The 72,089-nt window shown below is 38.5% G+C and overlaps 2 protein-coding genes and 1 non-coding gene across 4 annotated transcripts; all 3 read left to right on the plus strand.

Annotated features, from left to right (window-relative positions):
• The first annotated feature begins 6,848 nt into the window (after nucleotides 1-6,848).
• On the plus strand, nucleotides 6,849-17,636 carry LOC148674351 (indoleamine 2,3-dioxygenase 2-like). Its single transcript, XM_088624462.1, has 10 exons — nucleotides 6,849-7,044; nucleotides 9,398-9,493; nucleotides 9,952-10,071; nucleotides 11,308-11,426; nucleotides 12,099-12,113; nucleotides 12,480-12,579; nucleotides 13,688-13,805; nucleotides 14,734-14,785; nucleotides 15,274-15,422; nucleotides 15,600-17,636. The coding sequence occupies exons 1-10, from the start codon at nucleotides 6,946-6,948 to the stop codon at nucleotides 15,944-15,946; spliced, it is 1,215 nt and encodes a 404-aa protein (XP_088480588.1). The 5' UTR covers nucleotides 6,849-6,945; the 3' UTR covers nucleotides 15,947-17,636.
• Nucleotides 17,637-18,096: 460 nt separating this feature from the next.
• On the plus strand, nucleotides 18,097-34,379 carry atad1a (ATPase family AAA domain containing 1a). Of its 2 annotated transcripts, XM_088624463.1 has the most exons (10): nucleotides 18,128-18,421; nucleotides 21,159-21,379; nucleotides 22,475-22,573; nucleotides 23,283-23,403; nucleotides 23,567-23,767; nucleotides 24,355-24,461; nucleotides 24,600-24,689; nucleotides 25,644-25,694; nucleotides 26,516-26,688; nucleotides 29,579-34,379. In XM_088624463.1, the coding sequence occupies exons 2-10, from the start codon at nucleotides 21,206-21,208 to the stop codon at nucleotides 29,703-29,705; spliced, it is 1,143 nt and encodes a 380-aa protein (XP_088480589.1). In that variant the 5' UTR covers nucleotides 18,128-18,421; nucleotides 21,159-21,205; the 3' UTR covers nucleotides 29,706-34,379. The 2 variants fall into 2 exon arrangements, with proteins under 2 accessions (XP_088480590.1, XP_088480589.1); XM_088624464.1 differs by lacking the exons at nucleotides 26,516-26,688; nucleotides 29,579-34,379 and adding an exon at nucleotides 26,370-26,481 and having other exon boundaries at nucleotides 18,097-18,421; nucleotides 25,644-25,700.
• trnag-ccc (transfer RNA glycine (anticodon CCC)) lies at nucleotides 20,525-20,595 on the plus strand. The gene has a single exon. It is a non-coding gene; the product is annotated as a tRNA-Gly (tRNA).
• Nucleotides 34,380-72,089: the final 37,710 nt, after the last annotated feature.

Consider the following 72,089-nt stretch of genomic DNA (forward strand, 5'->3'; position numbering starts at 1 on the left):
TTGCAGTGTGTGCCTACAGTATGGTGTGGGTTTGGGGCCGGGCTTGAGTTTCTTCAAGTATAATCTGCTTGATGTCTAGGGGAAAAACAAAGGGATCACTTCCCCCATTTCTGTTGTTTTGCTTCTGTATGCAGCTTGCAAAGCACATTTGTGGGTATATTTTTACACACATTTAGAGAACGTTGAGTTGTGATGTCACTTTTGGTTTGTCTTGCACACTATTCAAAGAGGCCCTCCACTTGCACTCCTGTGAAATGGTAAATGCAATCCTGGCCTCACAAAGATCTGTCAGACTGCTCTCACAGCTGCTAACAGCACATTGACGCTGCTCTGAAAGCCTGGATGCCCTCCCTGTCGTCATCTGGATCCTGGCCACTCTTGAGATCAGTGATCTAGAGCTCGCTGATGGCAGGGCTGGAGGTCTGGAGTTCTACTGCTGATGTGACCAAGTCCTGTTTGTGTGGTTTTGAGTTTGATTCTATTTTAGATGAAAAATCAGGGAGGTACACCACTCATAGTAGAGGACTAAGGGGTAAGTGTGAGTGTTTTCTGGGTTTTAAAAAATTGAATAAATACTAATTTGCTAAATAGTGAAATAGTCCACATCCAAAGAGTCCAAACAGCCTGCACTTGGACAGAACAATGTTCTTGTTTTATTTCTATTTGAAACGTCTGTTTTCAAGAGCCTCCATCAGGCTCTTTTTTCTCATAAATAGCTGGATTCTACCCAACACCCCACTGGATCAATTTTACACGGCAGGTTTGTCTTCTTCATTTTTAATTTGGGGGAACATCCCAGGAATTCTGGGGGGATTGGAAGTCTCATGAGGCTTGAGTCAGTGTGTTGGAAATCCCCAAAGTATCCAGTCAGAAGTAAAGGCACAAGTGTTGAAATCCACAGCCATGAAGTACATCTTTTTTTATTCCCCACAGCCCCTTGCTCTTGAATGTTGAACAGAGTTTAAGGATCTTGAAACTATTCAATCTTTTATTTTGCATGTTAAAGCCCGTAACATCAATGAGGTGCCAACACAAGAACAGGAGCTCACTTTTGAAAGCAGGAGTGTTTTGTGGGATTAAAAGTGTATGCAGTCTATGTGTATGCAGACGGAGCATAGCTCTATCTCATTTTTAGGTGAAGATGTCTAGAACTTTGGTCTGCTTAACCAGAATTCACAGGTTTAAGAATCTGTGTATCAGTGTGCTTTTTCTTATTTTGAAAATGTTTTGGAATAATGTAAATACTGTATATGGAAATATATGTGTCTCTCTAATGGGTCCAGCAAAAAGGCCTGCAGCCCATGCTAAATCCCCAGACTGCTGCAGGTAAAAGCATTAAAGTAAAAGGTGTCCAAAGGTAAGAACTACTGTCCTATATATGTATGTCAATTATAATAATGAACAAAACAATTGATATTTAAGTAATATTAATTAGGGATGGCTATAATTGAACTTTTGGTGGCGCTGCCCCTGTCGCGACACGAACACCTGTGCTTCTGTACGTTCTGTACTTTTTTCTTTTTTTTTTCTTTTAAATGTTATAGCATGTCTATTTTTAACTACACAGTACTATTTGCGACACTGGTCCTGTCCTGCTTTCTAACTACGTTCCTACTGTATTGAGATGCTGAAAGGGTGTCTTCTTTGCTTCTTTACAGATTGGCAGATATTTAATAATCTGGAGGTTAATGAGGCAACAGAGACTGTTACAGACCATATATAACTAAGGATGTGATAGACTGCTTTTAAAAACCGGAATCAAGTGCAACTGAAACTACTGCACAAAGACCTTAAACTAAAACTGCAAGGAATCAACACAAGGAGACAAAGGAGAGGGACTTTGAAACAATGAACTCCAGGAGGCTGTGGCAAACAATGAAAACAGTCACAGACATAAATTCTTCAAAAAAGAGCTTCCATGCAAAGGATGAGCTGGCTTAAGCAAACAAGATGAATAACTTTTATCTGAGGTTTGAGACACAGGACTTCTCTGGTGCATTTGATAGTATATTAGATACTATCGCAGCTGACAGTAGTAGTAATAATAATAATAATGATAATAATAATAATAATGAATTGCTTACAATTATATAGCGCTTTTCTGGACACTCCACTCAAAGCACTAGTACTGGTGGGCTTGTAATAAGTCTGCAGATGACCACAAAATCTTTCAAGCACATATGTGCGAAAAAGGCAACAGGTCCCAATGGCATCTCTGCCTCTCTTTTAAAAACTTGCACAGAGGAATTACCAGCATGGTGCCCTATCTTTCAGACGTCTGTTGACTCTCAGTCTGTTCCAGCGCTGTGGAAAAAAGCAATAATCGTGCCTGTACCCAAAAAGCCCTGTCCCTCAGATAATAATGACTACAGACCGGTAGCACTGACATCTGTTGTTTTGAGAGAATTATGGTATCCATCCATGGTATCCATATTAACACTGGCGGGGCACCGATGATGCAATTAACAGCATTATGCATCTGGTTCTTAAACATCTAGTGTACCCCAATGCCTATGCGCGGCTGCTGTTTCTTGACTTCAGCTCTGCATTTAATACGCTTTGTCCCCATCTATTGATAAGCAAGTTGAAGCAAATGACTGTTAATCATAACATTATAAGATGGTATCACTCATTTTTAACAAAGCGTACGCAGTGTGTCATGGTCCATTAGCAAAGGTGTCCCTCACAGCTGTGTGGCTCACCAGTTCTGTTCACACTTTATAAAAATGATTGTATAAGCAGTAGTCAAAGCAACTGCATTTTCAAATTCTCAGATGATACAGCTGTGCTTGGCTTAATGCATAGAGGAAGTAGTTCATCTGTGTACAATTCAGAAATCCAAAGTTTGCGCAATGGTGAGACAACAATAGCCTAATTTTGAATGTTAGTAAAACAAAATAAATAGTTTTTGATCCCAGAGCAGTTGGTGATCATTCACATGTAGTAATCTACAATAAACCTATCACTCAGGTTGATTCATATAAGTACTTACAGTAGGTGTACATATAGACGGTAACCTGTGCCGGACTACTCATGTTGAGAGTGTTTGCTCACAAGTTCACAAGCATTCATATTTCTTGCAAAAACTAAGAGTGTTTGGGGTTCAACAAGAAATAATGCTACTCTTTTAGCATACTGTAATCGAGAGCATTATCAGATATGGTATAACAGTGTGTTTTGTTAAATTATCAGTTCAATTGAGATTGCAAATTACCAAACAGATTTGAAGGTCATGAGAGTGTACTGTAACAGCACCTCTCCCTGCAGACAATCTTTGAAAGAGCCATAATGAAACAGGCAGAAAAAAATTTATCAGATCTTTCCCACATCCTCAATTCTGAATACCAACTTCTTCCTTCTGGCAAGCGTTTTAGGGTTCACAAATGTAAGTCAAACAGATACAAACATTTCTTTGTTCCCATATCCATTAAAGCTGTCCGTGCAAATGGCAAGGATAAACACCATTTTTACCTTTAAAAGACCACTTGTGCGCAATATGTTTTGTAATGGGTTATAAATATTATATGTTGTTATGTGTTATACATGTGCAATGTTTTTGGGGTGTGTGTATTATATTTATATGTACAGAAATGCTGTGTGTCCACAAAAAAATTCCCTCAGGGGACAATAAACCAACCGAAATGATCTAGTAGTTATCCGGTTCTTTGCTTTTTCCCATTTAAATCAACAGTGTAAAACTGGCAGGATGGGCACTCTAGGTCAAGCATTTTAAATTTCAGGTATAATTTGTCCCAAACCTTATGTGACTGTTTCACATTTCACTTCCACTTAACTTTCCTGTTGAATTTTTCCTTTGTGTCGGCAGGACGTCTTTTAATCTGTGCTGTTTTGGAAAGTCCAGTTTTAAAATTGGGCGGTAGTGAAAATGCATCGTGATGATCATTTGTCTCTGACTAAATCAGGAGAAAAGAGAAGCTCAGATTAGCTGTCTACAAATTGAGGAAATTCTTGCATTGGAGGTCTGAAAATGAAACTGAAGCACGTATCCTATCGCAGAGGAAGGCACGGAGACTTGTGCTCGAGGAAAATCCTTTGTACAGTTTTGTTTTCGATCCATAATTGCATAAACTAAATCCTACTGCTTGACATTAAAATGAAAATGAACTCTTGACTTCAGATATCCTGACAGAAAAGCTGTTGCTTCTGCTTAGTTTTAACAAACAAGGAAAGTTGGTTTCTGAAAATGCTTTAACATGTTAAAGGTGAACAGTGACTGTAAATTTGGGGAGTAAATCAGGAAAATCAAATCTATATTTCAGTCATTATATAGATTTCAGAAATGTAATTTAATTTTGGGTATTGAACCTGGAATTGCCACTTCCACTTAGCTGATCATTACAAAACAATTACAGCAGTGGAGACCAAGGGGATATACTGTACTGTACATTCCACAACTAACTCCTTCTTTTTGCCCATTGAGCCCTATAGTACCATATGCAAAGCTTAGGCCTAGGAAGGAGACTATAAATGTGGTGACATACAGCACAAGAGGGGGTTGTTTGACTGTAATCTCAGAAGGATTCCTGTCCCATGTAATCTGCTTCAGGCTCATGATTTGGGAGATGCAGGTCTCACAGATACCGTTGTGAACTAAAAGAAAGCTGGTAGGCCACAGAGTTTGGAACTGTATAACAAGTTAACAATACCCTGCCTGAAAGGAACCTATCCACCCAACTCTGGTGACACTAGACCATTGGTGCTGCACTTTTTTTAGAGAACCCTCCTCACATTCAATTAATGACATACAGTAGCACAGATTCCCAGAGTGATTTGTGACCAACAGGGCAGAACAATTTGCTATCTGAATGAATGAACCTTGACTGGTTGAGCCATTAGTACTCCAGCTCAGGTCCTTTTTCAACTGGATCCGATTTTCTCAAAATCCACTTATAAAATAATAAAATGGTTTGTCTACTACAAATGCATCATTACCTTTAGATGTTGTTGTGTTTGATGGGTATCAAGTTAATAACTACCTGTATAAGTATTTCTCAATTTTAGGTTGGAGCTGTTCAGCTAAATGTGTGCCATTGGATTGAGAATTGGTTAATAAATAGGAAAATGAGAGAGCAGAAGAGAAGTAAATGTTCAAACTGAGGAATTATCACAGGTATCTGTGATAATAGGACAACTGCTCTTTTTATATATACTGTATATACAGTATATCAAAGAACTAGATTCTGGTATATGTAGCAAAGTCAAGGTTGCATATATACAACCTACTATAAATTAGTAGGATTAGCTAACACTCTAGAACAAACAAATTAAATTTAAACAATGTACACAAAATTCTGGGCAAACACCAGACAGATGACGTTTAATATAGTGATGCACAAGATTTTGAATGCAGGTAGTAAAAAAAAACTATAAATACAACACAAGAAACACCGAGTTAGAAAAGGCAATTGGTGAAAACATTTATGTTGACAGGTAACGTGAGGAATACAAACCTTTAGGATATATATTCAAAAGAGTAGATTTCCAAATAGGGGATGTTATGTTAAACTTGTATAAAACACTAGTTAGGGCTAATTAGAATATTGTGTACAACACTGACCACCAAGTTCATCATCATGATCTGTTTGCAGGTTTTGTGAAAGCGTGGGCTCATGTTAATAGTTTACAGACTTTGTTAATTTGTTTATTAAACCATTAGCTCACCGTACTGCAAAGAAAGAACCCACATGTCTTCATGCATTACTCCTAGGCATTCCTTGGCAGTAGGAGATGGGCAATAATTAGCCTTCAATAATATGTTTGCAAATGCATTTTGCCATTCAAATTTTTACCTTGGTCCATTTGTTTGAGTCTTTAATCATATATAGCAATTGGTTCCATAAAAGCCAATAATTTTCAGGTGAGCTTTTCACTAAGCCCTAAATATAATGGAAATAACAATAACAATAGGTTTGTTATCATGGTTTTAATAAAAGCCCATTTATACAAATGGATTTTGCAGCAAAATTGAAAAATATACGAGGAGTCTGCTTCCCTAATACTATTTATGCTCCAAAGCCCAGGTTCATAGATGCAGTAGGCACTGTCATTGATGGTCTGCAGTCTGCTCTTGGGGACAGAAAGACACCTGCATCAAAAAATCACAGCCATGGTTATTACTGAATAACAATTCAGTGAGAACATATTATCACTCCCTGATCTGTTCCTCATTTTCTCTTTTCCAGCTTTCCCACTCTGCCCATCCAACTGTTCCATCCTTCTGTTATGTTCCAATTCTTCTGACCCAGATCTGCATCTCCTTTGCATTGTGATAATTGCATTCTAATACTTGCTAGTTTCATTTGCTTGTTCAACATAGCAGTATTACATAGTTGCCCTACAATTAACATTGTAATTTTTTTCCTTTGGTTATAAATCATCAAAGATTAACATCTCTTTTGTAGATGTTTAACAACCTGGTTCTTCGTGTTTTATCATTTTGGAGGCTCTTGAGTTAAATGTAGTACCCAGTTCCTGTGTAGTTTTTCCGTGACCTGAAATCACAGAATTTGTTTATTGAAGTTCCTCTTCTCTATACTCTTTTCACACCAAGCAAACTTTTTATTAACCTAAATTGGCCTACAGGTGGTGAAATTAGTATTGCTATTTTATTTTCATATCGCTGCATGGGACCCACCAGGAAAGCCTTTGTGAATGTAAACACAACAAAATGCTAAAAAAAAATCCCCTGTGATAAAGAAGTGAAGAATTCTGGTAAAAACAGTTAGTTTAGTAAAAAAAGAGAAATGCTGGTCTTCTAAATGTGGAATTTTTGCTCTGACGTACAGTATGATGTAATTTGTTTGGGCTGAGTCAACTATAAAAGACTACCCACTAGTTACCTAGTCTGTTTGTTGAAAGTAAGGGAGCGAGGCAAAAGTGTCTTAGGCCAAAATAAGTGCAGCTGGAACGCACCACAGCACAGGGATGGGAGAGCAAGAGAGAAACATGGGAAACCCTTCTGACATCCACCTGGGAGCTTTCCATGTGTCTGAAGAATATGGCTTCGTCCTAGAAGACCCGCTGGTGAGAAAACCTTTATTTTTTTTAATGCTGTATTTTCCATATGATTCTTAATGTAGGAGGTTTTATGCATAGTATAGCTGTAAATGGAAAGATTCTCAGAATAATAAACTTCTTTACTCCTGCTGTTTTTTTAAATAATTGCAGCCCCATATAGCAAGAGTACTGTGGAATGAAACTATTAGAAGCATTATGATGGTGATTGAATGATACTGTACAACAACTAATTCAAATCTTACTGACTAATTTGACATTTCACTGACGTTATTTGTGTCTTCTGGCATGAAAGAGAACACAACTACCACATCCTCTAGGTAGGTTTTTGTAATTAAAGTGCCTCAGAGAGAAACCAGATTGTTTCCCTTTGTGCTTGAGACTACCCTTTATGATCAGAAATAATATTTATACTTTGATAAAATGACATGAAGTTACTCAAGAACACTAGTCCTGTCTTCGGGAAGAATATATTCAATAATATCTTCTGTGGTTACCTGTTCAAACTAGTCTAACAAAACATGTGAGGACATGCTTCCACACAAAAGTTTGGTGAGGTCTGTCCACACCTTTACCCGTGACATACCAGAATCTGTGGTTAGTAATTTAGCCATGTAAAGAAACAGAGAACAAGTTACAGTAAGTTCCTTTCCAGGCTATAAAACCCCACTTGAGAATGGGGGTCAAGGGCCACCATTTTTCTTGGCCATCCAATACTGGGAGTGGAGGTGATGTGGTTAGCATCACACTCCAGCCAGCCTATTACCCCCAAATGATTAACCCCCTGGTGCTCAATTGGAAAGCAGGTTGTGGACCTGGGAGCCATCTGGAAGGAATTAGAACAATCTACAGTACATCCCCTATCTGGGACTGAACCTGGGATTTTCTGGGCAAGAGTTAGACACCCTTGCCATCTGAGCTACCACGGCTCATAGAGAGCAAGTAACTCAACTGAAATGTTGATAGTCACCAAAACACCAATTCACCCTGTTTTTATTTTGGACATTAGTTCTCACCCTGGATGCCCAGTCAGGACCTAATCAGTTATTTAAAAGAGTACACGGATTTTGCAGCTGTATTTGAAAGGCACCTACTGTAGATTAACTGGAATTTAGTCATTCCTTCCCATGAGTCATGTACACTTTTAAATAAAATGCAGTACAAATTGTGTATTCCAGGTACAGTATAAAAGACCATAAATTGTCCCTTCCCTTTTAAGAGTTCCTTACACTTCTACAGTTGCACAAAGCAGCTGAACACTCTGTATTGAGGTCAATAGTCAAGTGTTAAAGAAAGTGTCCATAATCAATCCTTGGAATACTGATTATTATTGATTTCTTGCCCCATGGCCTGGAGAATGGCACAAAAGACAAACAGAGCTTTTTGAAAATCCTCCCTCTCTCACCAGGACACAGGCTTGCTATTTCAAAACACATGATCAAGACTGGGATTTTTTTCTGTGGCTATCCAAGTGGTTAATGTTACTGTAAGGGCTTCAAGGATCTGACAGTACAGGGAACCACCCTGTGCTGCCTCATTGGTCACTCACAATCCCCTTGCTGTCGCTGTCTAGGAACTGTAAACCAGTATCTCATTCCACTCCGCGGGCTGAGAGCGCAGGAGGAATGACAAGTTCTCGTTTTAACGCCGGTGGAAACCCAGCACACCACTGCTGCAGGCGGATTACACTCAGGCAGCCAGGGCACCAGTACTCTTAACTTATCTGTCAGGAATCCAAGACAAAATGGCCACAAGCACCTTGTGCTTGTGAAGACAATTATTTTTTACTTTTTAAAGGTGATGACTAAAAGTTCTTCAGCCTTGAATATATTAATTAACTCATGTTAATTTTCTTAAGAAGTCATTTTATTTGAAAATTTGCCACAATAGGAATGCATGATGTGCAGAAGTGGGGCATGTTACAGTACATAGATAAGCTTGAGATTTTTTATGCATTAATTTATTCCTTGTAGTCTCTAAACTAAGGGAAAAACTGACAGCCGAAAATAATTCTTTTATTGATTTTGTCCGACACAGTGAACATTTTTCGGATGTACTGTACCTTTGTTAGGGTGTCGTGATTGTTTTGAATACACTGAGAGTGTGACACTTTCTAATTGCCAGTCTCCATCATGCTCAACTGGAAAAAAATAATTCTTAAGAGAAAAGAAATAGCATTACTTTGTTTATTGTTTATTTTAGTAATATTTCCCTTTGTTTTTTAAACTGAATATAAATTTGCTCCAAGGTGAGATGAGTGCAACATAAAGGCTGCAGTAAACAGTTTTACTCTCTGTATTTACTGAAGCTGCAGTGCATGCAGGTGGATTTTCTAATATTCACCATCTGTTACATCTCTCAGACAGATCTTCCAGCCTACTATCAGGCCTGGACGGACATTGCCACAAACCTCAACTTCTTAATTGAGACCCATCAGCTTCAAGACAAAGTCAAACAGGTGAGATTCCTAGCAGTCGTATATTTGTCCAAAACCTGAAGCAACTGTAGCACCCGTCTGCAGCACAGAAAAAAAAAGTAAAATCCATTTTTTTAATGCAAACATCTATGTACATCTACTGTACTTGCGTTGTCTATCCAACACCTGCAGTGATAGCAGCAGTGGTAATGGTAGTTGTAGAAAAAAAATCTGTAATACTCAAAGTACTCATAGGAATAGCATTGTGTTTTATGCTGTGATACACAGATTACTTAGGGCAAGAAATGTTATGCATTATTTATATTAATCCCGACAGAGAAAATTGTTTGCTGGACTGGTAAACCTTAAGAAGCAAATGGATCAAACTTGTTTGGAGGTTGTTTTGCGGCCTTATGCTTCTTCTGATCATGTGCTGTGTGTCTTGTGTTTCATAGATACTGTAATAACTTCTCACACCTTGTTTATTGTGCCATTAACAGATGCCTTTGCTGAGTATCCACCACCTCAAGGGGCACAGGGAACTGAGGCTGGCACACCTGGCGCTAGGTGTCATCACCATGGGCTATGTGTGGCAGGAGGGGAAAGAGAAGCCAGCCAAGGTGAGTGGGGGTGGTTTTTCAAAGACATTTCAAAGACAGACCTGCCCCATTCTGGTCCTGGAGGGGTCCAACATGTTTTATATCCATCCATTTTCGAACTGCTTCTTCCTATTCAAGGTCACCAGGGAAACAGAGCCTATACTGGCAAGCAACAGGCGCAAGGCAGGATACACCCTGGGCAGGACGCCAGTCCATCACAGGGCAGAAACACACACAGACACAGATAGGCTCACACCTAATGTTTATTTTCCCAAAAGCCAATTAACCCACAAGTATGCCTTTGGACTATGGGATGAAGCCAGAGCACCCGGTAAAAACTCATGTGAACATACAAGCTCCACACTAACAGCACCCCAGGTCTGAACCCAGGACCCAAGCTCCACGAGGCAGCACAGCTAACCACTGAGACACCGTGCCACCCACAGGTTTTATGTGTTTCTTCTAAAACCATTAACATAGAAAACAATGTGAAACAATGGAATGTGGCAGTCAAGAGCTGAGATGAAATCTGGATGACATGGTGGCCTTCTATGCCAGAGAAGTGAGGAGAGACAGTCATTTCTGAAGTGTCTTTTAATAACTGAATGGGATTTTGCATTAAATCACCTCACTACAATGGTGCCCAATACTGGAGATAGCCCCAGTCTTTGTGATGTCTTAAAGTTATGACTAATAATAATTATTAATAATGAATATTAATAGACAACATAAACATTAATCTTGAAAGCATAAGATTAATAAACATTGTTGCCATTAAGCAACTATGAACCTGGCATGAATGCGAATAGACCCCTTAGCTGTTCAGGAACAGGGTAAGGGCTGGAGAACTTACATATACTATATATATATTTGTTTATAGCAACATAAACTAAATCAAATTCATACACTTTTTTCATCACAACAAAGATTGCATGGAAAGGTCTACACAATATTATACTGTTCTTATGAGAATATTATACTGTACTTATATGTGACAGCCTCCTTCTATAGCTGACCTGCTACATCGTATAAAACATGCTTGTCCTTTTCATATGATGCCTGCATTTCTGCCCCTCAAATGGGAGTGGATGACCTTGCCAAGTCAGGTGGTCCTATAATTTTACTGGCAGCTAAAACGATTTAAATTAGAGGTGAGCATAGTAGTCTGAGTTTGAATTTATCAGTAAATTCAGTAATCTGAGAATTTGCGTTTATCTGACTGTTACTGAAGATTGTTGCTTAAACTCTTATTGACAGACCCTACCAAAGGGTCTGGCCGTGCCTTACTGCAGAGTGTCTGAAGTCCTCGGCCTTCCCCCCATCTTGGTTTATGCTGACTCAGTTCTGGCCAATTGGAAGAAAAAGGACCCGAATGGGTATGCGCTCTTGTTTACCACTTTCTGCCACTCCTATGACTCCTGAGCTTCACTCTTTGATCAGTGAAGGTGGTTACTGCTGTCTGTGCCCATCACATGTCATATTTTCAACAAAGCTGCCATTATTAGCTTTTCAGACTGTGAAACGTATTCAAAACATAGTCTGGTTTTCTTATTAGCCTGAGATTGTAATGGTTCAAGTTGTAAAGTAGGGCACAAATTAGAGTGGTATAGTCAATGGATGATGGATAAAGGATATAAGACGTTCTAGGTGAACCATTGAGAAGTCATCTACTCTAGTCATAGTACTCTCGATGGACAATGATTTAACCTGCATCCCTCACAGTGACAGAAGTGGAACTATCTGGAGAGTGACTGCAGTGGTATGTTATTACAGTATGTTTTTGGAAATTAAATATACAGTACGTGCTGACCAAGAACCAGTTCCCTATAACTCACAGGGATGTGGTTCTCCATTTTTGTAAGAAACAAAAGGCACAAAAATGTACGGTACATTAGCAATAAGTGTTTTGTATTATGCAGTTACCATGGTTTAGCGTTTAGACAATGGATAATGCCAAGGAGATGAGTAAATTAACAACTTTCCTTTTGTCTGCTTTTCCCCTACCCCTTTACCTCTAAATATTAACTTTAAACCATGTGACTGGAAAGACCCATGGAAATAGGGTAAGTTTACTGATTTTTCTGTTCATTAATGTTGACTGTAAACATTTTTTAAACATAAGAACATATGAAAGATTTCTAGAAGACTCTCTCTGCAAAACATTGCTCCTGTTTCAGTCCTAAATGCAATAAACTCTTCATGTTCGTGTTTCTTTGTTGAGCTTGAAGTAATCCATCTTGCTAGCTTTGACTACACCTTTCAAGCAAGGAATTCAAACTTAATAGGGTTTATTCAAACATACTGTATATTTGCAGGATAGATAACTCCATAACTCCTGAGGTTTGAATTTTGCTATTCTTATTAAATAAATGTAAATTAGTTAGTATTTGATGTAAAAAGATTCAACTGTTTCTCATACTTAACCCTAGGAACCTGGACACTGTGTTCACATTGCCTGGAGGGGACACATGCAAAGGATTCCTTTTGGTTTCTCTGATGGTAGAGAAGGCTGCCAGTTCAGGACTACAGGCAAGATTCATGTCTAGAGCTCTAGAAAAAAAATTAAAAACACATGTAAGATTGTAGGATAATAAGCTCAAACACCAAACACGAAATGAAATCAGCACTTATGCATAGATGTTATTTTAAAAAAATGAAAATGCTGGTTAAAATAAACTGAAAAAAATAACATTAAAACAAGGCAGATAAAAGAAAGCTGAGAATTATAATCTGGACTGAAAGTTTGAGTGGCTCTTTTGTGTATTAGTTTATTCTTAAACTACCCTACACTCTTTAAGAAGTTCATTCTTTAACAATCTGACATTTTTCAATGGAATTCTTATCCTCTGAGTGAACAATGAAATCCTCATATAATATCCCGCATATTCATTCTTTGCCAACACTTTCATTTGAATAAACCGTATACTGTCATAATGGGAACTGTAATACAATTTTATTTATGAGCACTTTTAAAGAAAACTCTAAGCGCTGTATAGACAGGACACAACAGAAACACAAAGAAAGTGAAAGAAAATCTGCCTAGCAGATTTGTAGTGAAAAAGATGAGTCTCCCAGCAAGTTTTGAATGTGTTGATGGTCTTTGAGCACTGGGCTCCCCGGATGTGGTGCTGCACACAAGAAAGCTTTGTTCACTTTGTGGTGACTTCGGAAGGGCAGAATCAACAAATCTCAGCTGGACTACACTCGTGCAGTAAATAATTGCAATAAGTCCTTAAAATGATCTGGAAATCGACTATTCATCATCTTATGCAGGCTGCAGAACCTTAAAGGCCACTTTAAATTTAATTGGAAGTGTAATTTACAGAGGATGGGAAACATGTGCCAGTGCAGAAGTGTTTTAGTTAGTGCGCAGGTTGCAGAATTCTGGACATACAGAATCCTATGTGGACCTTAGAAGATAGCTCAACAAATACATTATTTCTGTAGTCCAATTTTAGGATTAGACTGGAACATGGGAGTAAGTATCTCATGTGTTTGAAGTGATGTGGATTTAAAAACACCATTCTCTCCTCCTCAGGGGTAAGAGACTTTTGGAATCAATGGGCAATAAGGAAAAAGAAGGACAGTGTTTGCTTTGTCCTGAATGTGGTTGTTGAACTTTTTTTTTTGCTTTCAGGGCATTGCTATAGCGATCAACTCTATGGTAACTCATGACATCAGCTCCATGGAGGAGGCACTTTTGACTACAGCCACCTCTCTAATTGAGATGAGGGAAGCTTTCCAGCTCATGCATGGTAGGATCTTCATCTGCTAATCGTGGATATTGCACATATTCTTAAACCTTCAGAATAACCACAGGTCCATTGTTCAAATGAGCTCAGAATAATAGCATGTCAATTATTCACATGACTGCCACTCTAAATCACCAGTATTATAAACATCATAACATCATATCAGGCATCAAAACAGGAAGAGGTTTTCTGCCCAACAATTGGTTGGGTTGCTAATTGCTTATCAATTCAAGGATACCTACATGGATACCTTCAAGGATACCTACATGAACAGTGTTTTTAAGATCAGAGGTGTACAATCATGTTCTTGGAGGACTAGTGTATCTGCAGGGTTTCTAAGTCTCTTTAAAGCAGAAACACCTGAATAGGTGGGGGAAACAGTTAAATTGGTCCAGTTAAGACAGTATCCAGCTCATATTACTTGTTAAGCTTCTTCATGTTAAGCACAGAATTGGAATGAAAATGCACAGACACACCTGCCTTCCAGGACTAGTTGTGGACAACCTGACCGTAGGTGGCATTTTTGGTTTGAGTCCCACTCAACATGAATTGTCTTTCTTGGTCTGGGAACATTTAGGGCTTCTCAAACCTGGGATCCACTTTTCGTTGTCAATACATAATCTGCCATATCAACAGGTACACTAGAGCAAGACACCAGGGGTCACTTAGAAGAAAACAACTCTGTTGGTTTGAAGTTGAGTGAGGAGGCACTTAAATGAACCAGGAAACAAAAAGACTGATGTCTCAGACACATCTTCCAAAGGGCTTGTCTCTCTGTTCTTTATTTTCAGTGTTCTAATTGGCTTATTCAGTAAAATGATGGGGTTTCCTATAGGTTTAGACCCTTCCTGACCCTGCTAATTTAATTTGGAGTCAAAACTAAATGTGCTTTTTTTTGTGTTAATTTAAATGTCATTTTCCATGTTTACAGGAGAAGTGGACCCCACTTTGTTCTATGGTGTCTTGCGCACCTTTTTATCTGGGTAAGTTCAATAATTGACCAATGGACTGGACTGCAGCAGAAGGGATTCAGCTTTTCCAAAACATCGCACTGAATCTTCTCAGTCCCATAATGGTGCCACATTTGATGAGTGTTTGACGTAATAAAGGAAACACATTCTTTGTTCTGGCAGCCATCCCTACTTAAAAAGGTTTCTTTCCTTTGAATGGGTTCACTTGGCTTCTGCCAAACTTTATGGGGCTTTTCTCATAGTTTCACTGGGATTGATTACAATCCTTTTAAAATGTTATTCTGTCACCAGGCTTCAGTAAGTTTGAGAGAATATGCTACAGGAGTTTTAATTATATCTGCCTTCCACTGACATTTGCATTTTAGGTGGAGCAGATAATCACCACAAACATTTGTTTCTGCAAGACCATAAAATATTTATAAAGATGCCTTTGTCATCACACCAGATATAAAAGATGCATGTCATTTTAACAAAATCTTGCATGTCTTGTCACATCCCAGCTGGAAAGACAACCCTATGTTGCCAGAGGGTTTAAGATATGAAGGGGTGTGGGAGGAACCCCGACATTTCTCTGGTGGCAGTGCAGCGCAGAGCTCAGCCATACAGTGCTTCGACGAGCTGCTGGGAATTCGCCACAAAGAGGAGCATGGTGAGCTGAGAAGATACACCTTTCTCAAGTTCCCAATAGACTTTTCTGTTAGATAGTTAATCACATTCTTGTTTAGTGTAGGCAAAACGTAGCTATCACAAACCAGTTGACGGGGCAGTCAGTACATTTTCCTGTATGCTTATGAGCTCCTGTGCTTTCTCTTTATCGACATTCCAGATGCTTCTTTCCTGATGCGAATGAGAGAATACATGCCCCCACCCCACAGACGGCTAATTGAAGCCATCGCCGCGGGACCCGCTCTGCGCCAGTACGTCATCTCCAGCGCCAGTGCACGTCTGAGCTTTGCCTACAACTGCTGTGTGGCTGAGCTGGTCAAGCTCAGGAGCTATCACATCAACACCGTGTACAAGTACATCAATATTCCGGCCAATAAAGCCAAACGTTCTGGCTGCCCATTTGGCGGGACAAGCCTGGCTTTAAGGGAAAAGGGCACTGGCGGCTCCGACGTCCTGCGCTTCCTCCAAAGCATTCGCAATTCCACTAAAGACTATTTAATATACTGATGGAAAAAACCAAAATGCACCGTTTTCTGGAATGAGAATACTATAGATATAGCTTATGTACTTTCACGAAACATTGTCAATTTGTTTTAAGCCCTCTGATCAGCAATACAGCTTGTGCAATTCCAGCTTGCCAATCACACGAAAGCTTCTTAGGTGCACTTTTACCCAATGAGGTCCAGGTGGAACAATGCCTGATCAGGGCACCTTTAAAAAGGTCTTAATTCAAAGCTTAGGTCCATGCAAGAAAAAGGCCACACTTAGTCAGTTTTCTGTGCATTCCACAATGCCTCGACTGTCACCAGAAGCAAGGGAGAGGGCCATTGGCATGCTGCAGGCAGGCATGTCATGTGCCAGCGTTGCCAGACACTATGGAGTAAGCCGCTTTGAGATTCAGTCGAGTGACCAGACCAGAGCAGGACTGACCCATCAGAGTGGTCCATCTGAGAGATCGTTTCAGATCTGCCACCCGTACTGCTGCTAAAACCACCGGCAGAACCAATGCCCACATCAGTGACAGGACAGTAAGGCTCCATGCTGCTGACCTTAGAGCAAGGCGACCTGTCAGAGGCCCTCTGCTCACACCTCCTAGACGTCACACCCAACTGGCCAGACAGAGGCTGCGATGGACTCATCAGCAGTGGCTTCAGGTCCTGTTTACAGATGAGTCGCTCTTCAGCCTGTTCCACGCAGACAGGAGGAGGAGTATATATATGAACCAGATATGAACTGTGCTGTATGTATAAAATTCTAAAAACATTGAAATACACTACGATGAGATAAGGGATATACAGTATCATATGTGACTAGCAACTTAAGTTACATTTAGTGGAATAAACCAGTTACTGTAACTAAATGCACATAGTAATTATTTAGTAAACACATATGTACTTATTATAATAATACATTACATAGTTAGTATATGATTCATGTCAAATTCTTTTACCAGCATATATCACATTTGATTCAAAATAGTGGTAATTGTGTAGCTGAATATATTCCTAAAAGACAAGAGAGTTGCTTTGAAACTGTGTAATACCATTGGACTTATTGGATGCATAAGGGCATAAGCAATTGTACTGTACATGATGTCTAATGTGCAGATAATTGTATACTTATACTATATATAATTCGATATATAATTGTGTTTTTGTGTGACCTTCGTAACAATATGGTTGAAAACACTTGTATATTATGCTGTTTTTTGACCCATACTTTGCATTCAGTTTCTTCATATTCAAATTGTCACGCTTTTTTTTAAAGCATGTAAGACACACACAGTTGTTTATATTCCCTCAAATTTTATTAGTTTTACAGCAATGTCCAGCTGTTACTGTTATTAAGTACTGAACATGTAAATATGTATTCCATGCTGCACAATCTATTATATTAGGTTATTCCTAGTAAGGAAATGCTCGAGGAAGTTTCTGTTGACCCGAATAAGACCCTTCAGCTCTCAGAATCTGACAGACACCATAACATTACCAGGATTAACCCCTGAAAAAAACAGTATTGTATTTTTACATTTGGTAGTATCTACATTGAAGACTGACATTTGCATTATACATAGAAAGAAAAAAAATGTTTACATGAAAGTTATACCTGTTGTGTTTATTTATCATGCTGTATTATAGCAATCATAATGTATTATACTGTTGTGTGCTAAAAATAAATGATAAAAAAAATTCTTGTTCATCGGAATACTTGAGTATATTTATCTTGTTTTCATTCTTTTAAAAATGGCATTGGCATTTTTGGCATTGGATACCCCAAAACTGCTGAAGTACTACATTAGAAAATGTAATTGCCAAACCTGAACATAAATAATATGAAAATGCCCACCTAATCAACTGATAATTAATATATGTCATAATTGTAATAGCCATTATCACCCACGTAATCAACTGATAATTAATATATGTCATAATTCTAATAGCCATTATTAATGTCCTTTTTTTAACGTTTCACAACGTTAGAATCAGATTATACAGTACCACGGAACAGAGCTGGGCGTGGTTGCCTGCTTTAGTTTGAAATATTCCTCAGAAATTTCCGCTACCTAGATTTCCTAATTAATATTCATATATCCAACGATTCATAGCGACGTCTTTTTAAAACAGTCGTCAATGGTGTTCCTTCTTATATAGAAATCATATTTTATCCTATAAGATTAAGGATGAAATTTGTATTTAGATACGCACATACTGTAATATGAATAACCAAGTATACATTTGCTGTCAACATTTCGTTAACTGTTATCTGCAATAGCAGCCAAATACACAGCCTTGACGTTAATTGCTGTAATGCCATATAATGATAAAATACACGTCTTTTTGTCGTTAGGTTTTAAATAAATTTAAAACCACAAATAAAATTTGAATACATTCGGAAATATGCATGGAACTAAAATGCAAACTACCTTGTTTCTCTATCGGTGCATTACAGGGTAACACACAGAAGATGCTGCAGGAGGTATCAGTAAGTGAAAAAATATTTGCATTTGTTTTCTGTTGTTTGAGAGTCTTTTAAAATGTTCTGAGCCATTAATTGCATTTTTCTTTGTCATGTAACCTAAGCAGCGTCGCTATCATACTATTAAAGCTTGGTGAATCATTTTATTTTTGGTAGTTCATTCAAAATTAATTAGGTTTCTTTACATTGAAATCCACCTTCCCAGCTGCTTCCTTTCGCTTTAGTGACATTGAGTCATTAAACCATTTATTTAGCTAGGCTAACAGCCATTCGTTGTGAGCACAGAACATTAAACCTGTGATGTCATTAGATTTTGTGTAAATTGAGCGTATTTTCCATTTATGTTTAATTTGTAGAAAACATACTGATTGGTATTCTCTTAAGTAATGACCACGTCTTTTGCTAATTTATGTTTCTGGAATGGACTTGACAATTTTTTACTACTTACGAGCAATGATGTTTCTCAATGACGTTTCTTGTGGGTGTTTATGAATGAATTAGTATTACAAGAACTATCACAAGAAACGCCTGTGGATCTCTTTATGTTAAATAAAAAATATTATTTGAGGTGCACTATGTTATTTTGGTTTTGCAATATACTGTAGCTTTTGCTGTCCTTAGTCGCTTTGCGATGGTTCTGTAACAGCTCTGACGTAGGGCACACATTCACCTGAGTATACACTCGTGACGTAATGAGCAGAAAAAAAGCAAAACTCGTTCGTGACTTTTGTGCTTAGTTTGAATTTCAGTTTTGTTTCCGTATTTCATATTTGCTACGTAATATTTTCAAGACAATTATTTATTATATACAGCTCGTTACTTTTGCAATCGATTTTGTTGAAACCAGCAGCCAAGAATAAGCTTTTAAAAAATCGCAAAAAACCGTCATTTTAGATTTATTAGGTAACCCTTTTAAGATCTCTATATAATGGATCCATTTGACGTGATATTATACAATTACTTGTCATTCGGCTGTTTGTTTTTCTTAGCTTCATTGTTTCATTTATGTATCCTATCCTTATGGCTCCAGCAGCCATATCACCTTGCAAACTACTGAAGCTCAGCCAGTGTGAGCCTGGTCAGTACCTGGATGAGAGACCTCCTGGGAAAGCTAAGGTTGCTGCTGGAAGAGGTGTTAGTGGGGCCAGCAGGGGGGAGGCTCATCTTGTGGTCAGTGTGGGTCCTAATGCCCCTGTATAGTGATGGGGACACTATACTGTAAAAAGGCGCTGTCCTTTGGATGAGATGTAAAACCGAGGTCTTGACTCTCTGTGGTCATTAAAAATCCCAGGGTGTTCCTCGAAAAGAATATGGGTGTTACCCTGGTATCCTGGCCAAATTTCCCATTGGCTTTTACCAATCATGACCTCCTAATAATCTCCATCAATAAATTGGCTTCATCACTCTGTTCTGTGAGGGCAGCACAATGGTGGTGGTGGAGGGGAGTTCCCATTACCTGGAAAGCGCTTTGGGTGGAGTGTCCAGAAGAGTGCTATGTAAAAAAAAGTATTTGCCCCCTTCCTGATTTCCTCTATTTTTACATATTTGTCACACTGGATTTTTTCAGATCTTTAGACAAAATCTACTATTAGATAAAGGGAACCTGATTGAACAAATAACACTTTATTATTATTATTATTCCATTTATTTAATAAACAAAGTTATCCAACACCCATATCCCCTGTGTGAAAAGTAATTACACTTACACTGGTTGCGCTACCTTCACTTACAATAACTGCAACCAATCGCTTCCTCTAATTCAGTATCAGTCTTTCACTAATTATATTGAACCAATAATATGGTTGGGCGTTTTATCCCAGGATTCACCAGCCTGTTGTGCAAAGAACCGCTTCCTGTTTTCAGATTTAAATGCTCATTCCCATTTACCTTTCCACTTGAGTCTTCTGGTTCATGTTTCACACTGATTCTAAAGACTTTCAGAGAGGTGAATTTAGCAGTGCCTTTGAGAAATATGAATATTTGAATCAGGTCATGATCTTTTCAGACAGAAAATATTCAGTTCTTTTAGCATGTGAGAATAGGACATTCTTTAAAGTCATAGAATGTGTCCTACCTCGCCTCTCTTCTTTGGGCAACAGTATCTTAGAAGCGCCGGTGGTGTAGTGGTATCATGCAAGATTCCCATTCTTGCGACCCGGGTTCGATTCCCGGGCGGCGCACGTATTTCACAGGCGGAGTGGTGGCTCTGTGGCTAAAGATCTGTGCCTGTGACTGGAAGGTTGGCTGTTCAAATCCTGCAGCCAGCAGAGGAATCCTACTCCGTTGGGCCCCTGAGCAAGGCCCCAACTCCAGGGGTGCTGTACAATGGCTGACCCTGCGCTCTGATCCCAAGCTTCTCTCCCTGTCTGTGTGTCTGTGTCTCATGGAGAGCAAGCTGGGGTATGCGAAAAGACGAATTCCTAATGCAAGAAATTGTATAGGGCTAATAAAGTAACATTACAGTATTAGATAGATACTTTATTGATCCCGTGAGGGAAATTGGAAATTTTAATTTTATTACTGCTAGGCTTATCTTATTAATAGTTCAGCAGGGTTTTCTTGGAAAGTCCTCCCACCTTTAATCCTGAGAAGCAAATTATGTTCTTTACTTCCCAGAGAATCTACACAGGTTCGACTTCCTCTGGCCTGAGTGTGAAAATGTATGCTGCTGGCTGGCGTCTTTCCCTGTCTGTGGCGCCAAGTTCCATTTCACAGTGCCCTTCTCCTCTTTGTGTTTTGCCAGCCTTCTGTCTTGAAGAGATTGAAGTGAGAGGCAGAGCAGCACAAGGAATGTTGCTGAAAGAGATCCCCCGAGATGCCCTTGTTCGGCCTTTGACCAGGAATGAGGTGGTGGGTTTGGTGGTCCGGCTGACAATCTTTGGGGCGGCGACGTACTTCAGCATCAAGTGGGTGGTGGATGCCCTGGATCCCACTCGTAAGCAGAAACTGCAGGCCAAGAAGAGGGTACGTCTGTGTCTGAGTGCAGTGGGCAGACTGAGCTTCCTGTAGAGGGCTGCGTTTCACAGCTTAAATTGAAAGAAATGCGACCATAATTTCTGGCTATTAAAAAATTCTAGCAGTTATTTTCATTGATCTGAAGTACTAAGTTATAGATATAAAGAAAGCATTTGTTTCCTTATGAAATGGGATCAATTTGATTTGGTTGTGTAGGACACGGTGATGCCCAGTTGATTGCATATGTTAACTTTAGCTTGAGCTGTACCCTCATCTTGAATTATTCCAAACAATTTAACACCAATTTATTAGGAGGGGATCCAAACTGAGCCAGTAAATTCTAGGCCAGTCAATCTGTTTCGCTTCTGTTACTGGTAAGATTATGGAAACAGTAGTTAAAGATAGTCTTCTAAGAAGAACATTTCCAAAATTATGACATTTTAAGAAACAGTAAACAAGGCTTTAGAAAAGGAACATCTTCTTTAACAAACATGAACAACAGTTGTTATCTCTAAAGCGGGGTATCAAAGTTAGTTCCTGGATGCATTTTGGACTCGCTACTCTTCATAATCTAAAAGAGATCTAAATCTAGACTAAATCAATTTAGGTACTGGTAGAGTTACCATCCTAGTTCAGTTTACAGAACATAAAACAATAGGGGGGTCGGCCAGAAGAAGCAGCAACAATGGAAATACAATAAATATTTAAGACAGTTTCATGGGGAAATACCCGTTAAAATAAAATTTGCAATGACAAGCAGGAAGTAAGAACACACCCTTTGGGTGATCCTGAGTTACAGGAAGATACACATCAAAGGGAAATTGATGCTTATATAGATACCACTCTGTTCTCATCAAGACAATGCAGGGAAGCAATTAAAAGCAGTCTCTTTTCTTATACAGTATAGCAAAAACTGGAACCGTAATCAATGGAAGTTATGTTAATGATTAATCTAATTAACAGCCTTTCTTATTTATGTTCATGATTAATCTAATTGACAGCCTTTCTTATTTCCTTGTTAAGATTTTGGTGGCTGGAGCTGTAAGGTTTATGGTGCTTAGGTGCAGTATCAGGATCCTGTCTTTGCCTTACCTTTGTGCACAGGCGGAGCAGCTGATGAAACAGATTGGGGTGGAGGGAATCAAGCTGAATGAGTACGAGATGAACATTGCCTCACATCTTGTGGATCCCCGTAGCATGAAGGTAATTTTGAACAAGCAGAAACACCAGTTGTTACCTCTAATCCAGAGGTATCAAGCTCAATTTCTAAATACATTTTGGCTCCCTGCTCTTTTCAACCTACAGTAAATGAGATTTAAGTCTGGATTAAATCAATTTAGTTGCTACTATCTAAATAGTAAATTACTGTTTTTTATGGTAAGCAATGCTCCTGCCCACTAAATTATTAAATACACTCTAATTCAGGGAAGACTAGTTGGGTGAGGCCTCCGGTGTTTTTGATTCCTTGGGATAAAACAATTACTTTTGGTGTATTATAATGAATTACTGACTCTAATCTAATGTGTTATAATGAATTATAATAATTGACACTCCCCCGATCTACCCAGATGACAGGCAAATGATAAGATGTATAGTAGCTGGCAGTGTTAATAAAACTGCATTGATTAAAACGTTATGTCGAACTAGGAATGTTAATATTTCAAAAAACTGTAAAGTTAAAAAAAATAATGGTCATTTTGTTTTCAGAGTACCTAGGCTTGGAGGAGTTGCTGATTTTATGTTGTGTGTAGAAATAGACACAGCATTCCTGAAGTTCTTAATAACTTTACATTCCTGACAACAGAGAGGAAACGTGCTGGTTTTATGTCTGCGGAGCTGATTATCTCACTCGCATGTGAAATGCCCATAAGAGTAGAAGCTGAGGCTGTATTTTTTTGCCGTGATGCTGCAGGTGACCTGGAGGGACATAGCAGGGCTGGACGAGGTGATCACTGAGCTCCAGGACACTGTCATTCTGCCCTTTCAGAAGAGACACTTATTTAGAGGATCCAAGCTCTTCCAGCCACCGAAAGGTACAGATGACTGTCTGAGCAATTCAAAGAGATCTAATGCGCACACGCAAAAAAAAAAAATCAGGGAAATCTTTTGTTCCATGTTGTAAAGTCACCCAGAGAGTTGACTTGCTCTTAATTCAGGGGGAGTAATGGATGTTCTTCCTCTTCTTTGGCTCTCAAGGTGTGCTGTTGTATGGGCCCCCAGGCTGTGGGAAGACCCTGATTGCCAAGGCCACAGCTAAGGCTTCAGGGTGCCAGTTCATCAATCTGCAGGCCTCCACGCTGACTGATAAATGGTATGGAGAGTCTCAGAAACTCACCGCCGCAGTCTTCTCCCTTGCGGTGAAGATCCAACCCTGCATCATCTTCATTGATGAGATTGGTAATCACTGAGCTTCGTAGCATGCACTATCTTTATACCCACGGATAGCTGCTGGCTGTTAACAGAATGGTCTTATGGACAGCACTGAGTGACAAAGATATTCAGACCTGTGCTAGATAAAACTGGACAGTCTTTTGTGCAGCCAGATCCTTCATTTCTTAATTAAATTACTCATGGATTAATCAGACAATTAAAGTGGGTCAGGTCCTGCTGGATGGTATCCACAGCTGTGGTATCATAAAAACTGCTTTGCTGTTTGTGTCTTCTGTCGGTCTGATTTCATTCACTTTGAAGTGCAGCAGTGACCCCTGGAGCTGATGCAGCTCCACTCTGAGGCTTCTTCTACGGGCTCGCAGTAAGAAGAGGAAGTAGATAGCTGGTAGAATGCATATATATGCCCTCTTCATCTCTTTCCTGCTAGCATTAAGGGCTGTTGCAATAGCAATAGCTGATGTTTCCAAAAATATGCAAAAACAAGAGGAAGAAATAATTGCAGATTCCTAAGTTTTTTTTAAAAAAATTCATTGTTAGTAGAAGAAGGGTAACAGCTTTTCAATGCTCCCTCATTTCACCTATTTTCTCATTAGACTCGTTTCTGCGCAGTCGCTCCAGCATGGACCATGAGGCCACAGCCATGATGAAAGCTCAGTTTATGAGTCTGTGGGATGGGCTGGAGACGGGCTCAGACTGCCAGGTACAGTGTGGTGTTGTTCTGCAGCATGACGCTGTAGTAAACAGGGCAGACGCACCTAAAACGGCCTGGCTGCTACCCAGGAACACTGCAACTGTTTTCTGCGCCAGTTTTTCACTTGGAGTGTATTTCTGTTGACAGGTGATGGTGATGGGAGCCACAAACAGGCCGCAGGATGTTGATCCGGCCATACTCCGCCGGATGCCTACCACCTTCCAGATCAATCTGCCTGTAAGAACCTTATCCATGTTAGCAGCTGGTAGAAACAGGATTTTCCCTGTGTTCTCCAGCTCCACTCCTTGATCCTGGAGAGCCGTGGTATAACGAGCTTTTTAGGTCACCACTATTTCCTCAGTTCCAGAAACTTTGCAACAGTTTCACTATGCTGAATTAAGGAGGGTGATTTGTTAAGTAATATAGAGACCATTTCGGATCAAATCTTTCCAGTTTTTAGAAACAGGTGGAGCAGTAACCGTAGGCCACCACTAGAGGCTGCCCTGGAGACAGCCTCACAGACTTCTAGTCAATCAGGGGTCTCCAGCCCCGAAACTCCTCAGGTTCCCTGTGGCTACTTGACGTGAATATTGTTATATGTGAACTTTGTTCTCTATGTCCTCTGTCAGTATTATTAATGAAGATTTGCTAATTGACACTAGCATGAGCCAGTCTAATACAATGGTAGTTTATTTTATTATTTTTTTTATTTAAGCTGACAAAGTAAAGTTGGTCACCATCAACCATCAAACATTAACAATCATTAGGAGATAATACATATATGTTTTTGGATCTGCTGTGTCTGAATAAGCATATTTCCTAAACAGGTATTTGTTTTAGTTGAAGTTGACCTATATGTTACTTTGATGGTCCTGAGCTTGGGGAACCCCTGTATCTTTTGAATTTTGAATTTCTTAAGTGGGGGGTATTTTATTTCAATTTTCTATTTTAGCCATATTATTTAATGTGTTTTCAGCTCTTGGAAGTTTGAAGTCTTGAAACTCATGAAGTGAACACCTAAAGAAGGCTCCACAGCCAAAACGCCTGTTCCTTTGCAGCCTCCCTACTTAAATATCACACTCCATTACAGTTTTGCTGCTGGCTTTCCTAGAAAATTCTGAGATTGATTTAATATATTTTTTATTCCCAGAGATATAGCCACTTTTTGTGCTCTTCTTTTCCTTTCTATAGAGTCAAAAGCAAAGGCAAGACATCTTAAAGCTGATTCTGGCGGGAGAAAATGTAAGTGTCTTCCCAGCACTTCATTCTTAAAACGTTGCAGCCCAAATCAAATCTCTCAGGGTATTCATTAACCTTAGATACCTTCAGTTAGGTAGATACAGATTTCTTCTTGAAGAGGTGTACTTGATACTTTCATCTTTTGCTTGTTACCATATTGCAATCTTAAATAAAGATTAGCAATTGCCCCCTGCTGCATCTATCTAGCCTGAAGTCACAAATCTTAATGAACATTATTATAATAAACATTATGTTTATTTCTTTTGGGTGGGGATTGAGTTCTGTTCATTTTGAAAGAGAAATATCAGTTATGGCAAAGTTGGTTTAATGTATGACAGTCTTAGTCAAGCTCAGAAATCTAATCAAAGTACAGATCATAAGATATAAAGAAATAAGTGCAAACTGGATCATGCATGATGGCGTACATGTGGCAGTGCTCTTCTGCAATTAAGGGGTCTCTTTGGTAATGGGAGACTCTGAGTCAGCCATGTGAGATTAAAGTATTATATTGAGTATTGATTTTGCTTCTGTAGTAGCTGATTATGACTTGAAACAGAGAGGACCTATAAGCAAACATAAAAGGCCCTGGGATACAAAAACACAGCCGTAGTTGCAATGCAGTAAGGTTGAAGTTAGTGCAGCAAAGCAACATCACAATGCATTTTTTTGCGGCAGAAGCAACGATATTCCACTAACCAGATCTACTTGAACACTGATCCTTGGGCAGTTCCTGACCATGCAAATGTAGGCAGCAGGTAGGAAACAAAGTGACAGTAAATCGTTTGAAACTTCTTTCACGAGGTCTGTGTTTTTTCTGCTCGCAGCTCAGCAATGCCATCAATCTGAAGGAGATAGCAGAGAAGACGGGGGGTTACTCTGGCAGCGACCTGAAGGAGCTTTGCCGGGATGCAGCCATGTACCGAGTCAGGGATTATGTGCGCAAGCAACAGATGAAGCAAATCGCGCACCAGCTGCAGGAGCTGGACGTGGAGGAGAGGTACGTGTTACCAGAATCCATCGGAAAGACATGTGAACTGCTGGAGCTTCGCTGAAGAAGAACTGGAGGCAGTATAAGCTAAAATACAAGTTACTGTCTGCAGTTGCTGGGGACGTTTCAAGTAATCGCCATACTAAGGGTAACAAAGGAACACGAGGTTACAAATGAGAGGAGGCCGTTCAATCTTCTTTGATTGATAGCAGGTCATGGAGTTGAGTACCTCGCTCACCATCTCTTGCAGGATCCTAGGGAATTGGGGTCAACCACATGGCTTGGCAGCTTGTTCCAGACACCCAGGTTTTTCTTGGTGGGGATTTTTGACCGTGCCTTCGTGAAGAACTTCTCGGTCTCCTTCAGATTATGCTTCTTGTGTGAGAACCTACTCTAGCAGCCTGTGTGAGCTGCTTTCTTTAGTTCACACCAGAGATATTCTGAAGGCTTGAGGTCTGAAGATTGTGGTGGCCAATCAAGAATTTTGATTATATGTTCCAGTAGTCACCTGCTTGGATATGTTAAAGGAGTGCTTCAGGTTGGTCAGTGTTCAACACCATTTTTTAGGATAGAATATCCACAGTTTGTTCTTCAGTTCTTATGAAGACACCAGGACCAGTGAAAGCCACATATCCCCATATTCCCATTCCTTTTTTCAATAAGAACATTACCTAGTTGTATAATTCATACCACTGAGACTGTCCGTGTTGGCTTTAGGGTTCATTATTTGCTATTTCACTGATTAATGCCTCTTCTTTTTGTGTTGCTATGCAACTCTGCCCAACACCCACATTCTCCTTATAATAACAAGGCAAAAGGTTCACAATGGTGTTAAACAGGGGGCAGAAGGAGAAAAAAAAATAATTAAAAAAATCAAGTCAAATAAGTACTTTTGGATGATAGACACCACGGTTTTTTAAAGCTCTCACTAGAATTGCTGTGGACGATAATCTTCTGCCTTAGATTTTTATACAGTTCTCTGACTTTTCCCCCCTCTTGACATAGTGAGTGTTTTGCTATTATTTTAAGACTTCTTGAATACCCAGTGGCAATCAGGGTGACTTTTAGAAGCTGCTGTAAGCTTTGAGGCTTTGTAAAGCTATTATATGACCAAAAAGATTACAGGATTGTGTTTTTGGCATTTATTTTCAAGACATTTACAGGGATGTGATTAAATTAGAACCTCATTTATTTAGAAAAATGTGCAATAATTTTGGACAACTATTTTTCTGGTGTCAAGGGCAACATAGTCTTAAAGATTTCATGTTTTTATTTACTGAACAAATAAGAGCAATTTATGAATGAACAACTGAAAAATAATTTAGGAATGTGTACTCGAATCTTGTTGTGCTAAAATCAACTTTCATTTACATTACATCTATTCATCCATTTTTTGCCCGCTTCTGCCAGTTCTGGGTCAAGGGGGAGCCGGAGTCTGTCCTGACAAGTAACAGGCACAAGGCAGGGTACACCCTGAACATAGCACCAGTCCATTGCAGAGCACATACAGACACAAACACGTACACACTCCCGCCATGTGAAACTCCACACAGATAAAACCCCAGGTCTGGAATTGAACCCAGTGCCACAGTGCTGCCCTTAAGATTTTTCTTAGTATTAATGAATTTTTAGTCAACTATGTAAATATCCAAAGAAGATATTTAATTTGCGGTTTTCATTAATGCAATATACAGGAATTTCTAAATAGCTGTTAGAGTATAGTACAAACCAATCCCAAACCAATAATGAATCCCTTTGTTTTCATTATCGTTTTTACTCCCTAGAAGGGACTGTTCCAGCAAAGATGTTTCTGAAAGATGCTTCTACACATATAAATATACAGAAGCATTTCAAATGTCCTGTCTTTCAACCCACATACTATTACAGCCTGAAATGCAATACTTGACACCACCTACTCCATTAGATCAAATTTGCAAAAAACTTTTGTTGAATTTTATGTGGTGTGAACTCATGATTCATGATTGAGTTCAGTGTTCTTTTGTCTGGTTTTGTTATTCATGTGTATTGTACAATAATCCTACACTCTTCTGGTTTATAGTGTCTTTAACAGTGTTTTATGCATTATTCATTGCATTGATTTGATATTGTATCTTGATTGTATTGATTTGATTTTGTATTTTATTGTCTGTTATATGACTCTATTACTGTTTGAGACAGATCTTTTCATAAATCCAAATGTAGCTTGTTCAATGTTTTTTCAACTAATTGTTGAACTAAGAACTAAGAATAATCAGAAATGCATCATTGTGAATAGGACTAGTCCTCATATTTGTACCTTCATGGTTAGATTTGTCTTCAGCAGTCATTGCATGGAGGGAAACTGGTGTAACCAAAAGAGCTTTAGACAATGAGACTTAATTATGTGCTGTAATGTCATGTCATAATGACATATTTCACTTGTTTTTCTTAAGGGTTATGCTGACAAACTTAAAACTGCCCTTTTGCCACTTACAAAACTTTGAATCTTCAAATGTACAGTATAGCACAATTATCATCAGAAGAAAAATGACACTGTTTTTAACCTGATAAGTCAAGTGAGAAAAAAAAACCTCCTCTATGATGTTGACCTAGAGAGTACACAACACAACAGGGCTTTTGACTGAGTGAAGTACCATGCTCAAGGATACCACAGCAGCTTCCCACCCCGGATTCAAACCTTCAACCTTCTTACCGCAGGTCCTAATCATTTCCCTTCACGGCTGCCCAGGATAATGTGTAATTTTTAACAATGTTTTTAAGGCATGTAACCTCTAGCTACAGTATAAATGCCACGTTTCAACACTACCTTAAAACCACAAAAGGCATGAATTCAGGACGCCCACCTCTTGAATTGTTTTGAATCTTGCTGACAAGATTTTGCTGTGCTGTGTTCTTCCAGGCCGGTAGATGAAGACAGACTGAGGCCGGTAACACAGCTGGACCTGCTGTTTGGTTTGGAGAAGATGAAGGACTCCAAAGCAGCCACTGTATCCCAGAGGACACTGAAAGAGGTCCCCCTGGACTAATCCCTCCGTCCTCGCCAGCGCTGTGCTGATTGAAGTGTCATCTGCACAGTGCACACTCAGAAGTAACCTCAAGAGCTGCTGTGAGGCCAACTCGGCGTCCTGCATATTCTAAAGGTGGAAGCTGCCTTATCGGGCCAAGGGGTATTACGTCTTGCTGTCTAGCTCCTTATTCTTTTTGGTCTGTCATAATTCATTTCAGCCAGGACAGAGTGCAAAGGCTGTAAACCACATGTCTGTTTAATAATTGTTAATAGTGCCCCCACCACCACTTCCATGTCAAACTTGTTTCGTAATGACATTCCCAGCCTCAAGTCTTGAGAGTGTGTGAGAAACTCAGATGTCATAAAGAATTAGAAAATGCATTAGAACATAATTACTGCAGTTGAATCTGGTCTTGCAGGTCCTTCATGACTTAGTAACGGTCACTGGTCTTGTCAAGAGAGACGGGCATAGAGTTATCTGAGTTAAATATTCTGTAGGATTGTGTGGTGTTGTTATGTTGCATTGAATTTCCAGTTGCACTTTCACAATGCGGAAGAAAAAAGGTAAATATTGGGCTGTTTACACTACAAATCAATTTATTGTAGTAAATGAGATTTGTGGATCGCAGGTTTAATAAATGCCATGTAGGCTGATAAAGTTATGTAAAGTAGTGTTTTTAGTTGGGGGATTTGAGATGATGCTCTTAAGTGCAGTACGTTAAATGGCCAATTACAGCCAGAATGACCAGTTCAGGTCTGGGATAACAGTTTTCAACATTGAATACCCTGGCCTGAAATACTAATTGTGATCATACAGGATTTTATTAATTGTAATTTACAGGGTTAATGTAAGCATTGCCAACAGACTTAAAGGGATGACTGCACATTACTTGCTAAATTGATAAAATATTATAGACATAATTGAAAGAACAGTTCATTAATCAAATCAACTGGATTAAGGAGCATCAGGACCATGATATCTGATTCCCATGACTATAAATATCCTGCTTAATCTCAGCATTCTGATTAATTGGATAAAAAGGATAAACACGTGCTTTCAAAAAAACATAATTAACGATAATAATACAACAGATTGAGCTATAATGTGTAAATCATTAAGATGTAACCATGTAGTTTGCATGTACCACCATACCACAATTTTTGTTTAACTTTCCCACCTAAGGATATCATGACTTCACATCCTTTTGAGGCATTCCAGATCTGTTTTCAGAGAGGTTGGCCCCAGTTTGGTTAGATCTGTGGATATGGAAATCAAGCCATTCCTCACACAGCTCATATTAGGACATGGAATTGCTCTAGATTCCTCCACAGTGCAATGTCATTGGCAGTTCAGTTAGCATATTCTGGGAAAGACTGAGTTTTGCCCCGTAGTGGAATGACACGCACTGTTCTACAGAACCGTCTTGGCTCTGATGAGCATAGAGCAAAGCAGGAACAACTTGGCAATTAGAATCAGAGAACCTTTGATCACAAAGTAAAAAATGTGAATGTGTTTCATTTTGTTGCTGGTTTCCAATCTTGGCGTCCCTGAATGTTTTTGTTTCCCTAAAGTAAATGTAAAATGTAGTCAATCAGATAGAAATGTATCCACCTGGGTTAAAAGTCAGACAGAAAGGGGAATTGTAGTGTGAAGTGATTATGTGCTGTGTTTTTTTTCTTTTTGCAGAAGCTCTCCATTCAAAGATGAACAGGCACCCAATGTAAATGAAAACCTAAATATCTACAGTATTTTATTTGTTACCATCCAACCCCCTCTTGCTTTTTTAATAGCTTACCTGTGGGTATCGGATGCATCCTGACACCTTATTTGTTTGATGAATCTTGTGAATGGCCATATTTAAGATGAAAATAGCAAGAGTGCTTTCTTTGCTCTTGGAGTTTGCTTTGTGATCCATTAGCAGTCTCTCTTAATGGCTCACCTCACTTCCTAAACCCATGAAATAATGGTACTCTTGTGATGCAGTAATCTTTTCACATGTATATGCCCTCATTCTTTCTATATCAAAAGCTGAACAAGAACAATCTCACATGCCTTCCCTTGTGTATGAGTGAAAGAACTGTCATCAACAGAGAGCGACAAAAGAGCACTTTGATGCTTCTAAGCCTGTAGCTGAGAATAACTTAAGTTTCCTAGAGAGCCTGGAGGAACACATTGCATACCAAGTCTGAGTGAACATTGCTCTGTGCAAAGTGACCACCTAGTGTCACTGTTGCTCAGTTCAGAGACTATTTTTTTGTGCCTTAAAGCTTGATACAGCTTTTGGCCTTAAAATTTCTGTCCTCTGATCATACCATTTCCTTTGCATGACTTATGTAATGATGTCGTTTTAGATGATGGATGTTCAGAAGTGTGAAAATTAGTCAGAATTAGGAAAGTTTTGTGTAGCCCTTTGATTTAAATTCAATTCAAGCTTTATTGTCCCCTAGGGGAAATTTGTTTTACGGCAAAGTCAAACACAACACAATGACAATACACATTGTCAAAAGAGAATACAGCAGTGTTACAGGAGACAAGGTAGTTACTTTGCATTGTTTAAGAGTGTGATTGCAGTGGGAATGAAATATTTTCTGAGTCTGTTGGTTTTATACCTGGGGGTTTTGAAATATTGATTTGAACTTACCCCTAACCATATTTAGCCAGTGAATATTCCTGCCAGACTCTGAGGGGAACACAAGTGCTGAAGACTAACACTGTTTTGTAGAATCTTATATTCATGACAATGCACACAGCAGATGGTATTCAGTGAAACCTTGCACCAAGTCATGTCCAGTTGTGCTGTAGTCAGTAATGTCCACTAAAGTGATGCAGGTGAGGCTGGGTTTAAACCTGAGAATGCAGAGAAAAGATTCAGTGCACTCCACACACCTCCTGATAGAAGCTTCCTCTCTGGCTACCTAGTAGCACCGCACAATTTATTTATTTTCTTATTTATTGGTTTTTCTGAACCCGTGGAGATAAACTGAAATGTTTTAGAATAGTTTCATTTTTACAACAGATTCTCACTTTCTTTTCCTTTCTCATATTTTTTCTTTAAGTTTGTTAGTTTTGTTATTAGACAAAAGTTTTGTTATTAAAAAAACAGGAGCTGGGAATTCATAATTCATAGGATTTTTTATTACCACTGTGATACAGAGAATTTCAAATGGCTGTCTTCCATACTGTAGGTAATATAGTGTGCCTAACAACTACAGTTACAATAGACTATTTCTCTTAAAGAGTGTAGTGGAGCTTTATTCAGTTAAATGTATGACCTTTTTAATCTATAATCTAAATAATCTAAGAGCAAATACAAAATTATCTTTTAAGTTCTTACATGTGCAACTCTTTAGGAGTTCAAATCAAATAAGTATAGTTTAACTAATAATAATAACAAATTAGCAAAAAAATACTTTATGGAATTGAAAGTTCAATGACTTCTATGTGACTGCATGTGTTTTCGACTTTGTGTACAATATTTGTTCCTCTAAAATGAGCCACAAGAGACTAGCCTTCTTAAATCCTTTGTGTATTTTTTCTGTTTACTGTTGTTCACAAAATATGTCACATCATGATGATAGAGAAAACCCTAGCTTGTGTCAATGTGGTCACATGGGATACATAATTTTCCTTTCTTTGAAAGGTTGAATTTCAAACATTTGTCTCCTGGAAAACAAAATCTTAGGCAGCTGTGAATTCAATACCCTCTTTCACTAATGCAGTAGGTCTGCTACTGTATCACATGGAAACGTAACTGTTGTTCAATTACTTTTTAAAGAATACAGAATGATATCTTTATGGAATTCCATTTTGCACTGTTTGAAGTGCGTTTAAGTTGGAATTCATCCCTGTAAATAAAAAAGGCTGCATAGGTATTTTACCAATATTTTAACATCAAAAGTTGGGAAGGACTGTGCAGCTTTAACTAGCCTGGTTCATATCAAAACCTCAACCCATTCACTAATAACAAACTACAAATTCTGTAGTTGATAGCGGATTTCCATTGGATTAAAACTAGAGACCTTTGGAAACAGAAAGCCACCAACATGTGTGGGGTGTGGAATTTAGGCAGGTAAAAATGTCTTCTCAAGACCTTACTTTGTCAGATAATGATTAACTGACCTCTCAAATTATTGCAGTTCTTTATGGGTTTGGAGAATTTGCAGACCATTTACTTTCCTTTAATTCCTTTATTGTGAGATGCAAACAATCATCAGAAATGACAAGCTCCCTTTTCTGTCAAAATAATCCCATCAAGCCTCAGGCTCCTGTGCCATGTGAAAAATTGGATTTTATCACTATCTTTCATATCCTACTGAAAGTAATATGATTCTGTTGGTTGGCGTTTTTCATGTATTTATTTTAATGGATTCTTGATGAATGTCAGGGAACCTGTGCTTCTATGCCCCTGCTGATTTTGGAGCAAGGCTTGAAGAGTGTTTACTCGTTTTCATACAGTATTTGTAATCATGCAGCACTAGCTTTTGAAAAGGCGACGAGGGTAAAAAAATGCTGACTCATGGGGTTTATAAAGGAAGCGAACCTGCAGAAATGGAGGACACTGAAGTTGAAAGTTACAACTTTGATTAATGAGTAGAAAACCATACGTGATTTATTTTTGCTTTAGAGAGATGGTAAGAAAATGCAATATCTTCGAGTTCTCTTCTGATGTAATAAAAGTCAAATTGTCTCATTCTTTTCTGTGTGTTTTCTCCTTAGTGATAGTTCTGTGTTGCAAAAAATATGTTTAATCTCTTTGTTGCTAAAGGATAGAATTTGCTTCTCAACTATTGAACAGTTAATGTCTTGGTTCAGCTTCCAGCTCACTTCCAGATTCCACTCATAATGAGGAGCAGTGAAGACACTTGAATGACCTCTGATCCCTTTGCCAATTTAGGTCCTTAGTATTTAAACATGAAATTGAAGAATCCGTAATAATGGGTGATACAGCATGTCTCTCAATAAGTTAAGTTCCTAGACTGGCACAGCTCAAAGACAGAATCCTCTGGATCCTACAGAAAAGGAAAGGGTGATACAAGGAAACTAAGGTGCAGGCAGCAAATCAGAAAGAGGGCTTAAGCAGAGGAATCAAAGGTTGAATAGAAAAGAAATTTAGATTTTTCACTTTTACCAAAACCTTAATAAACACAAGCTGTCACAATGGTTTTCATACAGGTACATACTGTACCTATTGAAGTCAAATTAATAGTATGTGTGAAAAAGTTATTCCAGGTACGGATTGTGAGATTTTTGTTCCTCTCTTCTTTCTGCTCCAAGTCAATATATACCAGGTTACTTTGGAAATATTGACTTATAACCCATATTGTAAGCAAGCATGTAAGAATGTGTCAGGTCACTTTAGTGGGCTGCCTGAATTGATGATATAATGTATGTTTAATAAGGGCCGTGAAGGAAAACAGATGTCATTGCTGGTTCGGAATAGGTAGATGTGCAGCATTTGCCATGGAGTGACACAAAGTGTGAGTATATCATAATGCACATAAAAGATGTACAGTATGTGCGAGTAAATAAACACATTCAGCAATTCCACCATTCATCTGCAGGAAGTATAGCTAGTGATGGCAGAGAGGAACAGGGCATTTGTCATGGTGAAAGTTGGAATGTCGAAGCTGTTGTTTTATATGTCATCTTAATGTCCACTAATCAATCATTTCTTGTCTGTTAACTTGGGTTCAGATAACTGATCATCTTCATCCTCTGCCACACATTTCCCCACAGCAAGAAAGGTCTGTAATTTTTGGCATCTTCACATCCAAAGATGTATGGCAAGCAAGGGTTTGCTGTGCTGTAGGACTTATCCCTGTCAGAGCTTTATGCATCACCATTGAGTTGTAAGACAATGCTCAGTCGTAAATAAAGCTAACTATGCTCACATAAGATGAAAAGATGCCATTTTTCACAGCTACCTAAAAGGTTTAGTCAGAGTTTTGCTGAAGCTTGACGCTATGTCTGGAATTGCCAGATGATGACTGTTTTGCCTGTAGTAGTGTTTGTTGAATTAGATTGGTTTGGTGGGTAAGAAGTTGTGTTGTGGGATTGAAACTTAATTCTGAGCTCCTATCAGAATGTGCTGTTACTATGGAGTAGTCTACCTTCCCAATGCTATGGACACAACATCTTGCATCTAGTCAAAGTTGAAACCTCATGGACACAGCTACTTGTCCAGCATGACAATGCTTTTCCTCATACAGTCAGGGTTACACAGATAGATGTTTGTACACACATGTTGAATTGGCCTTCATGCCCACCAGATAATGGAGCACTTGTTTGGACACTTTGGCTATTTGAGATTGACAGGAACATCCTCAACCCTCAGACTGTGACAGAATTATTACAGGCTGCGGCATTAACTATAGCTCTCACATGTACTGTACCTGTGAGACACCTGCATATGTCAGTACATTACAGATGTCAGGCAGTTGTCAGGGTACAGGGTTGTCACACCATTTAATAGGCACCAGCAACCCCTGCTTGTTTTCAGGAAATCTATAATAATAATGATAATAATAATAATAATAATAATAATAATAATAATAATAAACTTTATTTTATATAGCGCCTTTAAAGGTGGCTTCTCAAAGCGCTTTACAGGATGACAATAACAATAAATAAGAAGACTACAACAATAAATAAGAAAATTTCACAAGACAGGACACAATTATAATTACAACAATACAACAATAACAATAGAGGAGACCGTGGAAGATGGTATTAAGAAGAGCAGAGGGGTGAAGAATGGAACCAGTTAAGTAAAGGCTTTTCTGAAGAAGAAGGTTTTGAGTCTGGATTTGAAGGAGTTTAGTGAAGGTGACTCTCTAATATCCTTGGGCAAAGAGTTCCAGAGCTTGGGGGCATAGCAGGAGAAGGCCCTGTCGCCCATACAATGTAGACGGGCTTGGGGGACAGTAAGGAGGGCAGAATTTGAAGAGCGGAGGTTGCGAGGTGGGGAGTAGGGCGATAGAAGTTCAGACAGGTATTGAGGTGCCAAGCCATGTAAAGCCTTGTAGGTGAGCATGAGGATTTTAAAGTCTACGCGGAATTTGACCGGAAGCCAGTGCAAGGACTCCAGGATAAGAGTAATGTGAACACTTGCACTAGACCTGGTCAGGATTCTGGCTGCTGAATTTTGGACATACTGCAGCTTGTTCAGAGTAGATTTAGATACCCCAGGGAGCAGAGCATTGCAGTAGTCAATTCGAGAGAATACTAATATGTTGATCAGCTTTTCAGCCACAGTTAATGATAGGATAGGACGTAGTCTTGCGATATTTCTAAGGTGAAAAAAAGATGTTTTGACAGTATGCTGTACATGTGGGTTGAATGTTAAGCCAGAATCGAATATAACCCCAAGGTTTTTCAATTTTGATTGGAGCTCAAGTACAGAGCCATCTACAGACAGGGTTACAGGACTGGCTTTACGAAGTTGATGGGGGTTACCAATAAGCATGACTTCAGTCATGTCACAGTTAAGATGAAGGAAGTTTTGAGTCATCCAAATTTTTATGTCAGAGATGCAATTAGATAGAATAGAGACAGCCACATCAGTGTCGGGTTTGGTATGGATGTATATTTGAGTATCGTCAGCGTAAAAATGAAAGCTGAGGCCATGTGATCTTAAAAGCTGACCAAGTGGGAACATGTAAATGCTGAAGAGCAAGAGGCCCAGTATTGAGCCCTGGGGGACACCAGACTTGACAAGACCAATTTCAGACCTGTACCCATTGAGAGAGACAAAGTGACAGCGATCAGTGAGGTAAGACTTAAACCATTTGAGGGCAGTGTCAGAGACTCCAAACACAGTCTCGTTACATTATTGTGTTTATAAACCAAATCAAGGAATGTATTTGCCATGGTCACAAAATAATTTCACTCAAATAATAGCATTTAGATTTCCATCTCAGTATATACTGTATACAGACAAAGACCAGCTTTGACTAATATTAAATTTAACATGAATCAGAATGCAAATAAACCTAGGCGTCAAAGACATTTTCCATAGCAAAGTAAATACAACTCACAAACATCAAAACAAGAACCAAATAGTTTCCACAGAAATCTATAGGAGTTCCACTCACAAGTACAACATAAGTGGTCGTGAAGAGAGATTTTCTAAGTACATTTCAGTTTTATTTTTCTAAAGATATTTCACAGGCAATACAACATTTTTAAGCATACTTCGTTTTGTGTTACTGCACCTCTGTGTTGAGTGAGAGGTATGAAGACATTCTGGGATTTAGCTGTAAACTTTGCAGCAATTGTGGTTTCAGTCTTTGTGGTAAAAAGCACTGCAATGAGCTTGCAAAGTCCCCACAGGTTCCAAGGTTCTTACAGTATATTGCTGTTTAAGAAACAGTTATACAGCAGTCAGGAACTCTTTTGATTTATATTGGTATGTGAACACTAGAAATTAAGAACGTGCCTCCGTCTCTTGTAAATTAATTTGCCTCTCCATTTCCTGACAGAAATTAATGTTCAAGTCAATTGGTGGCTAATCATTGGAGTTTGCTTAAGCAAAATAGCTTTTCTGCGACCAGTTCAGTTCACTCCTTACTCAAACGCACAAGCGCTGTCTCCATTCCCTTTTTCTTAGCCGAGCAACAAACATAGGTACAAACTATAGCTTGACACTAAAATATGTACATTTAATTTTTATTACTTTAAAAATCCCATTTCTGTGGCTTGGAACAAGTTTCCATTTAGCTTTCCATTAGATATTCAGCTGGACGTTTGCGAAAAATAGTGAGGGGAATGGGCTTAGGACAAATGTCAGCAAAACTACATTTTTTTTCCTTCTGAGTTTCTTCCATTCAGTTTTGATGGCAAGTCTCTGCTCTTTGTGTCACAAAAGACATCAAAGAAAAGAAGGTGGCCCGGCTTTTTCATGCACTGGTGACTTTAATGTTGGTATATTGATGAGGTTAAAGGAAATAGTTCTCTTAGATATGGGTAGAATTGGTAAACTATTAGCCTTGTTTTTACGGCCAGTATGATTAGAATTTCTCAGTGCATGCAATGCCAAAACAACTTGTTTCTGTTCTATGATTTTCCCCTCTTCTACACTTGTGCTGTCTACTGCATTGTTTTGCTGTAAGTAATCCATTAGGCATATCAAAGGTTTCTTGATATCCTGAGCGACTGAGGCGAATCATTTCTGAAGCAGAGGAAAGTCTAATGAGGTTACTTACATGAAGTACTTGTGCTGTATTTTTTCCCTCGTTCTTAATTTCTGTTTGAAGTGTGTTAATCCCAAGACATGAGGGCGAGGATCAGCATGTTATAATTTTAAAAAATGAGCCCCGGGGCCAATTAGCGAAATTCTTCTTTAATGAAGCCTTGTGTTAATTTTTTATTTTGCTACCCAGGGTAGCTATGCTGTAACTGTACAGAATGGGCTGTACGGTATCTCTTAGGGACGCTATCTTTCTGGCTTTCGTCTTATTTTTCAGTGTTCATAATCTTAATTCAGGATTATTTCAAGGTAGATTCAAAATGTAAATACATTTAAATTTAGATTGAAAGGTTTTATCACATTTGTTTTGCAGGATTGGGCACACTTGCCTTTTATTATTGTCTATTTATTATTATTGTGCTTATTATTGTATTGCTATTGTAAAGGTAATAAATATGCACCAGAGGTATTTCTTGACCACAGTAGAGTGTCTGTGTACTCAGTTACTATTACATACAGTGGTGAAATCCTGTCCTGTAGTGTCATTTGGTCAACAATGGCAGGCATCACTTAGTTACCCGCGTTAATGATCAATTAGAATATGATGCCCCAGTACACATAGAGTAGCTGATGATTCAGTCCATTTCACTGATTAAACAATTACTTATTTGCTCAGCGGACATCCTTGTTCAGAGCAATTTACAATATAAATACGTTAAATATATGGAAGTACAAGGAATCATTGTGTAGCCACAATGAATACATTTTATAAATACATTTATAAAATGGCAGTAAGACTAGCACAATCTGGAAGATCACAAGTGACATACAAAGATAATGAAATAGTAAGAACTACAACAGTATAGTCCACAGAAAGTGTGAACACAGAGCAGTCACATAAATACATTAAAATGCAGTAAATTCTAGTTTAAATAAGTCAGAGCAGGGGCAAACAGCAGTTTAAGATGCACTGATTAAAACAAAAGCTGAAGGGACTGCAGAAAACATTAATGGCCAAGACCATTTAGATGTTGATGCTCCTATAATCAGAAACTGAAGCATCTAAAACCCAGGGTTATATAGACAAAGCATAGTAAAAAATGAAACATGACACATTTTTCCACAAGTGTTTTGATCCTACAAGTCACCTTTTAAGGTTAGGGTCTGTAGCTTCTGCATTTTTAAAATTATGACAATGTATTTTTAAATACTTTTGAGGTGGGGAGAAATGTCATGATTCTAGAATGCTGTAGTTTTCTCTCTGTACAGTACAATCTGTATGGTGTAACTAGACTTGATTTATAAAACCATGTAATTAATGCTGCCATTCTGAAGTGATGAGATTGGTAACATTATATTACAAGTTTGCTTTTGTCATATGGGCATTTTTTAAATAGCACTTCAGAATGCAGTGCTGCACAGAATTTAAGACCTGCAAATTGCCCTGTAATGTAGCTGGGTGAGTAAGGATCAATCTGTTGATGTAATTAGGCAGGACAAAAACAATGTCTGTCCAAGGCATTGTTGATTATTAATTAACCATGTTTAATTGATTTAAGTGTATATTTTTGTAGAGTTTTATTACTTTATCAGCTAATGCTTTAATAATAATATTATTATCTTAAATGCTTTTCAGGTCATAGTAAATGGGGTTTACAAGGGGTGAATAGCGGCTACTGTGAAAGCTATAATACACACTGTAGACTCACACTTCTTCTGTACCTCAGTTTTACCATCCCTCATATCAGAAATATAGACATTAATAAGGATGTTCTCCTGTTATGAATTTTAGAGATAAACAGTATTTGAGTATACTGTATGCACAAATATGTATTTACCTAAAACTCTGTAATAATGTTATTTATTATCTTAAATCCTCATTTAAGATAAATTAATAAAATATAAATTATCTAAAATCTTAAATCCTCGCTAAAAGAATGTTTAAATTGATTATGTTGGTACCTGGCATTGCACCTGAAGATAAGTTGATATAAACTTTAGCAAAGAGTGTCAAACTCCCAGAGGGCCTAGGGTTGTCTGGCTGTTGTTTCATTTATATAGTGGGCCTATTTATATCATTGTAATACCTCTAACCAGGCCCTGAGGTGTTTTATAGGTATCAGTACCTTTAACGAAATGAATGTTGCGAATAACACAAGATACTGTATGTTGCACTGAGAAAGTACTTGTTTAAAACATAATTGTTTAATAGACTGTTCTGGATAAAAAAAAACACAAATACAAGGCACTCCAGGAACGAAGAGAGTCTGACACCCCTGTCTTACTATAATTATATAGTTATATATTATAATTCAACACGGGATTATTTTTATCCTTGAAACTTATTTTGGCTCTTGTTAAAGCCTATGTCAGGCATCTAGTCTTGTAATTTGTCCCCATCCTCCTTCATTGTCTTGTCTCATTCTCTTATTGCCATTAGAACATCTGCCATTGCCCAGTAGCCCCTGCAGTGTAGTGTCAGCAAAGTAAAACAGTTCTTGTGTCCTTTTGGCTTCATGGGAGACATAGAGGCCTGGCTGATGAAACAGCAAGCAGGAATCCAGAGAGACGATTCTTCACACCCTGACAGCTGTCTTAATCAGGAGGACACCATTCCTGAAATCGAACTGGGAAGCCTTTTGAAGTGTCATGACAAATGTCTTGACATATACTGCATTATGAGACTGAAATAGCAAAACGTATTAAGAGAATCGTGGCAGTAGACCATGTTCTTCACGTCTTGTTGCCCAGGGACCATGAGTCTTCTGGTTTACTTTCCATCTGAAATCTTGATTAATTAAACTGAACTTTCAGTGGTAAATGGCTACACATCAACCATCAATTGCAACACAAATTCATGATTACACTCAACAGCAAGTTTTGTTATTGGTGGCCAATTGGTGGCTATTTATGTGTTTGCAAAAGTCTTAGAAATTGCTCAGTATTGTTCTGTCTGAACCCCTAGGGCAGCTCCTACACAAACCAGCCTTCACTATTTAATGGAAAACCATGCAATATAAAGATAGAAATCACAATACACAAAAAGAAGTTGGGGGACAAACTGTTAAAATTGTAAAAAACTTATCTTCAAACTGCTTTGTGAGGGAAATGTGAGGCTTGTCTAATTTTAGTCTTTATGAAGCAAATGTCTAGTTCCACTATGTCTAAGAGTTTCATGTGGTATTGAGTTGCACTGGTGTCTCAGAGGGATATCAATTAAATGATTCAAGGACAATAGTTGTACTGGGAGGAAACCCCCAGAAATCAAGCCCTAATTATGTTCTAGACAGGGAGCAGGTTACTATGGTATGCATTGGGTGAGCAGAAACTGGAGCCCTGCTGAGTAATTAGGATTAACAGCTGATAAGAGAGATTTGTTTTTTTGTGTGAAAAATTAGTCTCAATCTTAAAGAAGCCGGCCTGTGCTGGGAGAGTTAGAAGACTGAAATTAGGACTTACCTAAAATTAATTTGAGGGAAAAAAGCTGTAGTAATTAGAAGCCAGTCTCTCCCATGTACCCAGCTGAGAGGAAGGAGGCCTTTATTTTGATGGCTCATAACCATAATATAATTGACTGCTTAGTTTAAAAAATGTGTTGGTTTAATGGCAAATACATAAGTAACTGGCAAAAATGGTAAAAGTAATAAGTAATAAGTAAGGAGACTAACTCCTGCAGTCTTAATGGGCTTGCCTAGGACTTGTTTTTTTCTCTCTCTTATTCATCCCTTAACACCGGAGTCCTTAAAAGAGCTAAAAACAATTTGGAGAAAAATCTGCCCAGACTGCCTGTAAGATCAGAGTTCTGTTGGAACTATTAAAAGTAATCTCCTTCTCTGTGCTGTGACAATTTGCAAGGCTGCTGAGGTTTGCCAGGCGATCTGAGGATAAGGCATCTGCGAGGGCACCTTCTCCTTTCCTGAAGTCAGCCTGTCAAATTGGGGTCTGCAGGGGAGAGCAGTTTCCTGAGAGAAGTGCTGCTTTGTCAGCCAGATAACTCACGGCTGCTATAGTCTACAAATCCCAGTGTTTTTTATAGAGCTGGAGAAGATTTTGAAGTGAAGGCCTGGGGCTGAAACAAATCTCCAAAATGATTTATTGAATAAATGGGATATAATCTCCAAAATGATTTATTTAATAAATTAGATATATTTAATGAGTGGGTTGTGATGGAAACTAACCTGTAAGGTAAGGATTGTAGCTGGATGAAATGAAATTGGAAAGCATTGAAAAAGCATTTCACGCCAACCAAAACCAAACTGCATTTTTTTTAAAGGAAAAGCAGTGAAGAACGGTGGGGTCTTAGGGTAGCATTTGCACAAGCAAACACTCCAATCATTTTTAGAGCAATTCCTTCAGTAAATATTTTTCAGCTTTTTTTCCTTCCTGGTTCAGTTGTTCAGGAAGTCGAAACCCACAGCCGAGATTCACATTTAGCCCACAGGGGACAAAAGTAGCAGTTTCACATCTCATAGAGTTTCCATTAAAAGCTAGATGTTTATAGATTAATACTGCATTCTTTTTGAAACATTTCATACAAAACCCTTGGTGATCTTCTTATTAATGTGCTGTACAGATCGATATGGAACAGATGGCGATAACCAGGCAATAACCATATTTTGCATATACGTCGTGGGTGTCTCACTGAATTACTGCAAGACCAAAGGATCTTCTGCTTTTGCTTCTACCCAAACCATTTATTTAATTGCTACTACTTATTTGATAACATAATTATAAAAAACACTTCTCTCCAGGCAAATGCAACGTGTAAGGCATTAAAACCCCACTGTATTTTGTTAGTTGTACAATTCAGTTAGTTGTACAGTTCAGTTAGTTCCTTCCAGCCTTGCCTGTCTTGTCAATCTGCTGCTTCTGTGTTTCAGCAGTCTTCAGCACATCAGAAACACAGGGGGATGTTGGCAGACAGCACACACCTGAGCAAACTGTTCAGCCTGATCAGTATCAACAGCAATTTGTGGACCTTAATTCAATAAAATGATGGTTTTAAGTCATCTTAAATGCTTACTGTGCCACTACGTTAACTTATCCACTTTATTTCTAGTCCACATTATTAGAGTATTCAGTGAGCTACGTTGCTCCCTCACAAGGTTATACAGTCATTTGATTTGTGCTGGGATATTAGAGATGCTGACACTGTCTCCGTGAGCCCTAACTGATAATGCATTTAGTTTAAATATGAACCATAGAGGAAAAAAAAACTTTGAGAAGGAAACGACAAATATAATTTATACAAAAGTTGGGCACCTTTATTTTTTAGGGAGTAAATGTGTTCTAGGTATAAAATAAAAACTTTATTTTTGTATCAGAACAAAATGTGGATTTCTCAATTTACATATTTACAGATATTACAGTATATATTCTATTTGAATCAAATTGCCTCTCAATCAAGACTTTGTTCAAGGCTCTCTTAACCTGTCTGTTTATGACAGTCCTCAGGAATCATTCCTGTTGCTCTTTTTCCAGTACATTTTAAGGCTATAATATCCTTTTTGTGGTATTGTTACAAAAAAATGAACATAAATTTCTAAGTGAGGATTTACAATTTCACTTATAAGGCACAATTTGGATTATAATCTGGGTTTAAATTGAATACATTTTACTATTTCCCCAAACATTCTGATTACTTATTTTATTGCTTTACCTCATCGTTTTTATAAGGACATCTACATAAACACCCAGATCCCTTTCATATATAGCTTCCTGCAGCTATAAATCACCCATGTAATTTGAATAGTACTGTATGTGTTCTTACTAGCTGTGTGGATCACTCTGTACTTATTGGTGTGAAATTTAATTTAACATGTGTCTACCCAATCTATGATTTGGTTTAAATCTCTTTGTACTGTAACTCCACTGCTGATAGTTCTGTATTTGTCTTTTCACTCTTTTTGTTTTATATTTGTAATTTAACTAATTTTCTAATTAGATCAGACTCTGAATTGTTAATATACAGTAGATCAGGAAAAACAATGGGCCCAAAATGGATCCTTGCAGCACACCACTGTGTACATCTACCCGATTAGAAGTTGTGCCCCTTCAGACAATATAGTGCTTCCTGTTTGTTAAGGAGTTACCAATGTACCAATCCATGTGCATACATTACTGTCTTTCATTAGGGACCCCATAAAATGTTTCTGGAAATCTAAATGGTAAGTTATGTTAAAATTATTAAATGTCTGTTCTACATATCTACAATTTATGCTGAATAAGAAAAGAAAACAATACAGCACAAAAAAAGAATGGGTTATATTTGCTATCTAAAAGTGAGTAAAACATACAGTCACCAGATTTGGTTTTTAGGGGGGAAACCTGAGGGAAACCCACATCAACACAGTGAGAACATACAAACTCCACACAGATAGAAATAACACAGGGCCCCAGCACTGCAGGGGAGAGATGTTAACCACTGCACCACTGTACCACTAACAAACTAAATACTGTACATGCTTAAAAGTAACAGCCAGAGTAGAATTACCTTTTTTGCACTACAAAAATGCCCTAACTTCAGTCATTCAAAATATTCTGCCTATTGAACCTCACAATATATTTGACACCTCTTGCACTGTATTAAGAGTAAGACAGAGTACTCCACTGAGAGCAACTTCTGTGCATAGCTTGTTACAATTAAATTAATAGACCAGTTTCTGGCTTAGTAGCCTAAGGATGTTCAGATGGCTTCTTTGCAAAAAGACAAACTGACCAAACTGGTTCACTGTAGCATTTCTCCTCTTAAAACTGCCTTCGCTAAAAACACAAAAAAGATGGTAAACAAAAAGATGTCATCCTGCCCATCTGGTGGAATCATATTTCTGTTCAGTCACATAAAGGATGACATGTGTTGTGCATCGTTCCAATGTGGCACTGCAAGTAGAGCTCATATAGGTTCTGTCTCTTACTGCCTGCAGTAACAAGTCACGTACAGTAGGTCTTCCTTGTATTCAATCTCCAGTTTACTGTACAAAGCGAAAAGACCCCCTTTGAACTGTGCAGAAGTTTTTCCTGTTTTGAAATACACAGACATAATGTTTTCCATTTGGTTCATCTGAAAACTGGCATTTTGATTCTGTATTTACCTAGTTGACTCATCGCAAGCTGTTATTCTGTGCATTATCATTCTGATTGGGCTTCTCTGCCTCCGGTCGGTCTGTTGTTACTCTTATTAATTTGCCCACTTTTCTAATGCTTTCTTTTTTTCTATGAGATCTTGCAAAATGGTGTCAGTTGTCTCTGAAGCCACAATGGATGAAGGCTGAGTTTAATCCTTTGCCACTATTGTCAAAAGTAAAAAAAAATGATTTGGAGAGAGATTTAGTGATAACATTAACAAAGCCCTTTCTTCCAAAGAGATCATTAAGACTTGATTTCTTTTTAAACAGAACAAAATAGCTAAGGTTCTCTGTTACCCACTCTTGTACTGTTCCTAGAGAACCAGGGCTACATAGGGAATGAATATGTTTTTAGGCTAAAAGACCTAGCTCTTGATTTCATAATTTACTCACTTTTGTTAATAGATGATGTGTAACAAAATCATAAGTCCCTGTGGCTCTTCACAAACAGAGGTAAATATCACTGCCATAGGTGATGATAACTCCAGTAATAAAATGTGTATCTAGTTGGTAATAGCTTTCCTTACAGAGCTCTTCTTGCAGAACTACATGTACATTTAAATAATCAGCAACTGAGTTGATACTGCAAATATGCTAATATTAATTAATTCCTTGCATTTAGATAGAGCTTTTCATCCCAAAGGATCAGAAAGCATTTTAGAGTTGACCAGCTTCCTCTTCCACTGAAATGCAGGACCCATCTGGGTGACACCTGGTAGCCAGTATGTACCAATAGCCCCTACAGCAGCACTACACAGCAGATCAGATGGAAGTGGGAAGGGAGTAAATTTGCTTCACCATCTGAATTAAGGGGGGACTTTGGTGAGGTCAGATGTTGAGAATAAAGAGGGGGAATTTAATCAGGACCCCTCTTCCTGTCACACCCCTGCTCTTTGCAAAAGGTCCACATATAGGTCCTTATATTGAAACGGGGGTTTGAAAATTCTGATCCAGAGGGAAGAGTGACAGCTCCGGGTCTGCCAGAGCCACTTGCACTCTGGTTTTCCTCAGTGGTCTCCCCTCCCAGTCCTGGCCAGCCTTAGGAGTTTCTAAGATCTGACCAGATCTGTCTACAAGGTGTTAATGCAGCTGCTGAAGACTTTGTGTACACTAAAGATATGAATCTTAAAAGGATTAATACACGCAAACATCAAACGTATTAAAAGCATAGTAAGAGTGAAAGTGTGAGACTGTGCTAATTGGTGCTAGCATAGCACTTCCGGATTTTATCCTGTAACAACCCCCATGTGAGGTCACCATATTTTTAAGATAAGGGAGGCAAAGCCTTTCCGCCTCAAGCTGTCCAGTATGCCTTTTATCCACAGACTCCATGCAGTTTGTTTTAAGTAGCTTTTTTGGTTCCTCCATACTCTTCTGTTTTGACTCTGTTGCACAGAGTGCGATGGTGAGTATGAAATAAGGCAGTGTTGGAGCTGGCTTAGCATCTCATTTGTTCGGGAAGAACAGTAGCAATTTGAAGTTTTATACATCTGAATGCTTACATTTTGTATTTATTTTTAAAGTAAATGTTTGTATATTTGAATTGTAGCCACAAGCTTAATTGTATCATATTTTATTTTCTTGGTACTGTATTGTTGAGAGAGTGGGGCTGGAATGGAAGGAGGAACAGACAGTTGTGTGGAAAGATCCTCTGCTGAAGATTTTCTTTGAAACTTTGGATTTTTGGAGAGAAAGTACAAATCAAATCCGAACTAAGAAAAACACAACAGGTTGTACAGAACTAGACCGGGGTTTTTAATTACTGTTTGTACGCGAGTGTTCAGTGTCCTACAGAAATGGTTCAATATTCAAAATAATTCACAGAAATTCATAATTTCATTATCATTATGTATGATATTTCATACACATATGAATTACTTAGAAAAAACAAAATTTCTTCATCATAGCCTTTGTCATAGCTGCATGCTGGCAGATTTAGAAGATGGACAATTTAGGCATTGAAAAGTAAAGGGAATGTTTTTTTGAATGAAAAAACTTTGAAAGATAGTTATGGGGACTCAGGGCAGACTTCTTTTCTGACCTTCTCATGGTGTTTAAGGGGACTTATCTGGGTTTTATATGGAGCCAGTATAAAAAATGCTTTATAATCTGTTGAAAGACAACAACTGGAAATGCATCAAGTGAGAACAGTAAATGAACTTTTCAAGTCTTCATCTTAATCCACTGGCACAAGTGCCACGGCTTCTCAGGTTAAAATAATTAAATGTGCCTCAATAAAGAGGGTCTAAAATCTAACTATTGCTTTTTGGTAGAAAGAAATCTTCCCTTGCCCCTTCTCCCTTACTAAAAATCAGCAGAATCATTGCAGCTCTTTCTTGGACTATTATGCTTTAATATTTTTAGCTCAGGAACTGCTATGGTACTGAAGTAAAACTCTATTATATTTATGGACCAGGTTAGGATTATAAATTCAGAGCACAAGTGGACAGGCATTCATGAAATGCAAATGGATTACATTTAGTATGGCTTTAGTTTATTTTTATTATTTATCCTGTGTGAATACTTTTCATATCAAGTGATTCTCCAACCACCCTATGAAATAAGAAAAGAAAACATATTTCTAAGGTCTTATCATTAACCCAGGCCAATTGTTTTTTGCCAGACAATTTTGTTTCTTGTTTGATGTCCTAGCTCTGAACTGCAAACCAATAGCTTTCTGTCATAGCTTTGCTATTTTACCGACACAAAACATAATTAATGATAATCTTCCATCTGAGCACAGAAGTATATAGACGTATAACACATGCCACAGGAAAAGAAAATTAAACAAAAATACATTTTTGTCTGGTCTGTCAGATTGGTTTTTCTTTACCAACCCTTTTTTTAACTTGTTAAAATTCTTTCCAGTGTTAGATTTCAGTTTTAGATTGGAATGCAGTACCGTGTTATCACCATACCTACATAAAAGGATATCTGAATAGCATAAAAATGTACATAATCATTCAAACTAAGCTTGTGGCCTTATTTTAATAGGATGCATCCATTCAGAACAGCTTTCTGAGTGCATGTTCTGAATGATACAAAAGAAAATTACAACATTCCGAGACCATTGTGTCTTTGTAGGAAGATAGATGCATTACTTTATCTTATAAAAATGTCACCTTCTGTTTGCTTTAATGGGCTTTTTGCTTCTTCTGTTTTATTGTTTGAAATTTCATTAATTCAGAGTTTTGCATTTAAATGACATAGTCATTTTTTAAAATATAAGATATGTGATGATGTGACTTTTTTAATTTAGTCCTTTGACCTCAAGAGTGCTCTGCACTTTTAAATCTGTTCTCTTACTAAATTGTGTATGGATCTTAGTTTTGGGCTTTTAGGTTTTAAATTTGATTAGGTACTATATTGTTAATTTACTTTGAAAATCAAATCATAAACTTCTGTATACACATAAATACAGTATGGTTTATACACTGAGCCTCAATAGAAACCATTTAGCCGTAACACATTCACAAGGTTATCGGGAAAAATGACAGGTTTTTGTAGTAAGTGCAATGACAATTTATTGAACAAATAATTTATGCTGAATAGCTTCTTAAGTAGTGTTCATTGATATGGAGTCTGCTGTGAAACTCACATGCTAGTGGCCACCTTTGAAAGCACGATACATTTGTCACTAACGTGTACAAACATCTGTGACGTTGCACAAGGCTGGATATACTGTACTGAACTATTGTGTGGAATCCCCTTCCAGTCATAGACCCTGAACGAGCACATTCTTGTTTATTTGTCTTTGAGCGGCAATTCATCATAGGTCATCCCATATACTTTATGTTCAGTGGGGCTCAGATCTAGCTGGTAGGGCATCTATGTATGTACGGTGTCCTGTTGTCACTTCAGGATGAGCCTACAGGAAGTTCTTTTAGTGAGGCCCCAGGACCTGATCAGTGTAGAGCTGTGTAGTCATCTTACTATCAATCACTACAAGTGAAGGTCTGTAGTGACTATATATACAGTAGCTGTTCAGACCATCACATGTGGATCTCCCTATCAGTCTTTAACAAGATGTCCTGACTTGTAACCTTCTAGATCATGGTCTGTATCTGGTTTTAAGGTCTTGCCATTTTAGAAGTATTTGATTGAACACCCCAGACGGTGAATGACAGTGTGCTGACTTAGTCCAGCCTCCAACTTGCTTATTGCACGAAAGCATTGATCTCTTGCTAATGGGGACACATTGGTTCCTTCTTGTCTTGTCTGAGTTTGATTCTCATCTAACTTGACATTTAATAGGTTAAAGCACTTCATCACCTGTGTCCAATCAACTCCATAATGAGCTGATTTAAGACCTGTGAAACTGTCAAAGTCATATACATGTATCATAGTCAGTCTTAAATGATCAATAAATCAAAATGACACCAAAAATACTTTATCCATATTTTCGATCCATATACTGAACTTTATTTTTCTAAAAGAATATGTGTAAATAGAGTGCTAAGTTTCTTCTGATGCTCAGTGTGTATTTATAGAAATGCACAGAAGGGAAAAATGCTTCAAGTTATTAAAACCCCATGAGCTACTGGAGAAGATAATCAAGGAAAATGAACATTGCTGATAATGTCAGCCTGACAAAACAGTCTAGAACTCAGCAAAATGCTTAAAACTGTTTTGCAGAAGGCTTCATAGGGAAATTTTGTAGCAGCTGTTTGTTTAAATGGGTTTCACTACAGGCAAAAAATTGCAAAATCCACCTGAGGCGGTCTCATTCATTTGGAACACTGAACTGTGGTCCTGCGTTAAACTTCCTTTTTGAGAAAGTACAAAGACCATCCTCTGGGAAGAAAGATGTTGATGTTAATTTCTCAGAATTCTCTGCCAGTAGGTTCTAGCGTATAATCATAAGCAGTGGGTGAATGTACTCATTAGATGAAAATGGGGAAAAACACCTGTGTGATTAAGTTTGTCTGCCTTGGTGCAAGAACGCCTTCTCTGGAGATTTAGCTATTGTGGAGGAAAGAAAGATGTCATGCTAAATGGAGACTACCTGCAAGGTTTCAGAGTTGAAGATGGACACCTATTCCCTCTAAGGAGCAATTACACCTGTCTCTGAAAGAGCTTCTAATGCAAATGGATTTCTTCCCTGGGGTGATGCCACAGTCTATCCCATTTATAAAAAGTTACTCACTCTCTGCGGCTGCAAGCAAAAATATTAATCGGGAAAAATTCCCAGGAGGGTACTTCAGTTAATTAGCCTTCTTGTAACAAAATACTGTATATGGATTTTTTTTTGCTCTAAAAAAAGATGTATAGAACTTCCATGTATTGAATCTGATCTAAGAATCATAGTTTTCAGCTTATCCTATGACAGTGGGGCAAAAGATAAATCAACCTTCCAGCTTTAGAAACTATCAAGTGTTCATCGCTGATCCACGATCCCTGGCCTTATCACCATCATGCTCAAAGATTTTGAGACACTCGATTCCTCATGTGGTTGTTTGAGTAAACAATATATCTTTGCTGACTGCCCTATCTTTCTTACACCCAAAGAAGGCTCCACAGCTGAAACATTGTGTTTCCTTTCTCCTCTTTTCAGCCTAGAATAAACCTATTACTTGTTCCTTTGAAGATACAGTAGTTAACTCTCCCTTGTCCCATTGCCTGACACCACCTACACCGCCCACTTTAATAGCTTACACTGATCACAGTGCAACTGCGCTGTTGGGTTTTTGTAAAGGGGTGTTCTCATGACAAGGAATGCAAGGTCTGCAGAGGGAGGGCAGATGGAGCTCAATGAGGAGGAGGCTTGCCAAGAGAGCTACAGCTTGCCAAGAAAGGTTAGGGTAGGCAGGAATGTCTAATTCCAGCACAGGTTTTGTAGGACATCTTAAAACGTCATCAGCACAAGGTCTTGAGAAGGGGATTAAGCCTGCTGAGTTGGGGCTTAATTAGATTAAAAACTTCTGCCCAGGTCTGAGGCTGCAGTTGGTTTATGGAGACTTATAAAACAACAAGCTGAGCTGATGCTCTCAAGGACTGTATTTGCACAGCCCTGGGTTGGTGGGTTTTTTATTCTTTTTCTCTTCCCAAATGTTGGTGCAATAAAAATAACATCAGAAATTTTACCACTTTAGACGTTTCTTCAACTCAACATCCTGTTAATTCTGTCAGACATAACTTTGACGAACCACCTCTTTGTTCTTCATAGCTCTTAGTAGTGACGTAAGGAACAGTGGGTACAATGGGGTTCTGGATTCATGTACGTGATGGGGATCTGAGTACTTAATTGGCTCATTTTGTCAGATAATTGTCTTCACAGGCCTTTTCTGCAAATAATAATAATAATAATAATAATAATAATAGCTTACACTTATATAGCGCTTTTCTGGACACTTCACTCAAAGCGCTTTACAGGTAATGGGGACTCCCCGCCACCAATGTGCAGCATCCACCTGTGTGATGCGACAGCAGCAATAGTGCGCCACATCAGCTATCAGTGGGGAGGAGAGCAGAGTAATGAAGCCAATTCATAGAGGGGGATTATTAGGAGGAAATTTTGGCCAGGACGCCGGGGTTACACCCCTACTCTTTCCGAGAAACGCCCTGGGATTTTAATGACCACAGAGAGTCAGGACCTCGGTTTTACGTCTCATCCGAAGGACGACGCCTGTTTACAGGCTGGGGCATTAGGTTCACTATACTGGGGCATTAGGACCCACATGGACCGCAGGGTGAGCACAGCCTGCTGGCCCCACTAACACCTCTTCCAGCAGCAACCTTAGTTTTTCCCAGGAGGTCTCCCATCCAGGTACTGACCAGGCTCATACCTGCTTAGCTTCAGTGGGTTGCCAGTTGTGAGTTGCAGGGTGATGTGGCAAAGCTGGCATGTTGACCTCTTGGTGTCTTTTCATCTTGAGGCCACCTTCTGTGAGTGGATTTCTTGGGGAGTACAGTATGGGCTGCTGTATATGACATTGTACAATGTCATTTTCCCTTATTTGTTCCTTAAATGTACAGTAGAATGATTATCTACAGTTTGAGACCATAACTCTTTACTGAACACAATTAAAAGCAATATTAGAGTACATTATGAAGTCAAATGCAAGAGTATTTGTATCTTCCTTTTGTATACTCCAGTTTATTGAGTTAAACACATTTGCTTGTCAAAACATTTGAACTTATCAATGAATCATATTTTTAGGTTTGCTCAATAGTGGTTCCAATTAGAGAGGAAAATAAATGAAATGACAGGAAGAAATGAGAGGAAAAGAAATGCTTTTCAGAGTAATCCTTGTCTTTTAAAGAGAGTTTTAGCTTCAGCCTGGTTTCTGAAATGTGAGCTTAAAGGGAACAGCAGGTGATAAACAACGAGTTTATTTTAATTAAAATCTTGCAGTATTTGGATAAGATTAAAATGAGACAGCAAGTATGATGCATTAAGATGCATGACTTTTTAGATATGGTTGAAAATGCTGCTGTGTGGGTGTGATGAATTTAATCATGCTGACTTTAATTTGTTTACTTGCTTCTGGGCTTGCAGACTACAGTATATTATTTTATATTTTTAACACACCATTTGGTGAATCTTTTAACAATAAGGAATACTATGCAAATCAATTGAGGTTATTAATGAGAGGTTCCTAAATGTCCAAGCAGTCCCATGTATTGCTGAATTGGTATAATGAAAAGCAATTAGAGTAATTAACTGGTCTACAAGTGTCACAATTCCAAATGATTGATGCAAATTACTATCTGGGTCTGTGTGACCCTAGTTTAACAGTAGGCAGGCAAGCTACACAGAGAGGAATACACACTCATAAAGATTCTTCTATTGATTAAAATGATGACACCCACAATGCCCAAGGATGCAAGCATTATTGACGCCCTGTATCTTAAATTAGCTAATTTGCTAGACCCTCTAAACCCTCACTTTCTCTAATTATAGAGGTTGTAAACAGGAAAGAAGAAGACTAAAACTAACAACATCCGCAACATAATAAATTGGTACATTTAATTGTTTTAGATACGTAGTGCTGTTATTTGTATCTATGAATATATCAGAGTGATGGATTTAATCAGTGTGAAACAAAAAAAACACATTGATCCAATGTTCTGCCGGAACAGAATTCCAGAATTGCAGTTTGCATTTTCACATTCTGATCGTTGACTGTTTTGACATTGGTGAGTTCACAATGCTTCTTGGGAGAATTCAGTAACCTTTCAGCAGCTTAACATCGATAAAAGGAGGAGAAAAATGCATTTAGATCCCATTTTGAAGTGCAAACATGTTCTCGCATTAATGATACAGGCAGAGTCTTAGATCTGTAGAAGAACCTAAAGCTTGCATGTAATTAAATATCCCTAATAAACCTCCCATAAATAAGTTAATCTTGAGTGAACAAATGAATATAACTGTAATTCAATTTAAAAAGAATAATAATATTAGCCTGGTATAGTGAGTAAAATAGGAGTGTCTGCTGTTGCACAGATCTCATTGTCTCTCTGCGATCCATGTGCTCTATCTCCATGCACTGCTAACTGTGCACTGCAGTACATGCTTCTTTGCATTCCATGCTGTCTGAGTCCTGCTTGCACTTTCTCCTACTCTCATGGCACCTTCCTGGCGTCTCCATCTTTTCAGCTCCCTGTGATAAGCTTCTGTTATTGTCCTGTGTATTCAGGTCATTTATAGACACACAAAACATACTCTAAACAAACAAATGCTTGTCAAAAAAAGTGTAGCTGCCTTTGATTTGCTGTTGCAATAGTGGGGGCAAGAAATAGCTCCTTAAAGATGGCCATGGTGTGCATTAAATACAGTAATATTACAAAATAACACGTTTACAAATTTTGACAAGCTATGGGCTACCCATAATTTTTACTCAGCATACTGTCCCCCTCATGAAAGAAATAGTTTTTCAAAAGGTGGACTGCATTATTACAGATTCTCCAAAGCAATTCTCTGCATTACAAAGGAGGCAGCAGTCAAGGGAACATCAGGAACAAAAAAGCAATAAGTCTCTCAAAATGATGACAGAGGAGTTAGAACATCCCCCTTCTTAGGTCCTGCAAGAGACTTAGCAGACCTCTGCCTTTTATTGAAGAAGCTCCATCCATGTAACCTCCCACAATTACCTTCAAGGTACCCTGCTCCACAACAGACTTTTTACACAGTAAAAAAAAAAGAAAAACTACCCAGAAATACACATTATTCCCACACAGTTATACAGTATGATTTGTATTTTAGATTTTCCCAAAAAGTTATAATTTTGCACAGATATTGTAGGTTTTGGATTATTGCTTCAACGGGTGTTTTTTCTAAATGCATGGGGAGACCAGCTCCCCTCCAATCCACTAGAGGGCACTGTCTGGAGACTGTTTCCCAGGCTTTAAATTGGGCCCTGAAGTTGGGTGTAGTTTGGATTCAGGTGAATGAGACTATTTGAGTAGCTGAAACTAACAAACAATTTATACCACATACAGTATATTAGAGGAGAACGAAAAAACAACTGCAGGGTTTGTTTACAAGTATTGTTTCCTTTGTCTTTTTCCATTCTGGCCTAGTGCCATGATAAAATACTGTCAAAATGAAAGGTAGGTACAGTAAAATAGTAAAGGTAAATTTGTTTTGTCTTTCTCCCTTTGTTTTTTAGGCCTGTAACAAGCACTGCAGGCTGTGGGATGTATTGATTTTAGTTTTGAGGCTGGCCATATTGTTTATTTGGCAGGTGATTTGGGTTCCACAAATCCAAGGAAAATATCCATGGTTTGTTTGAAACGTATATAGTAGGAGAAGGAAAAACATACCCTAGGGATTACTATGGAAGTGGAATCCGCATAAGCTCAAAAAGAAACTAGCTGGTGCACATCTCATCAGCTTCAGTGCCTTTTTCCAAAAGGCCAAGCCCTTTAGTTAGTGACCAGTTTACTGTATGTCTATTAGTGTTCTACAGGGTAAGGAGTTGTGAAAGTGTAGCGTAATAGAAGAAAATTATAACTTACAAGATTTGAAACCCCAAGTGGTCTGTTTCAGTTTTTTTTTGGTAGTCTAAATGAGTGTAGCTCCTTGTGGTGATGAGGTGTGATTAGTGGCTGTGATGATGTGAGTCATTGTCTAGTTGAAGGAATAGATGAACATTAACACGTGGGCTGCGTTGGAAAGGCTCAAAAACGTCAATAAGAAGCCAAAAAAGAGAATGGCAGCAACACTTCCCACTGCAAAGAAAATGATGATCAACTCAAGAGCCAGATGTTTTTGGTCCCGAGGAAAGTTTTCTGACTTTCTCTTTTCTTTTGGTAATAAAACTGTGTGTTTTTATGTTTAACAGTGCCAAACAGAGCTAAGGTAACACAGGAAATTGGGGAAAGAGGATGTGGAGAACCTAGAGTAATTGCAAACCAGTGCTCAGGTCTAAAAAAAAGTCTAATCTAAAATCTTAAACACAGTGAGCATCTACTGTGTGTCATGTTAAAGATTGTGTGGAAGGACAAGCAAGCCAATCTGTGTCAGGTAAGTATGTCTTTACGTCTTTAGAATGGCTTTAAAATATTTTTGTGGGTTCATAGTCATAGACAGTGTACATTTTCAGATAAGAGGTTTTGATCTATTTTAAAAATTAATGTAAGTTCCAGATGCATGTTTTTATTACATTTAGTATTTTGTATCTGTATTATTGCTGTTGCCTCTAGATGCCAAAAGAATTGCACATTTAAGCATTTGGAGTTCTTGACAAGAGTATTAGTTAACCTTATGCAATTGCAGGTTTCCTCTGAAGTTTTGGATATCATTGTTAAAGCTTAAATATACAAATCTTTCTAGGGTAGGCATTGAAATTCAAATGAAGTTGGATTAGGAATTTGTTTTCCTTCTGAAACAAATTTGTAATTATCAACTTCTTATCAACTCCACCCATCACCTTTCTCCTCTTGATCTTACTAAGAATCCTGCTCGCATTTCGTATCAATTACTGGAGTGAAGCAGCTCTCACTGGCAGCGCTGCCTATTCACAGCCACCCAAAAAGTCCAGGCGGTCACTGTTTTGAGTCTAGCTGAGTTGTCACCAGGTGTCCACCCCATCCTCTCTCATTTGGGAAATCTAAATCACCAAATTGCAACATTTGCATTTAAAAAAAGCAATTCGCATTTTACAAGATAAAAAAATGGTAAAGTTTCTGTAATCTCATAAAACAGGAACATATTATTTCCTTTATAGTGTAAAAAACTGTAGTAGAGCTCTTCAGTGGTTAACTGAACACCTGGAGGAGTTTCCATTAGAGATATAATACATTTGCATAGGAAGTTCTCCTCTGGAAAAGTATAGCCTAACACAAAAGAAGGCCTTGTAAAATATAACACCCATAATAGCTACTGTAGGTTCCTTTTTTTTTACTTTGATTAAATGTACGTCAAAGTTCATTGCAGACCTGCCTCTGAAATTGCTGGGGTTAAATGATGCTAATTGGAGTATAATTTGGCTCTCCAATTAAATGCCAACTGTGGGACATTGTACTGATTGCTTTGAGTAGATGATAGGAGGTCAAGCACACTATCCTATGATTTAATGGAAAAGTATGTGACAGAAGAGGTTTTAATTAAATGCAGCATAGCAAAGATTTTTTCAATAGAAAGTGGTCTTCACTTTTATTAAATTGATTTTGGGGCTTTGTTGAAGGGTGGGATTGTAAAAAGGGTATTAGCAAGGACAGAAAACATGGTTAGCTTGAACAAACACGTTTGCTTGAGTCCAAGGTGTACTTGAAAACAACTGTTTGGCTATTTTCAGTGCTGGGCCTCACTAGCTATAGGACTGTACCCTACCAATTAGCACAGCAATAGAGGCCTGGGCTGCAGAGGAATATATAAAATAAGTAAGAAACCTGAAAGACTACTTGTATAAGTACAAATCTATAGAACATAATGCTCACATCCTTATTTATGGGTGGTGATATTGTCTGTTTGTATCACTCAGAAGATTGATGTATCATTAAGATACAGGAAACACCAAGATGAAAATCAAGGCCTACCATGAGTTCAGGAAATGAACTGTGTTTTACTCTAAAACAACTGAAGGTTCTATAGAATGAGTCTCGCTGTTCCAAATGGTGGGAATGCCAGCCTCAGGTCCACTTGGTCATGTAGACTGTGAAATTGTCACAGTGCTGTGTCAGAGTGCTGAGTTATGGGAAAGACCGTGGATATAGATAACCTAGCAAGAGGGCATAAATGAATTGGTACAGGCACCTCTTTGTCACTAAAAGCAAAAGAAGACCTGGCTAATGTGTCAATTCAGACTGCCTGAAGGGCTTCCAGGTGGTGTCTGGCAGATTTCAAAGATGTCAAGATTAAAGAATTCAGGCTGTAAGGGACTACTGATCCACTACTCACATTTCATGCAAAGTCGCATCAACCGGTGAGTGAGTAACAACATACTGTATCTCCACTTTTACAGATCGATTGCATCAGGTCTGTAGACAAGTAGCTGATTTGTTTATATAATGAGAGGCATTCAAAACACAAAGGCTTGTTGGAAGAATGGAGTAGGCAGGAGGGGCTGCAAGCTGAGTAGCCCTGTGGTGGTGAAATGGCATAAAACTATTTAAACCATGCGTGGCGACAGATACAACAATGTCTTGGAATAGTTCAGGTGGGTAGCTGCTTCAGCATGCATAGGCTGCAAAGGAACAAGTAATAGGTTTATTCCATGCTGAAAAAAAGAAGAAAGAAAACAACGTTTCGGCCGTGGAGCCTTCTTCAGGTGTGAGAGAGACAAGCCAGTAAGCAAAGGTAATGTAGTGGGTGAACAAAGGTTGGGAGAGAGGAGGAGCGAGAGGCCAATCAAGAGGTGTGAAGTCAGAGTAGGTGTAGAGAGGTATGAAATGAAACCTCTATGAATGGAGAAAATATCTTGGAATAGCCAGCCATATTCCATGTTTACTGTTATTCTGCTGTGTACTGTATCTCCCAGTGTTAGCCAAAGAGATAGCAGCCAGACTTCAGATGCACTTTTTCCTCTTCTCAGGGATATTGCCACACATGGCCAAAATTATTTTTGTGCATTGAAGAAATAGCCAAGCATGCTAGGATGGAAAAACATGCATTGACATCCCACCAGCTCATTTTGCAAGAATTAAGGCAGGAGACTTTGACCTGCCAGAAAATTATCCTGCATCTAAATAAGGTAAAATAAGGGATGAATACAGTTTCTTTTAAATATGAAAACCTATGTAATGGTACCTTAAAAAGGATTCATGTACCTTTTATATATGCTTTTACTGGTGGTTTACTATAGTACATTAGACTGTGCTAAGATTGACACAGATTCAGGAATGTTAATCCCTTTATACACAAGGCAACCTGCTGTCATGTTTTATCCCTTGCGTTTGTAACCTGCATAGATTCCCCTTGCAACAACCCTAGCAACCTACTGTCAGTGCACCTGCCAAGCATCACAGTCTGTCATAGCAGACAGTGGTCCGGTTGTAGGCAACAGCCAATCAGGATTTTGCCATGTCACATGACTCGCATGTCACATGACACATGTCTAGTGAATAAATAGTTAAAAATGCAGTTACCTGAACTTAACTGTAACTGTAATCATTTTATCATGGTTATCAGTCAATCACGTTTCAAAATCAAATTCTAACAGTAACAAGCAATGAGCCAATTACTGTACTTTAAAAAATGTCTCTTTTAAAAAGACTTAAAAGATCCACCTACCTCATATCGCTACAGTAAATATCTAATTAACATACCTATCAGTAATTCTTACTAGAATGACAGTAATGACTTACAAAGACATAACGTTATTTAATTTTTCACACCAGTCATAACCCTAACCTGTTCACACCCCATGCGTAAATATTATGAAGACGTTACGCAGACAAACTGAACTAAGAGATTAATGTCTATTTGTTGTCGTTGTATTGTGTGTTGTCTGTACCTAGCTGTAGTAATACAAATATGTTTGTTAATATTGCTGCTCTTGTTTTAATGTATTGCACAGAATATAAAACAAATATTTAGTGTTGTGAAAAGGAATGAAGACCCTTTAGTCACACAAAATGGTGCACACTTTCAAGAACCTTACCAAAATGTATTCTACAAAGAAATGTCATTCCCCATTGCATCCTCTGATGCAATCAATCCTTAATACATGAAACAGTTGGAAAATGTTGCCTTTGCTAACCAGCATGCACTGTCCAAGTACATCTTCAACCGGATTCCTGACTTAAAAGCTTCATCAGAAATGCAAGACTGAAGCAAAGTTCTTAATCTTTTGCTACATCAAACTCAGAGAAAGCTTTTTTTTCTGAGTGTCAGGTATGTTTTCTGAGTCTGACGACTGCCTTTTAGATCAAGCTAAGTTATTTTTTTTTGTGGAAAAGTACAGAAATTGGTGAACTGGGAGATAGAAGAGATGGCACAATGTTTAGGATCCAATCTGCCTTCAAGTGCAGGATAGCAATTTTTGTCATTTATAGAGTTTGCACACTGGTGTGGCTGTCCTCTTAAATGAGACACAAATGGAACTGCCACCTTAATTGGGTCCTGTGATTCTGCACAAAAGAAAACTCTTTGGGTGAAACGACTCTGGGATGTGCTCGTTTAGTATTGAGAGGGGAAGGGAAAATGAGCCTTTTGAGTGTAACAGTTTCACATCTATTCCCCCAGCTTGGGCCACATCAACTTAATGGCAGTTCACAGAAGCACTGATGGTGATGAGTAGCAAAGTGGAAAGATTAAATGTTAATCTGTACCGCAGATGTATGTGTATTTACTGTCCTATACACTTCACTTCTGGGTACTGTCTTGCTGACACTTTTATTATGGCTGCACAGTCTCATTTTTTAAATTTTGACCACAAATGTGACATCACACAAAAGTGTGATAAGCTTAAACTAATTTTAGATATGATTAAGATAAAATAAAGTCGTGTATGGATTACACAGTGCAGTTTATGAATCTGCATTAACAGATAAGCAATGGAGTATCTTAAGTAACCTGATATTACAAGAATGTTTGTGATCGTTTTATAGCTAAGCCCTGACTTTTGTGTGAAGAAATTCTTCGTTTTCAGGTATCATGCTATGATCTGGAGCACAGATTACTTAAATAAACCATTTTAACGAACGTTTTGTTCATCTTGTGGAAATAGAATGCTTTCTGTTACAATGGTAACAGTAGTGATTATGGTCAGATCTGCTACAAGAAATCGCTGCTCTTAGCTACGATTCTGCTTTAGCACAAGTGTGTCTTCAAATTATCACAACTCAGTTCAGAATAAATGAACTGTTCTGGAGAAGCAAAATTTAGCTCTCAAAACTCATTGAAGGCCTCTCAGGTTGATACTCATAATCTTGGGGAACAGGCAAGAGTAGAAGTGAGACCCATTTTAATTCAGATCTTGTTATTTTACTTAATGTATTTGGATTCCCAGACAACCCACTTCGATGTGCTAATGAGAGCTGGGTATAAAATGAGAAATAAATGAAAATATAGTCTGTATTGTGGAAAGCAATTTTGCACACATCTAAGCAGATGCTTATGTTTTTATTAATATGATTTCTTCACTGCAGCTGTGATGTGCACAGATGGGCTTGGATGCTAGAAATGCTTAATGTGAATCCACGTTATCTGCAATAAAAGTGACTTGGATTATAAACCTAAAACCTACAGGACAGTTAGTACTCTAGAACAACAGGGCATGGCCACATATCTGATCAGTGGTAAGACCTTCACCATTGCTGAATTTAAAATAAAATGGAAATCCCCCAGTCTGCTTCCTGCTTCTGTTATAAATCAGAGATACTGTATCTATCACATCATTATGTCAATTACATTTCTAATCCCTTTTAGAAATTTCTAATTGCCTTGATGACCATGAGCTATAAATGCACAGAGCAGATAGAAATGCATAGGAACTCCGGTCCCGGGTAGCAACAATGCAGCAAGTTTTAAGGGGTCACCCTTAATTTGTTAATTTCTAGACACTTGGAACAAATTTGTTTTGACCACTTTAGCAGGTGAGGTGTTCAGTGATAGTCTAGAGAGCATTTGAAATGCAAATGCTTGCAGTTCTGTAGCCCTAAATTGCCAAAGTTATCAATGATTTATTCAAACCGTTTACTTTATCGAATCGACAAATCCTCATGTGTTTCTTGATGGGTGACCTGCTTGTATAAGAAGTGCTGGATTGTGACTTTCCAGGACTAGGGTTAAGAACGCCATAAAGGTAACAAACAAGAGGAAGCCATTTGGGCTATTCAGCTTCATCCAGCTTCTATTGCAGACTGCTTATTCCAGGATTTCACTCTTTGGTTCCTAAGGTATCAACTCTGACAATATGAGTGATTAGCTTGTTCATATTTCCACAATGTTTTCTTTAACCCTTCACTGTTCTTTTACCTGTCAGCTCTGCACGCCCGAGGTAATGGGCAGTTATTTATTATTTTTCTTAGTTTTCTTAGCTGGGAATGACTGCAGTAAAAAAAAAAAAACATTCTTCTGAGGAGCTGGAGTATACTGTTTCTTTTTCTTGTGTTAGGTGAAGATGATATTTTGCTTCTAGAAAGGTCCACAGCTTGGCTACACTCAGCCCCTATTACCACATTGGCAGCTTGGCACACTGGTCTTGACAAAATATCTCCAATGTGATATTTTCTGTTCTTTGTCAAAGTACTATATTATTCTCCCCCTTTTATCTTTCTATTAATTTTTGTTTTTCTAAAATACTGTGATGTACATCGTGTATCTCTGGAATGTATATCTGGAATATATGAGGTCTGTTTTCTCTAATTTCTTGTGCATTTTTCATGGAGTTTGGGTTTAAATGTTTAACATGTTCGGCAATTCCTGTGTTCTTAAGCTTTTCTGGATGTTTGTTCCAGAGCAGGATGCATGACCCCAATCCCGATGGTCCAGAACCTTTAAGGTTGAAAATGGTGTTTTAAATAAAGTACAAACCCGACAAATATTATCTTGGTTCAGGTGGGTAGCTGCGTCAGCATGCGTAGGCTGCAAAGGAACAAGTAATAGGTTTATTCCATGCTGAAAAGAGAAGAAAGAAAACGCAACGTTTCTGCCGTGAAGCCTTTTTCAGGTGTATCTTGTACTAATTATCCAAATAATTGACCAGTTAAACCTATCAAAGGTCACCTGGAAGAGAAAACTAGAAGCCACTGCAGTTGTACCAAGACCAGAACTGCAGGCTCTTGCGTTAGACTAAGGTGTCATCTTTGGATTTTTAATTGGGACCTAATTAAGACCTTGGGTTACTGCTCCATTAGATTCCTGTTGAGTCTCATCAAAGCCTTGACGTACTGTAAATTGGCATGGACTTAAGAAGTTCCAGGAAGGTGCCTCAAAGGAAGGCAATTCAAGACATTAATATACTGTAGTGTGTCTCAGTGGCTGCAGCCAAAGGAGAGGATTGTTATCAATTCCATTTTATCTCCATCTGAGAATCTGGGCATGTAGGTGGTCTGTGATAGATTACTGAAGTGCGTCGTATGCCTCAAACCCTTCACAGAGATTTTTAACACCTTGTGTGGGTGACTTATGGTGTTGAAAGGCTGAAAGTAGACATCACTACCAGTGTGCAATTTCTACATTAATAGCTGAACATGTTCTGTAATGATCTCTCAAGCAAACTGCAGTTATTTATTCGGCACCAAAAAAGTAATGAAGAGACGCAGCAAATACAAAGATTGTATCAATTGTATCCTTTAAAAGCATCTTGATTAGGCCCTTAAACTAGAACCACTGAGTGTGATGTTTTCATTGATTTATGAAAGCTAGGACATGTTTTTTGTAGTTTAGGGATCTTCTAAAAGCTCAAGTTTATTTTCTTCAAGACAGTCTTGCTTGTTGTTGATGACGATGAGTTCTGGAACTTTAATGTCTACAGTCTAGATGGGATTATGGTTCAAAGCAATGTTAGGTAATCTATTACTTAGCGGTCTTGCTATTTTGCAGGTCTCTCGAAATCACTGCTTCAGTCCTGAAAACTGCTTTGTTCTGTTTGGTTGCACAAATAATTGGTTAAAAAAGACTACGTGTTTCCTGAAGATTTAGGCTGGCAGGAAGCAACCCTATATGAAAGAAGACCAATGATGAATTGTTTGCTTTGAGTTACAGTATAATAAAGCCATCAGGCTTACTTGTCTTGTGAGACATTGGACCAGGGGCATGGAATTGGAAGAGAAAGAAAAACATAACTCTCCTTTCTGCCAGTAATTCCAGAATACATGCAACATGTTAGCTCTGCGATAGAGCTCAGACAGATTACTTCAATGGGAGCTGAGAGTCTGAATCAGTCTGCTCTGTGGTTCCTCCCCAGGTTTGCCTGAGGCTTTAGGCTTTTGAAATGAAAAAGCAATCTCTCATCGCAGTCCTTGGCTGCTTTTTGTAAAGGCAGAAGAGGACCTATTTCATTTTAATGTACATGTTTTTTACATCTCTTTAAAAGAAGGTTTCGTCTCAGTTTATACTGAGCGCTGCTTTTAGCACTGCTAAACCACTTTTAGACATTTGTCACTGTTTTTGTCCTTTGGCCTTTGTGATGATATTTCCCAACGAGAAAGAAAACTCCTACATAGTTTAAAGAAAACATGGATATTTTTAATTTGTAACAGCAGAAATCATGAGGAGACTCAGACTCAAGTATTCCTCAAAGGTACTGTCAAAGTCAACCCAAAAATGATCTTAAATCTCAAAAACAGGATTGAGACAATTGGAAATTGGAGAAAGTGTGTGTAAAAAGAAAAGTGGGAGCAAACATTTTTTATAAAGATGTGCATGTTTTTGTTATGTACTATACCTACCTGATTTGGAAAAGTGCTGCACAGTCTAGATTTCAGAGGAGGCTGATGTCACATCTGTGACTTGTCCAGTGCACTGATCCCTGTTATACATGGCTATATAGCTTTAATTGTTTGGCATGAATTAAAAGCATGTCTTTTTAGCACAGATTGTTAATCAACTTGCTTTGACCATTCTAAACTTACACTCTCGAATTTTCTTTTCACATCAGTACAAGATCAAGTTCAATTATGGTACAGTACCTTATGTATTTGCTGAGGTTATGAATGTAACCATGCAAGACTTTTCATGAGACTTGAGAGCTTATTTTCAGGACTCGACTCATGGCTAAGAGTCCTCCAGACCATGGTGCTCAGACATGCCCACCTGTCAAAACCAGTTCTCTTTATACAGTATGTTGCAAGCTCCATGACACTTTAGAGGAGGGTGAGTGCTTTCATTCATGGCACTATGAGCCTCTGTTTCTCTGAAAATGGAGACCCACACTAAATGTTACCTGTTCTGTGTCTACTGCCTGTGATCTGGCAGCATCTGGGATACAGGACTCAACCTGTAGCACAATCAAGTAGCTATACCGTTTCAGCCACTAGGTAGCCTTGAGAGGAGAAATGTACACATGCATGGAAGTATGGGTACTGTATCTGAAATCCATGTTTTAATCCTTCGAATATGGCTGCTTTCATTCCATTGATCCTAGCAACAAAATCACAGAGAAATGCCACATGGCCTCCTCCAGTTTGTAACTTTTTTATTTTTTACTGACTATGTGTGAATTCTGACAGTGGTCAGCAAGTCACTTAGTCCAATGTGAAACTAATTGTTAAAATGCAAATAAAAGCACGTTTTAATAACATAAGTCTCTAACAACTGACATAAATAAGAAGTTGATGCTACTGTGGTCAGCTGCGCACAGTCAGTGATTCAAAGAATCTCACCTTTGTATTACTGTAAGGGAATGTCTATAATGTGCTGCCAAATGTACTGTCTTATTCTTTCCATTTGCAATTTCTAGCAATGCAAAATCAGTGCAATTGTCCTCTTAGCAGGTAAGAAGTCAGTGATCTGTGGATCATTAAAGGAGTGGGCTACCTAGTGGGTACATGTAGCAGTAACCATATCACCCTGCAACTCACAGCTGGCAGCCCACTGAAGCTCAGCAGGTGTGAGCCTGGTCAGTACCTGGATGGGTGACCTCCTGGGAAAAACTAAGGTTGCTGTTGGAAGTGGTGTTAGTGAGGCCAGCAGGGGGCGCTCACCCTGCAGTCTGTGTGGGTCCTAATGCCCCAGTACAGTGACGGGGACACTATACTGTATACTGCCGTCCTTCAGGTGAGACGTAAAACAAAGGTCCTGGCTCTCTGTGGTCATTAAAAATCCTAGGGTGTTTCTTGAAAAGAGTAGGGGTGTTGCCAAATTTCCCATTGATCCTTACCAGTCATGGCTTCCTTATAATCTCCATCTATTAATTGGCTTTATTAATCTGTTCTCCTCCCCACTAATAGCTGGTGAGTGGTGAGTGTACTGGTGCACTATGGCTGCCGTCGCATCATCCAAGTGGATGCTACACATTGGTGGTGGTGGAGGGGAGTCCCCATTACTTGTTAAGCACTTTGAGTGCAGTGTCCAGAAAAGCGCTATATACAGTAAGTGTAAGCAATTATTATTACTACATTGTCAGATATATCCTGTCTTTACAAAGGATTGCTGTGAATAAAAAAAATTGAAACACCACTTTAGTGGGACTTTAGTGTGCACTTTGACAAATACATGTAGGCTGAAGAGCTGTTTTGCTCTCCTGATTAATCCAGTTGACTAATTAGTCTTGTGTTTTGCAGTGATGTCTAACAAGCGCAAGTGATTTCTCTGCTCTCCTGCTCTCAAGTGGTGTGTATGACAGTGGAAACAATGAGTAATAGTGACCTTAGTTCAAGTTAGAGCTGCTGTGGTGTTCTCCTGTGTAACTGGTCATGTTTCTGGTAACTGAAACAGTACTGTAGGTAGGAGCAAAACTTTGACCAGTGGGAGATCTGAGCCCATTAAACAGGGAAATCGCATAAGGAATAATACAGTATATTAAGCCAACTGTGGGACATATGGGACTTCATGCAATTTATTGCTGACAATTACTGCTTGTGGGTATTTTGCCAAGTGTGATACAGTAATACCAGAGATGCTGTTGGTTATTATTATTTATATAGTGCAACTCTTAATCTAATAAAGGTATGGTTCAGGCAGAAAGCTTATTTTATCCAAGATACTGCACTTCTTTTGCTCCATGTGTCATCGCACTGCAAGACATGTAAAAAGCATAATTTGTTAATGAATGAAAGTAGTCAGTGAATGGCAAGGAAAGGTTGTTAATGCTACCAAAAGACTCGTCCCACCTTCCTTCTTGTTTCTTGATTCTGTCCAGCAGTGGAGTGGCAGACTGAGCCCTGTCCAGTGATAGCCAGACACGCAAAGCTCTGAAGGTTTAATTAGGGAAAAGGGGTACTGTACATCAAAGAATGTAGCTTGAAGGCCAATTATTGAATTAATGGAACTACCCTAATGGTTAAGAAACGGCTGCTCACAGTTTCTGAAAGCTACCTCCTGATTAAATTTACATTTCTTCTTTCCAATTGAATTGCCAGAGGCTCTATGGAAAATATACCGATCTAATTCTTTTCCCAGATACATAAATGAAAGATATGCTGAATATTAATTGGTAGCTTTTGTTGAAGGCATGTATTGTTTGCCCAGAAACAATTGCTTTTGTGTGGCTAATGATGCAAAAAGACTGTGAGATGTCTAGACACGTCCTTATTGGAGATATTATTTTGTCTTTTGTGACTACGAACTCCTCATGATTTCCTGTTGACTTCCTAGGGCTGTCCCATATTTGGTGGCTTCTAGAAGTGTAATTTTTGCCTAATATGTTAGAAACAGATGGCTTTAGTTGACTTAACATACATCACACATATACACACTTGCAGAGAAAAACAAATTGTAGGCGGTTGCTATAGTATTTTCATGAAACAAGTTTTGCATGTGAGGATTTGTACATAAATACAATAATACAATAATAAAAATTGATATATATAGAGAGAGGTATCAACCAGAGTAGTTTTAGGACTTTTGATTAAGGCAGGTTTATGAACAAGGAGACTGTGAATTTTTATACAGTACACACTCTAAACTATATTTAAATTGTATTTTTTCTGTTTAAAGGTTCATCATTTAGATACAATGATTAACTGTACCACAGGTTCTTGAAAGGGACTGCTCCTATTACAAGCCGCACGATACTGGTTTTGGGTGGTAAGAGGTTTTGGTTGGCACTTGGTAACTAAAATTTAATTCCTAATTATATGCAGAAAGTGCAGAAAGGTTTAGTACTGTAGGTACAGTAGTATATTTTTCAACATGGTGATTGTTTACGGTGATGGCAAGATATTTAAGAAGTCTTAATGGGTTTAAGGAACACAGAGTAGCAATTCTTGTGTGTTTCATTTTTTTGTTTAGAATTTTAGTCTTTAGAGCATGTGTACACAGGTATTTATGTGTGTGCAAATGTAACAAGACACTGAAGGTAGAACTCTCGATCTGCTCTAAGAACATAAAATTAAACCCCAGGTTTCATTAGGGCTGGCTGTTCCTTGATTGTCACAACGCGTTCTTTCAGGAGGAGTGAGGAAAACACAGGGGAAAAAAGCATGCAAAAGGGCTGGAAGGACCCGGGGGAGGGTGGCCGAGGCAAACAGTCCAAGGGAGTCTGTGGCGAATCCATGAGTGGCAATAGTCCAAGACCCGGTGATCCATCCTGACGAAGACGAACTAAGTTAAAAGCCGGAGCGGGATTAGGCGGATGGATGGGGGAATTAAAGGGGGGTCACGGGACCAGACGCTCCCTTATCCTGGACTCTGAAGGTCAGGACGCTGTGAAGAAGCCTGTGCCGTCGAGTTGCTCCTGGACTCGTGGATAGGCGGGCTTCCGGGCGTCCATCTTCCAAAGCTGAGCCCAGATTGGCAGGAACGCCTGGCTTTTGTAGGATGGGGGCAGGAACCGGAGGCAGGTGCAGGGAATCAAGAATAAAACTAGGAAGGGCTGGAGAGTCCTTAAGAGGAGGGGTTTAAGAGCGTGACATTGGTCAGGTATAGAAATAAACAACGCTCCCCTCATTATGTCTGATGTAAAGAGAGCTGCTCGCTCTGCACATGTTGTAGTACTGGGTTTTTATTATCTCAGGCGCCACAAGAGGAAGGTGTGTGTTTGCCCACAGCCAACAGCCTCTTCTTGCATTCCTCTGTGCCTAGATGGAACAGCAGAAAATGACAGAATAAAAAAACATTAGGAAGTTATGGTGAAATGTCAGCTGGAAATGAAGATTTCGGGTTAATTGAACTTGCAGAGATTTTAGCTCTATGGGAGCTTTTTACTGGATGATGCAGCACATGATCACAGATCTCCTGGGACAGCACCTGATCCACCAGCCAGATGCCCTGTTAGCCTTATCAGTCACCTTAATGTTCAAGGAAGACCATTATCCTCGACTGTGAGGGTCAGCCTATGAATGATGTATTTTAACACGTTTCGGCTGATGCATTAAATTGAAACAGTTTTACATAAAGGTACCAGGATTAGATGTGCACTTTAAGAGTGATGGGAAATTGACATAAATAACATGCATGCCTGCTCTGTGATACATACAGTAGCCTCACAATAAACACTATTCAGTAAAATGCCACAGTCATAGTAATAAAAAATAGCAAAACTGCAGAACCACCCCTTTGCACTTTCTTCAAAAACCCATTTCAATTTGCAGACCCTTCATTGACTTAAGTTTAATTTGAACTGTTCCCAGTTTAATGTAAATTAAATAAGACCAATTTGAACTGAACCCAGCTTTTAAACATGTTGGCGCATTAACCCTTGTATTGTGTAAGTGAAATAAAATCCCAAGCTTGTGACTAGAAACAAAATATGAATATTCAATTGAAACAACTTCTTAGATCACATAAGGCTCCAATTAACTAATGAAGACTGACATGTGGATCACCAGGACTAGGATTGGGAAAAACTAAGCCATAGAACGTAGCCCATTAATGGGCCTTGGGGTTATTATCTTGTCTTAAACAACAAACACAAAGTATAATAAGCACCCTAATTTCTTAGTGAGATTTTTTACAGCTATTTAAAGCTTATCCTAAGGTTTTGTGCTCATGTTTTTGCAGATTTTATTTTTGCTCTGGTGTAAAAAGCTTTGAAAATGACAGTGAAACATGTTATACAAGAAGCGACAGGAATGTTAAAGCACTAACATCAAGGCAAGTGTTTTAGTGTGTGGAGCAAGAAATGTGCAGTCTCGCAGGAATGGAATTTGAGAGTAACTGTAATGTAGAGCAAGATACAGCTGCAGTGCTGTAACAATACTCAATCCAGCTGTTCATCGTTCTGGGATAATTTTTTAATTCAATTGACTACATCTGAAGATTCCAGTGCATTGTCCTGGCGATAAAAGGAAGGCTGTGATAACACAGCTTTGTGTCCTAAAGGACAATGGTATTTGTGTCAGATACCACTCAGATGGCCTGTATAAAGCCCTTTTTGACGTCAAGGCAGGGCTATAAATATTTTCCAAAAGCCATTTATCCGATTGTTGCTCAGCTCTGACTTCTGCCCCAGTGTCAATTACAGAAGCCTCAAAAGTAATCAGAAATTGGAAGCCACACGTCATTGGTGGGAGACTGGCTGAATTTTGATTTGTGTGAGCCGGAGGGAGGAAGGGGGGTGGGTTCTGAGGTGTCATGCAAGGATACGATGAAGTGCAGAATTGAAGAGGAAAGAGTAGGAGGTATAGAATTTAAAATGATAACGGCGACAAAATGTGATAAAATCACAAAATGCTAACAGAATTTGAAGTCAACAAGAGAAGTGAGCTTAGGAGAGGAGTGAAATTGTGGAAGAAATACAAGAAATCAAGGGTTGATGAAGGTTAACATGGTCTCTTAGTTTAATTATGTAATGTCAGTGTCAATGACAAAGAAACAAGGGTAATGCTGGCTATAGACAGCCTGCATAAGAGTGAAGATACACTGGTGCTTTTTCTCGTGTCTTTGCTACCAAGCACATACTGTAACAGTCCTGATTTAATCCCCATCCCTACCCAGTCACTCTTACCTCACTTTCTCCATAGTGTTTGTCTCTAGTACACAGTTTGGAACAGTTTAATAATTGTGATAGACTTTTTTAGGGGTCAGCTGAGACTAATAAAAACTGTTTACTGCATTTTTGTGATTGGGCTAAACTCTGGCCTGCTTTTGTAGGAGAAAATAATTGAAAATTATTCCGGTGAGATGTGTAAACTTGAGTGATTTTTGTTTTTTGTTGCATCTCTGGCTTGGATCAGCATAAAGTTCCTCTGGGGAATGCACACACACAAAACGAAACTACTGAAGATGCTTTTAACTTCATAGCTCTGTATTGCTTAGTAAATTAATGATGAACCTCCACAAAGCAGACTGGCTCTGTTGGTCTGGAAAGAGTCAGCAAATGTGTAACTCAAATGCTCGTTCTTGATTCTGATATTATAAAAAGGCATTGGAATACCTAAATAAATTGAAATATTATTCAAGGTCTGGAATTATTTGGGAGGAACAAGTATGCTAATCTGAACAACTATTTCAGGTTTGCTCAGTCTATCATACCTAAAGTTCTTGCTCATTGTAATGGGTGATGTAATTTCTCATTGTTTCATTTGATCAGTTCTGTAAAGACCTGATGGCACAGAAGAGCTACCTTGTGTCACCCAGGTGTGTGTTACACTTCAGCAGCAGATGAGGTCAGTCCCCTCTTACATGTAAAAGATTGTGAGATCCTTTTGGATGAAAAGTACCAAATCAAAAATAACATTCTCCGGTGTAGATCTGAAGCTGCCCCTGCTGGGATTCTTAAATCTTCCATCACTCACTTTCTTTCACCGATGAGGAGGAAACATTGAATATTGTGCCAACAAGGCAGGATACAAGTGTTAATTCAAAAATTCCCAAAAAAGTGAAGGACTTTTTTTTTCCTGTCTTTGGTATGATTAAAGTGGACCATTAACAAAAGAATCAGTAGTGAGTATTTTTATTATTTGGACAAGAATGGACTTGTTTTACTTCATTTTCGTGTTTTGAAAAATAAAATGGGACAATTTACAAGATGACCTTATTCGGAAGCAAGGTTACTTCATACAGTAAGTCCGCTGCATCTAATATTAATATTAATTGCTACTTCAAAGTATCTTGGTTGCAAGTGTTAAAGTAGCAGCATGTGAAAGCTCTGCAAGGGG

This window comes from Lepisosteus platostomus, chromosome 3 (assembly GCF_059453375.1).
Source record: "Lepisosteus platostomus isolate fLepPlt1 chromosome 3, fLepPlt1.hap1, whole genome shotgun sequence".
Lineage (NCBI taxonomy): Eukaryota > Metazoa > Chordata > Actinopteri > Semionotiformes > Lepisosteidae > Lepisosteus > Lepisosteus platostomus.

What these genes read in the sequence shown, in the direction of transcription:
- LOC148674351 (XM_088624462.1), top strand. Translation starts at nt 6,946, where the DNA reads ATGGGAGAGCAAGAGAGAAACATGGGAAACCCTTCTGACATCCACCTG. An exon ending in TCGTCCTAGAAGACCCGCTG is followed by an intron (nt 7,045 to 9,397) that starts GTGAGAAAACCT and finishes TACATCTCTCAG; the next exon opens with ACAGATCTTCCAGCCTACTA. An exon ending in TCGCCACAAAGAGGAGCATG is followed by an intron (nt 15,423 to 15,599) that starts GTGAGCTGAGAA and finishes TCGACATTCCAG; the next exon opens with ATGCTTCTTTCCTGATGCGA.
- atad1a (XM_088624463.1), top strand. Translation starts at nt 21,206, where the DNA reads ATGTTGCTGAAAGAGATCCCCCGAGATGCCCTTGTTCGGCCTTTGACC. An exon ending in CATCTTCATTGATGAGATTG is followed by an intron (nt 23,768 to 24,354) that starts GTAATCACTGAG and finishes TTTTCTCATTAG; the next exon opens with ACTCGTTTCTGCGCAGTCGC. An exon ending in TGATTCTGGCGGGAGAAAAT is followed by an intron (nt 25,695 to 26,515) that starts GTAAGTGTCTTC and finishes TTCTGCTCGCAG; the next exon opens with CTCAGCAATGCCATCAATCT.